The 72,089-nt window shown below is 34.8% G+C and overlaps 8 protein-coding genes across 9 annotated transcripts in view; 3 read left to right on the forward strand and 5 right to left on the reverse strand.

Moving 5' to 3' along the window:
* LOC138314601 (uncharacterized) overlaps positions 1-1,150 on the reverse strand; it is a 10,772-nt gene extending 9,622 nt beyond the window's left edge. For both annotated transcript variants that reach the window (XM_069255014.1, XM_069255013.1), the window contains exons 1-2: positions 943-1,150; positions 163-252 (exon numbers count right to left, since the gene is read on the reverse strand). In XM_069255014.1, the coding sequence (XP_069111115.1) occupies positions 163-252; positions 943-981 (129 nt within the window). In that variant the 5' untranslated portion in view covers positions 982-1,150. The remainder of the gene's footprint in view (positions 1-162; positions 253-942) is intronic.
* A 5,835-nt stretch (positions 1,151-6,985) lies between these two features.
* LOC138314602 (uncharacterized) lies at positions 6,986-17,276 on the reverse strand. Its single transcript, XM_069255015.1, has 2 exons — positions 16,871-17,276; positions 6,986-8,625 (listed from the first exon to the last, which is right to left on the reverse strand). Exons 1-2 carry the CDS (start codon positions 17,199-17,201, stop codon positions 8,351-8,353), a joined length of 606 nt encoding a protein of 201 aa, XP_069111116.1. The 5' UTR covers positions 17,202-17,276; the 3' UTR covers positions 6,986-8,350.
* Positions 17,277-18,603: 1,327 nt separating this feature from the next.
* On the reverse strand, positions 18,604-32,431 carry LOC138314603 (uncharacterized). Its single transcript, XM_069255016.1, has 11 exons — positions 32,290-32,431; positions 31,675-31,764; positions 30,992-31,090; positions 30,713-30,811; positions 30,360-30,458; positions 29,600-29,682; positions 28,717-29,056; positions 26,661-26,849; positions 24,021-24,298; positions 22,010-22,253; positions 18,604-19,187 (listed from the first exon to the last, which is right to left on the reverse strand). The coding sequence occupies exons 1-11, from the start codon at positions 32,332-32,334 to the stop codon at positions 18,837-18,839; spliced, it is 1,917 nt and encodes a 638-aa protein (XP_069111117.1). The 5' UTR covers positions 32,335-32,431; the 3' UTR covers positions 18,604-18,836.
* A 1,597-nt stretch (positions 32,432-34,028) lies between these two features.
* LOC138314605 (uncharacterized) lies at positions 34,029-41,405 on the forward strand. The gene is made up of 5 exons (XM_069255017.1): positions 34,029-35,920; positions 36,805-36,892; positions 38,158-38,252; positions 39,407-39,717; positions 40,156-41,405. Exons 1-5 carry the CDS (start codon positions 35,618-35,620, stop codon positions 40,175-40,177), a joined length of 819 nt encoding a protein of 272 aa, XP_069111118.1. The 5' UTR covers positions 34,029-35,617; the 3' UTR covers positions 40,178-41,405.
* Positions 41,406-42,822: 1,417 nt separating this feature from the next.
* Positions 42,823-55,119, forward strand: LOC138314607 (phospholipase B1, membrane-associated-like). Its single transcript, XM_069255019.1, has 13 exons — positions 42,823-42,916; positions 43,116-43,222; positions 47,377-47,458; positions 47,593-47,651; positions 48,206-48,273; positions 49,059-49,105; positions 49,300-49,408; positions 49,774-49,906; positions 50,228-50,385; positions 50,619-50,790; positions 51,384-51,485; positions 51,861-51,929; positions 55,004-55,119. The coding sequence occupies exons 4-13, from the start codon at positions 47,634-47,636 to the stop codon at positions 55,052-55,054; spliced, it is 927 nt and encodes a 308-aa protein (XP_069111120.1). The 5' UTR covers positions 42,823-42,916; positions 43,116-43,222; positions 47,377-47,458; positions 47,593-47,633; the 3' UTR covers positions 55,055-55,119.
* LOC138314606 (uncharacterized) lies at positions 43,473-46,661 on the reverse strand. The gene is made up of 2 exons (XM_069255018.1): positions 46,065-46,661; positions 43,473-45,441 (listed from the first exon to the last, which is right to left on the reverse strand). Exons 1-2 carry the CDS (start codon positions 46,339-46,341, stop codon positions 43,544-43,546), a joined length of 2,175 nt encoding a protein of 724 aa, XP_069111119.1. The 5' UTR covers positions 46,342-46,661; the 3' UTR covers positions 43,473-43,543.
* Positions 55,120-59,832: 4,713 nt separating the features above from the next.
* LOC138314608 (phospholipase B1, membrane-associated-like) lies at positions 59,833-66,846 on the forward strand. The gene is made up of 10 exons (XM_069255021.1): positions 59,833-60,337; positions 60,485-60,552; positions 61,147-61,190; positions 61,580-61,688; positions 63,028-63,160; positions 63,851-64,008; positions 64,418-64,595; positions 64,959-65,054; positions 65,718-65,792; positions 66,756-66,846. The coding sequence occupies exons 1-10, from the start codon at positions 60,242-60,244 to the stop codon at positions 66,798-66,800; spliced, it is 1,002 nt and encodes a 333-aa protein (XP_069111122.1). The 5' UTR covers positions 59,833-60,241; the 3' UTR covers positions 66,801-66,846.
* A 456-nt stretch (positions 66,847-67,302) lies between these two features.
* Positions 67,303-72,089, reverse strand: part of LOC138314609 (phospholipase B1, membrane-associated-like) — a 12,725-nt gene continuing 7,938 nt past the window's right edge. The window contains exons 6-13 of the mRNA XM_069255022.1: positions 72,076-72,089; positions 71,306-71,414; positions 69,665-69,797; positions 69,057-69,214; positions 68,603-68,774; positions 67,883-67,984; positions 67,531-67,599; positions 67,303-67,375 (exon numbers count right to left, since the gene is read on the reverse strand). The exon at positions 72,076-72,089 is cut by the window's right edge and continues 30 nt beyond it. Of these exons, the coding sequence (XP_069111123.1) occupies positions 67,334-67,375; positions 67,531-67,599; positions 67,883-67,984; positions 68,603-68,774; positions 69,057-69,214; positions 69,665-69,797; positions 71,306-71,414; positions 72,076-72,089 (799 nt within the window). The 3' untranslated portion in view covers positions 67,303-67,333. The remainder of the gene's footprint in view (positions 67,376-67,530; positions 67,600-67,882; positions 67,985-68,602; positions 68,775-69,056; positions 69,215-69,664; positions 69,798-71,305; positions 71,415-72,075) is intronic.

Consider the following 72,089-nt stretch of genomic DNA (forward strand, 5'->3'; position numbering starts at 1 on the left):
ACTATATAAAGACGCGTGATTGCCTCGTCTTGTTTTGATGTTTACGCTATATAAAAACGAATGATGACCTCGTCATGTAATGATGTTTACACTATATATATATAAACGAATGATGACCTTGTCTTGTTTTGAATTTTACACAAAATAAAAGGAAATGATTACCTCGTCCTTGTAGTCTATTTCGACCCCCTTTTGTATAAGCTGCAGTGCGTCCTGTCTGCGTTTGTTCTTTATGGCTTGCAACAATTGTTTCTAACAAACCAAAAGTTGTCATCAGCATAACTACTGTAACTATATATATATCTTTGTTGATTTAAAATACCTTGTGTACTATAACATTATTAAAATATTATGTGATAATAACCAAATTATATATATTCATTACACAATCCGTCTGATATCCAGTGACTTCGCCCGTGTAATAGTTTTGCATATGTTACTAGTGCAATCTAGAACGTCTTCTTCAATTGGCTGGAAATTCAATATGATGTATAAAGTGACGTATTTAAACAATAACGTGAAGTCAGAATTTGAGGAAGTCGTGACAATATGGCAGCATTCGCTATATTTTGCAACATATCTTGACGTTGAAATTATCATTTGTCATGTGATAATAAATATTTTAAAGTGCTAATTTCATATGAGATTTTTTTAAACATGATATCTATCCAAGGCTCGCAAAAATAAAAATTTCGAAGACTTGTTTCAAACAATTTAGAAGATTTGCTCTTTCAATATCCTAATATGTAGACCGGTGTTATGGATTGTCCTTAATGCGTATTACATCACGACGGGGTTTAGCTTGTTGTAGAGTATGATATATTAAATATATCTCTGATTTTCATTAATCATCAAAAAATCAGTTGATCGATCGCAAACTACATCAAGTTACTGTAACAACAATGAAAGCGATCAGTAATTATAGTGAGAAAAGTAAATTACCTTTCGTTGCTGATCATCTAAATGTGTCACTTCCGCCATGATCGTGTGTAGATTGGTATAGGTTGCTATCTCCGTCGGCAATTACCAGTTTAAGTCTACTTAAGTGGTTTGTTTATTACAATGAGTATTGGATACGTCGTATCAAACTAGTCTTAGTTGGAATCGTCTGCTCTCTAAGGTGTATTATAGTAATTATCTTTATTATTGCAGTGTGTATATCTGGACTATGCAAATGTGTATCAAATTGCTTGTTCAACAAACAAGTAATGTGCGTATGTAACTTGACCGCAACCATTACACTTTGTAAAAATAAAAATGTTTTATTCATGACGAGAAGTTCCATGTAAAGAAACAGAATCGCATACCATGTAGCCGAATTTTGTTGCGGGGAAGGCATTTTGGCAATTTCGCAGGACTTTGCTATGCTTGTGAACATTAGAGAAATAATTAAGTATATACAAATTATTATGTAATTAAGAATTATACCGTCATTAGCATATCGCGAAATTTTACACCCGCTAAAATGTAACTTTCTTCTTTAAGTCGAAATCGCAAAAATATTGAATTTTGATCCATGAAAATAATCGGCCGAACTGTATCAAGTAAATGGAATTTAAAACTGTTGTCATGAGTAGTATATATATAGAGAGGACGCTAAGCCCAACAAATGAACCAAGCAACACTGATGAGTAATTTAGATACGCCAGTTTGGAGGAGAGTATGTTAATGTAGAAGTGACAACGAATACATAAAGGTAAACCCAAATATTTTTTTTTACCAAAGTTATCAGTATATAAACACAAATTGATGTTGTATTCACAATTTACGTGTATGGAGGGGAAAATGGAAGTGCAGTGATATGATTAAAAAGGGAATACGTTCTCGGACGACGATTGATTCCATGCACCTCCACAGTATCATATATGACTGAACTAACGCTCAGATATTACTGTATTGAAAACAATGATATTGAGCATGTGTTTACGTCTTGTCTCCATTCACGACAGCTATTTGTACAAACACTTGAAGAAAATACATACACACACGAACTGAGTGGGATATAAATAACTATGGTGTCCTTATTAGGACAGGTAAGGCTAAATTACTTCCTTATTTTTATGAAATCACTGCCAATCGGGATTGCCTCCTCGCCTTTGAAGTTACACACCTGTGTACGTCAAATAGCACGATACAACTATCAAATGCATAATCAGTAGACGTTCGAATATCTAACAATTTGAAGATAGTATCGGTTGCCCATTGTAAGGTAGTCGCTTGAGTAATCATGCATAAAATACCTATCAAACACGACAGGTGCATTATAACTATAACTATATTAAAAAGGAAACAATAAACCGCATGTTTCCCAGTATCAAGGTGTTTGATAAACGGAACAACTTGCCATATTTGTAACCTCGTCTAACCTCGAATGTTTCCAAGTGCTAACTATGCATGTATATTTCTAAAACAATTCAATGTAGTAGTAACTGTTTTATGTTTTATAAAAGTTTATGTTTTTTTATTTATTTTAAAATGACTTTCTATCTTATCTTCAAAACTGTTTTATTTTATTTAATAAAGCGTATTAAAGAAAGAGCTGGTAAATAAATCACACGAGAAACACTGACATTACAGTAAAACAAAGCGAATCTGTTGAATTGATTTAAACGGACAGTTTCGTTAGTAAACAGAAAGAAATTCATTGATTTGTCATAACAAACTTCTCTTTCTTCAACAGTTCCCTTAATTGTGATATATGCTAATGAAATAACGATGTCAGTTTCACTTTAAATTGTTTATGTTAACAATACAAGAAAACATAACTATGAGGTTGAGCTCGATTTTTAAGATTGTATTTAAAAATGTACTTTTGAAGAAAAGGATTAACTTCCAGGTGTCTACAAGGTATAAAATGCACATATTTTCAAATTGACTATTGCATAGATTTTTGTTATTATCTACCAACAATTCTTACAAAAGTGTTTTTATTTCCAAATGGTAACTTGTATTAAGGTGGAAAGGGGCTTTCACGAGACGGAATCATCCTTTTATTTTCAACTGTGAATACAGCCTTGGAACTCAGTTGCTTTTTCATGTTTTCAAGATTCTGTAATCTGTTTGTCATAGAACTACATCGTTTCTATATTATTTTTGAGCAGAACATAGAGACATGCTTTTCATCTGTCCACGTTTTGACACGATTGATTTGGGTCTAGACTTTAAAGATTGTTTTATGTTGCTATGCTTCTTCTGGATTATGTGTACTTTCTATTTTGAATTTTGTTCGTTTCAAAAGGTTTTTTCCCTCATATTGTAACAAAATAACATGGCACCACAATGTAACACCGGAAATGATAAAGAGGACATTTGCGGCATTTTATTATTATTACGATATCCTAAGATCCAAATATGATCAAAATTGAAAATAATTCAGCAACAACGCTGATTAACACATAAAAATGAATCGAGGCAGTGTGTGTGTGTGTGTGTGTGTGTGTGTGTGTGTGTGTGTGTGTGTGTGTGTGTGTGTGTGTGTGTGTGTGTGTGTGATAGCGGGGGGTATCATGCCTAGAGTTCCTTTATCCCGTTAATTATATACAATAATTAAGCCGTAGACTTTTATTAAAAGAACATGTGTGTAATCTCCCGAAACTGAACTACATGCAAAGGTATTTCTTCATTTAAAGCATGTATTCAAAGATAATAACAGTAAATTATAATGACTTTCCAACTTAGATCGAAAGATATAATCTAAAAACAGATAATGTTGTACAATTTCTCACAGCATAAAACTTTGATATTCTATATGGTAACGTTATGAAATAAAGACTGTTGATTGTTTTCACCGTATCAACACGGGCCTGCATCCTCTCACCGAAATCCAACACATCACCCTCAGAAGTGTCATCAATGACGTTCGAGCATTTCGCCAAAAATGCGGGAAACAAACAAAGATTACGGTATAACCAGGTATATTAATGAACAACAAAAAACTTTGTACTTTGTGATCAATGTGTTATTATCATTTTTTTCCCCATTTTTCTTCATGTTGAAACCACAGCTACATGTACATTTATATTTAGAACTATGAATATGTGGAAGGAACGTGTGTATGGGATAAAAACAACCAATCTCAACTGCTATTCCAGGACCGTAAAATGTAATATTGGTTATTCAGCCCAAGCGTTTGGGTTCTTTGTTCTAAATAATTTTGTCTTTCTTCCGCAGAAGACCCAGTTGTATAGATATGAAATAGTAATGTCCAAAGGCGGATCGAATGTCAGAGTAGTTCCTGGTATCAAACCCGATAATTTTATGTTGACGATGTCTAAGGCAGCTCTGTAGATCACTACGCATGATATACATGTCAGACAACTATGGTAAATGTTGGTGATATTTCGCCTTCTGTTAGATAACAATGCATTAAATACCCCTTGAAAAGACGATTCGGGTATATATGTACTTCAAAAGGCCACTATTACAGGTGATATATCAAATAGTTGTAGGGTTTCTGACTAAACAGAGTAACAAGGGATTTCAACGAATCAGCTAATAACAAGTAAAGCCAAGTTTATAATGAAGATAAAAATGTGGTTTACAATCCCAAGCGTTGTATAACAGCAGGTAATCCTTTCGATCTGGAGAACTTGACACCACGGAACCAGGATCACAAGATATATTCAATTCATTTACACATTTGGATTAATCTAGTGAATTAGAACCAATATAAGAGTAAAAAGGTCATGGACTTTCACGACAGATTACAACATGGTAGTATAGTATAAATACTAAAGAAAATCTTTGGATCAACACTAAAGTATCGATTGGCCTGAAAATACTCAATTTGTCATCAATCTAAATTTAGAATATTGCACACAAGGTACTCTGCAGTTGAAATATTTGATATATTTTGAAAGTAGGTCCATTTGACCCCTGGGATATTAAAAGACAGTCTATGTCATCTATTTGAACATATTTGATAGCCCTTCCTCCCAACATGCTTAAGGCCTATCATCAAGTTTGTTACAATCAAAGTGAGATTGAAAATAGTCAACGAAATTTTATGAATTTATCATGAATTTTAATCATACAATGAAACATATAGCGAAATCAATTGTGGTATTGGTCCATCTTCTGGTTCTCTGTCATCTATGCTATCAGCCTCCTTTGCTAGAACAGAGAAGAATATCTTCCCTTCTACTTAAAATACCGGGATGGTAAGAAACTGATTGATGCCCTCAAAGTTGTCCCCCTTTGGTACGAAGCAGCGCTCAGCGTTCTTTCCTTTTCTGCATATGACTTAGGGTAGCTTCCACAGACGCCTTAAAATATTTGGATACTTCTTATATACCTTATAAGGGATTCCATAAGAACGGGTGTTGATCCAGATCTAGCTATCTTGGACCTCTTTCCATGTTGGTTCCCTACCTCCAATGCTATTCCTTGTCCTGGCATTGGTTCTATCCTTTTCACAGTGAATCATGGTGATATCCCCTGCTGTTCATCTTCATGTGTTTCTGATATATATCTCTCTGCCTCTTCTATAGAATTCTTCAGTGACTTCGACATAGACCCTTCCAGTATTTATTTTGAAAGTCCGTACGTGTTTGCTATGAACCTAGCTCTCTCTTTCCTGGCTTTCCATATTCTCTCTGTTTTTTAGCTGTTGTATCTCTTCTTTCTCAAAATAGCTTTTAACTTAACTAAAACTAACTTCTCATTCGCTGTTTTATATTGTTTGGTGGTAGTCCTAATTCCGTTCGCAGACTTTTGGCGCCTGTTGAGTGTTACACGTTCTTCCTTCCTGCTACCACCTTGCTTTGTTACAATCCGCCATTATCCTTCCCACTGCGAACGTCGCCTACCAACGTCCTCTGCAAGCTTTTATTGAGGTCGTTGTCAAATGCTACTGAAAAAAGCCATCGTACTGCCCCCTTTCCTGTTGTTTCCTTATGTTGGGTTATGACTACCTGGCTCCGCCTCAATATAGTCCTGATCCACGTCAGTGAGTAGGAGGTAGCACTGTTTTGTTTTCCCGTTCTTCCTGGCTGGCCGTTTCCCCATCCGAATTACAGCTCTACATATGGATTTCGCTTGGCGAATCTTTAAACCCATCAGGTTCTTCCATACTTTCCCACAGTGGCACTTTTGATTGATAGATATTTTGAATTTTGGTCCGACCTACATTGTTCCCTGTTATCGTTAATCAATTGTGATACTTCGGTATTCCGACCACTACAACATGACCAAACACAGCTGATCAAATGAGAACGATTGGATACGCAAATCTTTTAATAAATCACATCAGTATTCATTCCTTGTATATATTGTCAACTATATCGTATCGGCTTACAGGGGAGAGGACAACAAGTAGATGTTGAACACATAATGTACTATATTCACGAGTATATAACACCCGTAATTTTAAAAGTGCTAACCACACGCTTAAGGTCATGTCAAAAATAACTTACTCCTATACTCCGTAGATAATTTACTTCCTTAAAATTTAACACATAACAGCCAAAGTCTTTTATATAGAGAAAAATCAAGTTTAGTTTTAATATGTATTTCATTCGGCAAGTTAAGTTGAATACATTTGACCTAAAATACCTCATTACTTTACTGTCTGTAAACTTCCAAAGCCCTAAAGGTTTTCAGAAGTAATTTTACGTACAATATGTATCATTTATTATTAAGTAGCTGCTTGTGTACAAATGTATGAATAATCGCTTAGGTTACACCACAAAATGTTTCAAAAATAATTTCTTTATTTACTATCCAATTTGGGGCACAACTCCTTTTTTTCAAACCCTTTTGTTATCGTAGATTAATATGTCTACAATAGGATATATCGTTGATTTCTGTGTGTTTGATTTTGACACTATTTTGATTTATTTCATTTCAGAACAGTTTATGTAAGGTGTCAATTGAAAACGGCTATATTATCATGTAGTTTCACGAATAACACTACAATGATAAAATAATATAAGAAAGTTTCACAAGTTGGATAAATGTTATAAGACTATTGACAGACAAATGCTCACAATTTCGTTTATTAATAATTCTTTTACAAATCTCAACAAATAAATCTTAAATGCATAAGGTCAATTGCATCTTATATAAGGCGTCTGGTATCTCAAATGTTTTTTCTCTACAATTTTCACTAATGTATCCATGGACATATATGAGATTCTTGATGTATCATTAGAGTTAACTATTGACTATTTGAAGTTCAAATAGAAAGCAGAATGTTGATATATAATGCAGCAATATAATAACATGATTATTTTAGATACAGCAATAAAGGAAATTATGATAAAAAATCAACTGGAACACCACACAGGCAAGCAGTAATATCAAATAAATGAGAATTGAATAAATCACAGTTCAGATTACAGATGTACATGCGGAATTTCATAAGTGACGTAATGTAAATATTGATTCGTCTTTCAACTGGATATTTATTACTTACAATGTACTGGAGAATATATGTAATAAACAGCATGCAAACATTCGCTTTTGATTGCACGTATAGATGACATAGAGGAAGTGGACAGTGTCACAATGTTGACAATTTTTTTTAAATAATTTTTCTTGGGATCTTTTCTTCTTGGGTATCAGTGCTTTTACTGAGCTGAGTGAAAACAGGGACTTTGGTGGTACATTTGATAATTTCAATAAGTACAAAACATAATTAAATCACAATATGGTGTGCTATGTGTGGGGCACATATGTAACTTACGATGTTACAGTTCATCTCTGTAGTCTGAGCACCTTCAACCATTCAGCACGTTCCGTTTTTTCACATCCTGAATCTTCTATAACACATCACCACTATGTAAAATATTTTTCCCACATATGTATTGTCTTCCAGTGTTGTTTTATACAGTTCGCACTCGTGTTTTCAACCTCTCCACTGTCTGTGTCTCTGCGCTGCGTCCAAAATGACAGTACCGTTTTTTGTTTCATTGACGGAGGTTAGAAATTTTAATTCTATCTTTAATTTAAAAATTATTTATTTTGACAGTCAGGAGGGAAATTCTGACATTAAAAACAGTGACAAACTATTGTTGTTCAGTTAATTTATATAGGGTGGCATTTTAAACGATACAGTACAACGAAAATTAAAGACCTAACTGGTGGTGTCAGGATCCGATGCGGCGTCACAAAAAGGCTTGATTTTCCATATTTTGAAGTTGAAATTCGTTAAAATTGAGGTCGGTTTCGCAATGTGAAAACAAAAGTGATTTCAAACTTGTGTTTATTATATATGAAGTTTTGTTTCATTAAATTCAGACAAGTTCGTGAAAGCTCATGATTCTATTTAATATATCGTTTCGTATATCTAAGTAAGGAGATTTGTTGTTTGGCGCTGACAAACTGTCCAACGTATGTTTACTGCTACGTTCTAGTTAATTTCTTGGCGTCCAATAGCTTCCAATGCTTGTTGTAATTTGCTCACCAACGTGTTATCTCTTTCTTTCAACTCGCGCCATTTCTTTACCACATTTACAGGTAATTCCAACTCGTTTGTCGTTTCGTTCCTTATTGTTTCCATCAGCTCTGTTCCTAGCCCAAGCTGTTCGCCCAATTGCTGTATCTCCTGGTATGAGAGATCCTTTACCACCTTTATTAGTTTACTCCATCTTTCTTTCTGGTCCCTTGGTCCTACAGGACTAGCAACTGTAATACAACATAATATGAGCATTATCAGATAGTGATCAACATTCATAGTGTTTTATGTTACAACACGACAACTGACGTAATGGAACGTTGCATGACGAAATTATCTTTCAATATTGTTTAGAACTTTACAATTATGGTAACAGAGATAAACAACAACTAAAAAAGGATGAAGGGTAATTGGAATTCTTAAAGTACACTTATACAGGGTCAAAATCAACTCACCAGTTATTTATATGAGCATCTTATATATGAAATATCATGACCTTAATTCTTGAATAACTCCAAAAGAAGATTGTTTAAGTTCGCTTTTAGTGCGACATTGACATTTATTTCAAACCGGACATTAACATTTTTGTTAATAATTTGTTGAGAAAAAAGTTCTTTAGATTATCTACGAATAATCCAATTAATAAAAGCTGTAAAATAACAGTAGGTGAGTTAAGTATTTATTGGTTTTCGTTTCAAAACAATAATTCGGTTTGTTTAAAAAAAAGCCGGAAGTTGATTATTTTCGTAATAACTTGTAATTACAGAATGCCATTCTGATTGTCCCCAAATGTCCTTATTGTATCAAGGCTAATAAATCATCCTTTATCGCTACAGGGGGCCGGTGCACGTGTATTATCGAAGGTGTAACATGAGGATCTACTTCATGATGCAGTTTTCCTCTCAATTTTCCGGGTCCTTCAAAAATTGCCCTGTCAGCTTTCACTTTTGACACTTTTTCAGTGGATGAATCCGTTGTCAATGGTAACTGACTTGCGACTTGTGATTCATTATCCACTGGCAATTACAAATTTGATGTGGAGACGATCGGCACGTGAGTGGATGACCTAAGTTGTATAACTTCCTCCTTTGGAACCTCAGCCCTCGAGTAGAGGTTTTGTGTGTTCACTGTTATTGAGTCCATTGCTTGTATAACGCGGTACCCTAAAATTGGCTTCACCTTTTCATCTACAATTACAAACTCGACCGAATACCTTGTCCCATTTTTTGGGTTGATGATTTGAACTCGTCGGGCCCCGACCGGAGACATTTCAGAATTAATGAATATGACAACTCTCGTTTTTAGCATCCACGTAATATACCTTTGGTTTGAATCTCCGACCAGGACGTCCATTTCCTTGATTTTGTCTTTGACCTTGACCTTGTCCTTGGCGAGGTCTTGACCTACATTTCTTTGCAAAATGATTCAGCATTCCGCAGATCGTACACGTTTTCTGCCATGCCAGGCACCGTTCGCGCTCGTTTACATGATTGTACCAAAAATTTGCCATAATCCACGATCTGTTTTTGCTAATTTCTCTTTCCACTACTTGTTTGCGGACGGTACTGTGGTTGAGCATTATCAGTTGCTTTCTTTCCGCATACATTATCCTCTTCATTCGTAATGTCTTCCATGTGTTGAACTAATTTTTCAAATGAACGGCAAATGTCAATACACCTATGTAATGTCAGTGACTGATCCTGCAGGAGTTTTTTCTCTTGTAGCATTTTCCCGAACCCCCATAACGATCCGATCTCTGAAAAGAATTTCCTCTAATACACAACAGTTACATGTCTTTGCAAAGGACCTTAATGCTGCGACATACGCATCTATTGTTTCCCCTTCTTCCTGACTCCTGTTATTAATTTAGGTAACGTTCATATGTCTCATTAGTCTGTCCAATGCAGAACTTTTCGAAATTATCAAACAATTTGTCTACATCTGTTTTGTCGCCATCGTTGTCAAACGTGAGGCCATCATATATTTGTAATGCATCTGGCCCTATACACGTTAGCAGAGTCGCATTTCTCAGTTCTTTAGTTTTGTGTTTTAGGCCACTCGCGATCTCATAATTGTCCCAAATACGACGAAATTTTTTCCAGTTAGCGCATCAATTGCCTCGTAAGTCTAGCGCTGTGGGAACGGGAAGGAACGGCATTTATTTGGGCTTGGGGAGTCATTGAAATTGTACTAGAGGTTGTGTTTGTAGTACTAGTAGCCATTTTCACGGATACGGTGATATTTGCACTTGAATTGGGTTTTACCGTTTCACTTTGTGTTCATTATTTGACATTCGTCCCTTCGTTTGAATCTCCCAATCTTACCATACACTTCTGACGCCATGAAGCGTCATTCATGATGTTTGTGTTCGACATAAACACAACACACTTATCAGCTTGACCGCAATGACCGGCGTGTATTCATTCTCCATCATAACAAGCACATGGTATACACAAAAAGTGGTGACATCATAAAACCGGAAGCAACATTTACCAGGGAGTGTCTATTATGGGGAGAAACCATTATTGTAGTTTCTATACTACCGTTACAGAGATGATAACTGTCCTCATTTAATTAAGAAATCTATTGAGGCGATTTTTGCGTAAAAAAGCACCTAGGCATGGACCAGGTTTTAAATTGGCTGAATGTGAAAAATTTGAGTTCGTTGGAACAGCCGTATGATAGACAGAATCCTGTTAAATATCATATTAATCATTGTTTACCCTGTTTCACTGTGAAAAATTGCTGAATTTACAGACCATTTTATCCCGTTGTACGCAAATATTGGTATGCGTAGTCGTGGACACCATCCGTTTTGGTATGATGTGGTCTAGTCCTAACGTAAGATGTGATGAATATATTTTGAACTGTTGATATGTAATGTAGGTATTTTAGAGTATTATATTGTTTTTGTCAAGCATTCTCTGATTGAATCAACACCATATTTAGGAAAACCATTTTTGTCATGCATATAGAAAAAAAAACTATATAAAAAATATAACTGCTCGAAACGTAGTAAAAAAATCCATCGTTGCAATCAGCTCGTTGCAAATTGTAGCACTATGTCTAAGATACACAATGTAAATGTCCAACTCGAGACGACACGGGGTTATACGGGGTGGAACGAACATGTGCTGCACCCCATTTGATGGCGCAGAGAAGGGACCCTGGGGTTGGAGGTTATAAATATATGATCAACTTCATAAATAATAAGTGGCCCTATTTGGAGATAATCTGCTTCACGGTAGTTAATTCTTTTCGAAACGATTATAGAGCGATGTTCCATAACTGAGTCAAAGGGGGTTAGTTCATTGCTTTGGTGATTCGTGGTCATTCACAACATCCTGTACCCAGGCAATATGGCGGACAGGAGTCAGTTTTATCAGTGTCAGATAGAAATCGGATGGCAAAATTTGGTATTTACGATAAAACCATTACCAAACATTCTTGTATTTTAAGACAACATCTTCAGTGTAGAGTATAGTGGCTGCGGCAGTGCTCGGGAAAATAATGTTTACTACCTGAAAATTTTTTGTTACAAATTGGGTTGATTGTTGACGACCATAACGTTGCGTCCCTATTTGTAACAAGATGAATTTTTCAGTTAAATATTCCCTCAGGACTTAATGAAAACCCCTTATATAACATAATGATGTCACAAATGGTAATTTTGTTACAAATTGGCACATTAATTATTGATAATAACAAACGTCCGTTACTTTGAAAAACAGGACCCATTTGGCAATGTTCAATATTTATATAATTTTTCATCAAAAGTTTCCGAATCATTATTGTCCATTTTGACTTGGATTGAGTCTGTATCTATGCATGATTTACAACAGGATATTTTTCTTTCAAAATTCTCAATCACGAAAAAAAACCAAATCAGACATATACTTGTACCTAACCATTCTAACAATTCGAGTAGTATTGTACATTCCTAGGGCATGCGCCATCTTAATCAATTACATTGTCAATATGTAATGTGGTCTGATGCATGTATAACATGGCCATTTAGATGGGCCGCCTTTAATTTAAATTCAAATAAGTTTTCAGCAACAGTAGAACTGAGTAAAAGCTTCAAAAGGGGAATTTTGTTCAAACAAATGTGGTAGAATGACTGAAATTCTAGTGCCCTTGACATTCGGCATAGTTTGATAAGAACAGCTAATATACAGACACCTGATAGGTAGGTATATATTTTAGGTGTACATAGCTATGTAGGGTTACGACCTACACTTGAGTATTCTTTCATATGTCATGTTATCTAATATGTTTACGATGTGCACTGTATTGGAAATATATCGCATATGAGATTTTAAAAATGTTTTGGACAGTTTACGAAGTATACGTATACGATACGATAAACAACGGTCATCGTCATAACAATAGAGGTCAAACCAAGGTCAAGGAACATTCCCAAAGGAAAACAGGGTGATCATTTTGGTAGTATGGCGGACACAATCTTTTATTAGAATAATGTCAGATACAAACATTTATATAAAGCGACCTTTGATTTTCATTCACTAAACAATTGAATTATCATCATAATTGATGCCTCTTTTCCGAAGAGAAAACTGCATTATGCGATATAGAGAAAGGTAGATGTGTTATATTTTCACAGTATAAATATTACCTATATACACAATCTAAACCTGTGATTATATCCAGGCATTATTTATTTTCAATACATTCAGTTTAAGACATTGCATCAACCAAAAGATTCTCCTCCTTATATGTATCCATTATTTATCTCTTTGTACATTTCCAACGTGCATTAATTATTTATTATTCATCATTTTCTGAATGAACACAAGCTTTTGAGTTTATGTAAATATATCGCGTCCGTCTGTCCTTCGCCCAGTAACAGTTCCTGTGAACCCACAACTATAGATACAGGTTAACATAGATTAAAGCCATATTAGTTTGGCCAGAAACACTTTAAGAAGAAACGCAACAGGATTTCACAGATCTGATGCTCTAACTACCCTGAGGTAGGAGGGGAGGTACCCAATAGGGCGGGATAGAGATTATGTTTTTAAATGTATACTAGTCTTAGCATTTTGTATTTCCTTCTAATGGGATAAAATTGTATAGATAAGAACAGTTGTGATCGTTATATCCGAAAGCGGATCGAATGTCAGAGTAGTTCCTGGTATTAAACCATATAATCTGCTGATGACGATGTCTAGGGCAGCCCCAAACATCACCATGCATGACATACCTGCCTGCCAGAGAACTAATATAAACGGTGATCTATCGTCTTCTGTCAAACAGCCATTCATATGACAATGTATTAAATTTCCCTATAACAATTCGGGAGTAATTCAATACACCACTATCAAAACACAGTTAGCGTAAATCCTTTTGTTATTTTTGTGTTATATTTCATGGAATGCAAAAGATGTACCTATAACTGGCCTATATGTGACCTGTAGCCGCTTTATATTAAGATTTTGGGCCGCTGCCCGGTTTATATGCGATCATTTTTTGAACACTCACTTATAAACCAGTTAGGTAAATCCTGATCACAGCTCGAAGTGTCAAGGCATACGCAATTCCAGAAGAGTTTCAAAACACTTTTATAAGAAATACATGCTTGTGTTTTGAACAGCAAACACATATATGTCAATATTGACAACATGTCAATATTGACAATATTAAGTATTTCAAGCTGAAGTATTAATTCCATTTTTGAAAATTAACTTTTTAAATGCATCCTCGAGTGTTTTTCGATAGTATTATTCTTTTAGGGCTGAATGTACATGTCACTTCTTCTGCAGAAAAGCATGCACACGAGAGTGTTCCACGCTGCACGTACATAAATACAACATTTGGTATCTTTGGCCATTTGGATTTCAACATTTTTTTCAACATTCACTCTTACATTATGTAAGCTCCTAGCAGCCACGGCTGTTAGAATAGTTGCATAATATTCCTGTGAATCAAATTGACATAATTTTCGTATTCATAAACACATGTTGCTTAGTTTACCAACACACAAATAAATATCCTGTATCGAATTTCTTGTAATATCCCAATATGTTTAACACTTTTCTTTTTTATTCCAATTTTTAAGGTGTCCAAAGATCTTATCCATGGACCACTACACTGATATACATTTTGTATCATGTTTTAACATCCAGTTTGTTTTAAATACTTTATTTTGGCGAGTTTCTTTTTGATCAAACAAAGCTAATGTTTGTTTTACCCTATCCATTTCTCGAGCATTTTTTATATTTTGTTTTGTCAAATATGCAAGAAAACACTAAATCACTCATAGTAAATCCTTTTCCGTTTCTATATATACTGTATCACTTATCATGTAATCACCAGTACACGTTGTCCTGGTAGAGCAAGGCTATGTCCATCCTCAGAAGACATTTTAAAATGAATAATATTTGTTATAGAAGGGTGACTATGGGTATTTTATGTTCACCAGGTTTATATGTGATGAATGCATTGGTACGGTTGACTGCACTCACACGTGAGTGAAAATGTGCATACTTTATCAGTTACTGGTATGACATGTGATGAATAGAATGATATGGATGAATACACATTGTTGCTATTTTCAGCATATGCTACCCGCCTGGTTTTTAAGTGATAAATGCTTTGTATAGTAGGGTTTTATAAACACAAAAGGAACTGTATTTTAAGATAGAGATAAGACTCAAACTATACTACACGTATATGTGTTAGAAGGAACAGCACTCGGCCCTTACGGATCTCGTTGCTGTACCCTCTCACACATATAGTACAGATTTCGGCTTATCTCCTTAACTTGCAGGTAATATATCAGATAGACGCATCGTTTCTGACTTAACAGATATTTCTGAGTAACAAACGATTTCAACGAATCAGATAGCTACATTTAAAGTACAGTTTATAATGAAGATATTGGTGTGTGTTACAATCCCCTAGCCTTATCTTACTTAAATTACAGATACACCTTTTGAATGGAAAATTTGATTACTTTTGAGTTATTTAGGCCTTTCACATATTGAAAATTGAGACGTTCATATATCTGACCTTTATGTGGCCATACGAAACGCACTTTTAAGGGTTTTTTTTCAATGTACGATATTTTTGCAAAGTGCGTTGTAACGCTTGATCTATGCCTCTTTGTTATTGACAAGAAGTCATTTTAAGAGTGTAGTCTATTTGACCCATTTGACATTGAATGAATATATATATATATATATCAAGGTCATTCATTTGATTAAACTTGGTAACCCGTTCTCACAGCATGTTACTATCTCTGGTTACAAACTAGGTCATGTATGGAGTGAATCCTTGGAATAGAGTGTTGTGAAGAAAAATAAACAATGATTTTTTTCGAATGACCGCTTTGTATGTTAATAGTTAATAACGATGACAAATTAGAAAACAATATCATGTATATAACAACCTACACGAAGTCGCTTCAAGGCCCATATGACTTTAAATGGTGGTCAAGGTCATTCATATAAAAGTACATGGCAGCATTTCATCTCGACAACTACTGGCCCAAAACCAGGTCTACGCCATTTAGGTTTTGAGCATTTGTCTAAAATTTGAAGCTTATCTGAATAAAACCTCCACATGTCGTCATTATTGAATCAAGACATCATGAAAAGTGACGTCACTTTTTACGGGACTGAATAACGTTTTATTCACCAGAAAGTTAAAGCAAGCTCGGGGTCAAATGTGAAAAAGTTTCGTATTGACGGATATTATAATTTTCCTGTTTGTTAGTGACCTTATACCGAACGGAAAATATTTTGTCTAAAGAAAAATTTTATCGGGTGAGGCGGAGCCGACCCTTATACATGTTTATTTTAGACCCAATATTTTTTCCGTATAAGGTCACTAATAAACTGTGTAACGAATTTATTTTTTTCTAATCAAATAACTGCAAAATACATTATGTATGGAAACCAAAATGACTAAGAACTTAAAGCAAATTTCACCTCGTTGAATGACTCGAATACGTTGTCATGGTCGATTTCTAAATAAGTATTTCGTTTTGCTTTTGAAAGTGGTCATCAGCGTTAGCATTCAAACGTTCTGTTTCAATCTTTTTGAATGCCGTCCTCGCGGAGCGTTACTTGACGTTACTTGCCAATGACGTTAAGGGCAAAGACCAATAACTCTATCGCCCAGACCTGATACGATTTCTACCAACCTAATACGACTATATCTTGAGTATCACGTGGCGTCATTGTGTATACATATGTAGGGGTTATATTAAGCTTACGTTTCATTATTGTTCAAGGAAATATACCTATTACCTTTACAAAATTTTTGAAATAAATAAGAAAAATATTTGCATGGCTTAGATTTGAGTAATGTATATAAAGGAATATCCGTGTATCTCCTTAAATCATTTGTATCCCCACATCTTATCATATGGAAGTTAGGCGGTATCACATCTAGCATGTGTCTATTAACTCCCTTGGGAATTTTAAAGCCACCGTATCATACAATGCTTACCTCTTGCAGTCATGTTTACGGTAAATGGTATTGTACCAACATTCGTCCTAATCGGTACATGCGGCGATACCTTCATGTGCCTTTTCGATGAATAGGAACAGATGCAAGTACTGACATCTACCACTTCTACCCGAGTACTGGCATCCACTACTTCCTCCCGCTTAGGTTCTTGATAAGTAAATATGTGTACATTCCCAGATAGTTTCTGGAGGCTACCTGGGATCGTGAAGTTTCCTAATGCACGTTGGCTGACTGTATCCTTCAATATCAACAGGTTGTTTTCAGATTTGCTCGGTTCTGCTTCGTAAGCATCAAAATTAATCTGAAACATAATGAGCAATCAGATTGGCAGGGTACAATTTATACTAAAAATAGGTCAGAGTAACTGATGAATAAAATAATAGTTATAGATTTTAACCTACTGTATAGTTTTAAGTAACGATAGAAAGAAAGTTACTGCCAGCCCAATGTTAATTCTAATTTAAATCTGTAATGTATTTTGTTTTACAGATCTAAAAATATTAATGATGTTTAAAGAAGACCAAAAATGTGAATAGATCGGGGATATTAGTCTATGAACAGTGAAGGTTTTTGGAAAAGGCTCCTTGATTATAGAGCAGAAGTAACATCTTAAAAGGACTAACAGCTAATGTTCTGTATTGTGTCGCATCAATTGTCATTCGTATGTTTTTTGTATTGAATTGTGTGCTATTACACGTTATAATTTCTAAAAAAAAAATGCAATTTGCACTTAATTTTATTTATCCAATTATGAATGATAAATGCCGCTAAAACAAAACAATTCTCTGTGACAGCTGATCGCCGATTATCTGTCCCAGATTAGCGGGGATGCGTACTTAATATCCACAGACCAAGTCCTTTTAAGATTTTATATAGTTAAGCATCTCACTGACTCTGACGTTTTGAGCAGTGTCTATGACAGTGAATTTTTCCCCCTGCCTCCCACCCCCTTTTTATATGAGGGTATTTTAGGTAGTTGCATTGTTCTTTTATCCTTGCTTTAACCAGTGCTTTTTTCTGCTTCGAGTTTTTTAATTGCAGGCCATGCTACAGAGAGGAACCATCGCAGCAAGACACATTTGACATTCCGTGCTGGATTCCCGGAGACAAGTGCGTTGTTGTCAATTTTTATATGATTCTCATGGCTCGGCTAACTTTGAATTTAAGAATTTCAAGACAAACTTATTAGTATTACACCTGCAATCAACGCTAGCTGGCAGTGGCAGAAGAGAATGTTTGAAGCGTGGTGGATTGAGGATGATTTCCAAGTGCATTTGTACAAACTGACAGTTTTTAGCTAGTGAAATAGATATATCGTGACCTGAATGACATTAGCTTTTTAAAGCTAAACAGTCTTGACCATGTGGCTTATCCTTTATTATTTTGTTTATATTTTAAAGCTATGTTTGATAACTCAGCAATGGGTGCTATAAAGTGTTTAATCTGCGTCTAGTGTCTGTAAAAATATCAAAATTATTGGGGACCATAGATAAACAAGTATATTGTGTAATGAAATTTATTATGCTGCTGGGTATGGCGATCAGAAATCTTACTTGTACCGACACCATTTAAGGAAAAATGAAATACAGGTACACATCAAACTGAAAACGATTTCAAACAAATCAATGCTTTGTGCCATACAGAAATGGATAAGATTGGATAAAAAGAAAGAAAGAGGAACAGGAGATATCACGTGGCGTCATTGTGTATACATATGTAGGGGTTATATTAAGCTTACGTTTCATTATTGTTCAAGGAAATATACCTATTACCTTTACAAAATTTTTGAAATAAATAAGAAAAATATTTGCATGGCTTAGATTTGAGTAATGTATATAAAGGAATATCCGTGTATCTCCTTAAATCATTTGTATCCCCACATCTTATCATATGGAAGTTAGGCGGTATCACATCTAGCATGTGTCTATTAACTCCCTTGGGAATTTTAAAGCCACCGTATCATACAATGCTTACCTCTTGCAGTCATGTTTACGGTAAATGGTATTGTACCAACATTCGTCCTAATCGGTACATGCGGCGATACCTTCATGTGCCTTTTCGATGAATAGGAACAGATGCAAGTACTGACATCTACCACTTCTACCCGAGTACTGGCATCCACTACTTCCTCCCGCTTAGGTTCTTGATAAGTAAATATGTGTACATTCCCAGATAGTTTCTGGAGGCTACCTGGGATCTTGAAGTTTCCTAATGTACGTTGGCTGACTGTATCCTTCAATATCAACAGGTTGTTTTCAGATTTGCTCGGTTCTGCTTCGTAAGCATCAAAATTAATCTGAAACATAATGAGCAATCAGATTGGCAGGGTACAATTTATACTAAAAATAGGTCAGAGTAACTGATGAATAAAATAATAGTTATAGATTTTAACCTACTGTATAGTTTTAAGTAACGATAGAAAGAAAGTTACTGCCAGCCCAATGTTAATTCTAATTTAAATCTGTAATGTATTTTGTTTTACAGATCTAAAAATATTAATGATGTTTAAAGAAGACCAAAAATGTGAATAGATCGGGGATATTAGTCTATGAACAGTGAAGGTTTTTGGAAAAGGCTCCTTGATTATAGAGCAGAAGTAACATCTTAAAAGGACTAACAGCTAATGTTCTGTATTGTGTCGCATCAATTGTCATTCGTATGTTTTTTGTATTGAATTGTGTGCTATTACACGTTATAATTTCTAAAAAAAAAATGCAATTTGCACTTAATTTTATTTATCCAATTATGAATGATAAATGCCGCTAAAACAAAACAATTCTCTGTGACAGCTGATCGCCGATTATCTGTCCCAGATTAGCGGGGATGCGTACTTAATATCCACAGACCAAGTCCTTTTAAGATTTTATATAGTTAAGCATCTCACTGACTCTGACGTTTTGAGCAGTGTCTATGACAGTGAATTTTTCCCCCTGCCTCCCACCCCCTTTTTATATGAGGGTATTTTAGGTAGTTGCATTGTTCTTTTATCCTTGCTTTAACCAGTGCTTTTTTCTGCTTCGAGTTTTTTAATTGCAGGCCATGCTACAGAGAGGAACCATCGCAGCAAGACACATTTGACATTCCGTGCTGGATTCCCGGAGACAAGTGCGTTGTTGTCAATTTTTATATGATTCTCATGGCTCGGCTAACTTTGAATTTAAGAATTTCAAGACAAACTTATTAGTATTACACCTGCAATCAACGCTAGCTGGCAGTGGCAGAAGAGAATGTTTGAAGCGTGGTGGATTGAGGATGATTTCCAAGTGCATTTGTACAAACTGACAGTTTTTAGCTAGTGAAATAGATATATCGTGACCTGAATGACATAGCTTTTTAAAGCTAAACAGTCTTGACCATGTGGCTTATCCTTTATTATTTTGTTTATATTTTAAAGCTATGTTTGATAACTCAGCAATGGGTGCTATAAAGTGTTTAATCTGCGTCTAGTGTCTGTAAAAATATCAAAATTATTGGGGACCATAGATAAACAAGTATATTGTGTAATGAAATTTATTATGCTGCTGGGTATGGCGATCAGAAATCTTACTTGTACCGACACCATTTAAGGAAAAATGAAATACAGGTACACATCAAAACAAAGAAAAACAAACAACCAAACAAATCATGCTTTGTGCCATAACAGAAATGGAGGTAAGATATGGATAAAAAGAAAGAAAGAGGAACAAGGAAAACAGAAGCATGGTGGAATGATAGAAGCAAATTGCCGTAGAAGGATTTGATCCAAATGTACGACAGGATCCTAGGGATTCGGACTCGCATGCAATAAAATCTGACTTCAATTTAGTTCTAGATTAGGTCTCATCCATGATTTACCATGGGGGGACAGGAATTTTAGTCCACTCCCGAGGAAAACCGGGTGGGACATGGTAGGCTCTGTTAGGTCTCATCCATGCTTACCATGGGGAGACAAGAATTTTAGTTTAAAACTAAAATTAGTTCACTCCTGAGGTACCAGGTGGGACGACCTAGTAACTTCACTGGTGTTAATTACCACTGGGGAGTTCTTGTTCACCATGGAAAAATTATGTGTTATATGATTTACCTAGGAGACAGCAACAGATTTATAGATGGAATATCTATATAATGTGATACATGTATATAGGTACAAGGGTGATATGCACAGTGCTGATATGCACAAAATGACAGTACATCAACTGGATGGTCGTACAATTGCTCTCACTCAATATTACTTTGGGGAGATATGAGACCAACCCGTGCATTAAGTGCATGTTATACACAGGCGGTCAGTTCCGTGTTCTTAGGATCCTTCCTGACATTGCTATGGCCTATATATGTGCTAATATGGTAAGGGGGAAGATTAGATGTACAATGTACCTTAAATTAAATTGTGGTTTTCATTGGCGAAGGTTTGTTTTGCAGGCACTAGTTCGTAGTTTATCATACCAATAATGAATAAAACTTGGTGTAAGTCTATTTATGGTGTTCATTGTTTTGTTTTTAATGACATTCGGGTAGTTATGTTGTACATAATATAGTTTAAGATAAATAGCTGCATATTATAGTTAAAGATAATTAGTTTAATTGTACAATATACTGTAGACGTGGATATTTTCGCGAGTGCTTCATTTCGTATGTAAGATACACTTTTAGACATTTAACAACAAATTTCATATGCATGTATGTACAAAATATTACGCGCCGGGGAAATTTTCGCGATGAAGTGACCTTCGCGTATTTTACGTAAATTTCCACGTGTACAATATAGTAGAAATTCTATATTTAGTTTTTGTGTATTTTACAAGCAAATTTTTCAACTTAATACAATTTTTTCTTGCCTATAATCTCTGGAATTTTACTTACTAGATTAATGTCTGAGACATTACGCAATCTGAAAATATCGAAACCGCACTTACGTCTTTATAAATGGTACACTTTCAGGACAATCGGCTCATAAACAGTTGAAAGAAATCTATAATTCAAGCTAGTGAAGTGAGACGTTGCTGCAGGTGCTAGGGATATATACATTGATTCTAAAATATGCCGATAATCAAAATATAATTTCTGGTACTAGTTTAGTTTTATTGTGTAAATGTTATTTTATACAGGTACACGTCATAGTGCAATAAGTTAGCTTACCCAAAACCGTTGTCCATTCGGATATGATAAATTTGATTTCAAATAAAAAACTTCATATGCGTCGTACTTCTTTTTCAATATTTTTGGTGGTCCACATGCTATTTCTACACGTATTTGGTTTCCATCTGCTTTAATTGCCACCAAAAAGTTTACTTTTCGTTCTTCGGTATATGCTTGACGCATTTCATTTATTTCGGTATTATTGTCGACTGAGTCGAGTGAGGTCATGCTTGTAAGTGTACATCTGTAAAGAAACCCAAAATTTGGAGTTAGAAATTATGAAACAACACAATTAAGAAATGTGAAAGTGCTCAATATATATGGCAGTAAATACATGACCAATCTCGAAGCTTTCAAGATATATGTATCTGAATCTGAAACATACAACCACATCATAAATGGTGATTAGAAGTAAAAGGTGTCACAAAATGCATGATAAGTGGATGTTGGTCAGCTGTTCAATTTGAAAATGTTTGTCATAAAAATACCATGTAACCTATCAAAATAATGCCATGTTGAAGTGCTATTGTAAGTGTGATTGACGATTTTTTTCTGCTGCAAATGTGGGCTTTCAATAAAAGTGAAAATATATGTAACATACCTTTACTGAATAATATAAAACACCAGAGCAAGATATCATTAATTAGTTATTAATGATAAAAACAAAACTGCATGTGTTACAAGTGCTGCCTGCTGTGCCGTCCTATCAGCGCCAGAAGATTACCATAATTTGATTATATGTTGTAAAGTTTATATATTATATGTGTAAATCTGTGCGCATTGAAAAAGGGGGCATCTTCAGTGAAAACAACTTAGTTCTGTAATTAAATTAAGGTTTAAATAAGAAAAGAAAATTACGGGACAAATTTACACCAAATTTAAGAATGATGTTTCGGATATATATTGGATATATGTATGTAGATATCTATGTAATTTTGTCTGCATATTTCTATATTTCAAATGTGATTAATTCAATAAAGACGAAATTTGTCGGTAAGTTACATTGGTGTCAATCTTTTTTACACAGGTGTCCCACGTTATAACATCGATATCGGCTCACTAAAAAGCAGCCCTTGAGTTTTGTGAAGCCAAACAGCTACAAAACGTTCCTTAAAACTGTACAAAATTTGTTGGATGATCTCCTGGGCGCATGGGGCGCGGGAACAAAAGTATTAGTTTCCATGTTTATTCCGAGCTAATGTAGAACATCAATAAATTAGTGCCTATTAATGGATGACAATTACAGAAGTTCCTCAAACACAACCGCATTTATACCATAGTCTTTGGTATTCCTTAAAATCCGCATATAGATGTTTTTTGTCTAACGTCTAAAGTTTTAACCAACCCAACGTCTTTATTTCCCTTTAAATAGGTTCAATTGATAGTGTTTTTTTTTTTTTTTTTTTTTTTTTTTTTTTTGTAAAATATCTATTTTGACCATTAAGAAGCCGCGTAACGACGACAATTTCTTTTGATGAATCGAAAAATAAAGATTCCGTGCACACCTCATGATCATGCTGAAAATGAGTTTCGTACATGTATAATACAATATTGGAAATGCGTAAATAATGTTCAGTGTTGAAATCAGCCTCGGGGTAAAATAAATCAAACATGGAGTCCTTCTGATCTATAACTGACATGCATTAGTCCATGTTTGAACACGAGAAACATAAAGGGAGATGGGGACCGTGCCATCAACGATAATACTAACAAAACGGTCTCAGGTGAAATGTAAATACGTTGATCATAGAAATGATAGTTAGTCTAGTCGTTGGACCAACTATCATTTGTGATAACACTATCCAATCGCTATTTTCACGAGATGAGGAAATGTAAAGATATTACGTGAGAATATTGTCAAAGACCTACTATTTTCCTGCCACATTCTAATTCGTTTTAGAAAAGTGTTATGTAGTGAAATCCAATTAGCCACAGGGAAAAGAGAAATAATCGATCCAACTATTGGCCGATCTTATAAACTCTTGAAAATGAGAAAATGTGAAACACTCACATTGAAAAGTGTCTCATTTGAAACACAGCCTTGCCGTGGTCTTTCCTTGCTTGAATGACCTCTCCTTTCCATATCTTCAAAGTGGGATCAGGATTTGATACCAGTATGGCAATGATGTGTTCCGGTACGTCATCATTGGCTATGATCGGTAGTTTCACTTCTATATCTTTTCTAGGCTGCTGATCGTCACTTGTTGAGATGTCAAGAATATTGGTCACCAGTTTTGACCTTTCCTCTCCCGGCACGCCCCCTTCAATGATGCCCTTCGTATCTACAAACTAAATTATGTATTCCGTCCATAAAACATCAATGCTGTAACTTTTATTAATGGATATTGAAAACACTCACCAAGTGCTAGATTTGAATGAAAAGCAATAGTTTAACTTCATGCTTTTTAAATTCCACGTAGACGTAAATGTTGAATTTTCAAACAGAGCAACATATACAATATTACATATTTATAAACACGTTAATAGTTTACAACGAATTCATGATTATGGCATTGGAATTTTCATTCCCAGTCAATAGTACAACAATATATTTGTAATATATGTAAAACGAACTATGCTTACAACGAAGTGACTTCGCTGGTCCCTGGAGATTCGATATAACCAAGTTTTAATATTATATAGCATGAACCTAGGAGGGCAAACGTATGATACTTTACGGCCGGAAATACACCTCTGTCATTCAACTTGCTATTTTATTATTATTTATTGTTTTTAGTATAATGCTATGTCACATTTCAACTACCGCCATTAATGCCACATACATCAATAAGAATTGTTTTAAAAGAGATGCACAATAAAAACAAACTAAAAATCCATGGGATAAATACAGATATATTTTTCTATTAAGATACAACAAAGTACTACGGATATGATACTAATTTATCTCAATACTCTTGTGTCGTCTCACGGTATATTACACGGTTATCCATGCAATCCAGCTGCGTCAACAAAATTACTATTTTCTGAATTATTTGTAGTGTATGCTGGTTTTTCTATAAAAATGCATGTATGGAAAATTGATTTGCATTTGCGGTTGTCTTTAAATTAAAACATATGTCATACAGATGAAAGGGCCTGATAATCTTAGGAAATGCAAACAAAAAAATAATATATTTGTATGGCAATATGTCATGTTATTCAACTGTTTGGACTGAGTCAATAATTTTGATTGATAGCGATTTTGAATTTAGGTCCGATCTTTATTGTTCACTGTTATCACTAATCAATTATGATACTTCTGTAATCCGACCACTACAATATGAGCAAACACTGCTGAACAAATGATGACTATTGGATACTTATGAAAATACCTGTACACCTTAATTGCATCAGAAACATATATGAGAGGATTGGCAACTCCGCCATTTATACGATCGGCAGATGTACCTCTGCATGTGCTGAAGTTTTTTTGAAGATATACACTTAGATAGTTAAATACAGCAGAATAACTTTGATATGTTATAAAAGTTTTCAGGTTTGAGTACGATTTTTGAAAGAAAAAATAATATTTTAACTTAAATATTACTAAAACAAAATGCATGACTGATTTTCGAAAAACTAGGTAAAACTGCTTATTTTCATGCTTTCAAAATCATATCAAATAATATCAATTAGGAAAACTAGTCACATCAAATCATGATAGAATATTTAAACTTTGTGTTGATGCAAAAATATAATGTTTAAATTGAATGCACTTAAAAATAGTTAGCCAAGGAAAACTGCCTATAAACTAGAGATCCCTCTGCCTGTCAACATAGACAAAGAAGTTTCCAACCTCTATGTATATATGTTCCGGATTGCATATATCGTCAAACACATATTTACTACGTGTGCAAGCCACGTTCATACTGATTTACAGGTGAAATAATTGCTTGTGATAGAAAAATGTGCAGATTACTACATTTATATCACACCGCTCATGATTTTTCAAGTTTCTAAAACACGCGCTAATGTCCTGTCAAATAAACTTACTCCTATACTCCGTAAAAAATCCCTTCCCTAAATCTAACACTTAATAGCCAAAACGCATTGATAAAAAGACCAATCAAGTTTTAATATTTATTTCATTGTTGTGTGGATTTGGCCCGAACAGCCAAATGACATAACTATCAGTAATCTCTTAAACCCCAAAAATTCACAAAAGTAATTATAATTAGATATGATGGAAGAAAAACGGTGTTTTTTTTTCAAATATAGAAACCGTATTAATTCCGTCTTTGCATAGTTATCGATTTTTACGTCATTATTATATGACTGCAATTCATGTCGGTTTCTCCGAATAGTATGATGTTACGCAAATCTCTCCCTGGGAGAGATTGATGTTACGCCTGCAAACGCATGACGTCGCAATCAATTCCTACCCACAAGGACATATAACTCTGTAATATGCAAATACAGAATAGCCACATTTGTTTGTATATTCAAAGCCTCTGTTCAAATATAGCTTTGTTATATTTGAAGGTACAGAATATAATTAGTCGATACGTCTGCTCGAATATCACATATACTGAAATAATAATATGAATAAACATATAGGGACCAACATTAAGGAAAACACTGAATCAAATCAAAAGATTTGTAAGTATATTATATTATGTACATGTTATATCATATTTATAAGTATACCCACCCTGACTGATAGTTCACAAGGTTTAAATGTGCCTGCTGATATTTCTATTTCCGCTCCCGGCTCACTCGCTGGCTTGATGGTGATTTCATCACTAGATATCTGAAACTTCTCAGTTTTCGTACGGCTTGCCATGGTGATATGTGTTACTCCGGTCAGCGAAAGAGGAACGGAAATAGTTATAGTAGTAATCTGAAAAACCAGATGGCAAGTAATGCATGTAGGAGCATATCTCGAACCACTAAGAAAAGCATGCTTTCAGCTAAGCAATCACTCGCCTTTAGCATCAGGGATCGAATGAATAAAAAATGAACAAAACAATGACCCAAGCTATATATAAGGGATTTCATATGAAACATTACGCCATATGATTCAGCGTTAAAAGTCTCACAAGGTGTTATTTTTTGAGTGGCCTTGGTTAGAAAGATCACTATGACATGATGACAGATGTGTGATGTATTTCATTTACAGACTATACGTTGCAGTGGAAAGATATTTTGTCCGGTACTAAGTAACATATAAAATGACCTTGATATTATACACTAGTAACATATACAGACATACTTAAAGTGAATAGTCCGTCAAAGAAAACCTGTCTAAATGCGTTCATTGGCCTTCCAAAAGTTCTCACATATTAATACGACGGTCAAGCTCTGCTTAGTTTCCCAGTTCTGACCATTAAAGTAAAGAAAAGTTGAAAGCGAGGCTGCGTGGAAATGTAACCACGGACATACTGAGCCGGGAGGACGTTTTAGAATTTCCATACTTTAAATTAATTTCTTCGTACGCAGACAGATTTTGACGAGAGATTTTATTTTTCCATTTCATAAGAAATTTTACTGCATACATTCACACCATTTTTACCGACTTTAGCCATCCTTGCCCGACTGTTCACTTTAAGCAGGGGAAGTATATAAATAACGACTACATTAGGTTATTGAATATGAGTCCGACAACTTTTGGTTTGTCCTTGGTCTTTCAGTATTCACTCTCAATGCTTGAGGGGTTACTGTCACTGACGTTATATCCACCCCTGGAATTTATCATAGTAAAACGGGAGGCAACAGAAGACACAACGACAAATGTACTTTGGTCCTTTGATTCGAATAACGGTACACTACGGCTGACTGTGCGGCTTTGAATTTTGGTGTCGCTCTATCTGTAATGATCACAGAAAGTCTCTGTATTCCTCTGTGATTGGTATTTTTTCTCTTGAACTGCATCGAGTTTAAATGTGAGATAGACCAGGAGTGGATATGACCACAATGATAGTAACCCCTGGGGTATCGAGGATAATCAGAAACCTTACACGTTCATAACCGTTTATGCTTCTACCATTTCTGTGTTCGAAACCTTTAATCACAATTAGAGCGTAAACGGACGAACATTCAAATAAAAAAAAACACAAAAACGTACGCTAATGGGAAACGAATAAAACACAAATGAAAAACACTCGACGAAGCAAACCACAAACGGAAAACCCTTCACGAAAAAAAACACGAACGGAAAACACTTTATGAAACAAAACACAAGCGAAAAACGCTTCACAAAACAAAACACAAACGAAAAACGCTTCACCAAACAAAACACAAACGAAAACCACTTCACGAAAGAAAACACAAATGAAAAGCACTGGAAGAAACAAACGCAAACGAAAAACACACGACGAAACAAACGCAAACGAAAAACACTAGACGAAACAAACGCAAACGAAAAACACTCGACGAAACAAACGCAAACGAAAAACACTCGACGAAACAAACGCAAACGAAAAACACTCGACGAAACAAAACGCTAACAAAAATCACTTCACGAAACAAAACGCTAACAAAAATCACTTCACAAAACAAAACACAAACGAAAATCACTTCACGAAACAAAACACAAACGAAACAAACGCAAACGAAAAACATTTTACGAAACAAAACATAAACGGAACAAAAGGAAGGTAACGCACACGAATGTAGAACACGTTTGAGAGAATGTAAGGTATTTTATGGTCGGTGCACCTTCTCTACTGTATATTTTTGTTACTGATGAAATACATGAACCTACTTACTTTGACACCACCTACGTCTTTATCACCTACATTGACGACAGTGCCTTTTGACGGTGAGCGCAAAACAACTTCCTTGTGTTTCCGAAGCTCGACATCAACTGGCACCTGGAGAGTGATACTTTCGACCTTTGACCCCCATGTCTGACATTCCAGTAGGTGGCCAAAGACAATTTCACCGCGCTCTAAAGCGGGTCGATCACTGTATTCCTCAGGTTTCCGACACAGATAGAGGTAGTAGTCTCCCTGGTCCTCCGGAACGATGATGTCCACGTTTGTCCTCTCGAGATGAACGTTTTGATTAGTACCACGAGTAATTCTTTTGATGTCGATTCCTATGTGTCTGTGTTTCGAAACATGTACAGTATCACATAGTGAATTTCAAATCAAACTATTTAATTAATCAAGCAATTATAAACATATATAAAGCCAGCATGGTGATTGTAAGAGCTTATTTGTTGAAATGTTACCACACATTTAAAACATTTCTATAGTATGCTCATACTATGATATTAATACATATATGGGACCCATTGCTTATTTACAATACAATACCCGGGATTTGTTGGTGTTAGAATGGGGGTTCTAGGTATATGTAAATTATAGACAGGGATCTGTAGCTCCACCTGGCTGGCATATGGTGTGAAATAGATAAAGGATTATCATTGATATCCCCACCACATCTGCTGGTCCATTATCGTGATAACATGTGTTTTCCTGTTTGAGTCGGTGACGTCGTCTTTCTACATAATATATACGACCACAAATACACTTTCCTCATTGTGAGAATTACACTGCAATCGCTTTTATATCTAGTAATAGTACGTTACCTTAATTAATTTAAATAGGAACACACATTCATACCTGTACTAGGACGCTTACTTACCCTTGTTGAATTCCGGGATATATATCTAATTGTTTTTTTATTATCTCTAACATTTTCCTTCGGTCGGTCCTTTTACCCCACGACTTGAAAAAAAAAAGTTATTTTTTTGTAATTTATAAATAATGATGTTGATAATTCAAAATCAACGCTCACCTGAAAGGAAGGTCTTATTTCAACTCGGTCTTATTTAAAGATGCTCCACCGCCGACATAGCATAAATGATATTCATTATTTGAAGAATAATTGGTGTATTATCGTATATATATATATGTCTAATTAACACAAAAAGTAATATAAAATAATTTATTTTGCCTTTGGTGCATGCACAATCAGTACTTCATTCCATATAGGATATAGTGCCACGGAATTTTTTCGGGATGCAATTAATTATTTTTCATATTTTTAACTTGAAGTAAAATTAGAAGCTCATAGTTTTCAATGTTGGTAATGGTGTAAAGTAAGGAACTTTTGTAACTGAAGAAAAATAGTAAATCGTCTTCTCCTATTTTTGATAATGAAAAAATACCATTTGTCGGCGATGGAGCATCTTTAACATTGCGATTGATTGGACAAAACGAAAGTGAACATATTTTTTTGTTATTGTTTGTAAAGACTGTAGTGTACTTAAAAATGCATAATTAGATACAAAAGAAATAACTTTAAATATAATTTATAAATATCAATATTATATGATTTGTCCTAGGTAAAACAATAAACCTCTGTAGACAAATTTGTGATTGATTACAATGTTATACATTACCCAGTCAGCGAAGTATGGTTCTACCCCAGGCTGACACAACATATCCACCACCGCCTCGTGGCCATAGTTCACAGCGTAGTCTAGAGCATTCATCTCGTTCTATTTGAGAAAAACAATACGAAGTTAACTAGATGTTACTGAACTTCTGTTGGATGACAATCGTAAGCGTATCATCATTTGTTGTTTTTACCTTAACTGTAAAAGAACACAAAAGAAGGCATATTTCACACAATGAGCATCAAGAATAAACGTAAAAAAGGCCTCTGTTTAGAGATATGACATTGAGTTATTTTGAATATCCTGGTAAAACCATAAACTGTACACATTTTATCATTCAACTTTAAATTAATTACATTATCTCCCATATGTAAATTTCCTCCCCATGCCATCAAAATCACAATTGATTGCACATGTCCATTAAGAGCAGCTTTGTGAAGAGGAGACAATCCATTCTGTGAATAAAAAGAAGAACAAAGAATGATATAAAAGTAGTTTAAACGTAAGGTAAAATATTCTTCTACAAAATAATGTAATATCCATAATTCTCTTATCAGACGCGGAGATCGTCCTAAAATAATCTTCACTTTTGATAGGAAATTGATCAATTTAAAATCAAACCAAATGATACAAACCTTGTCAACGAGCGTAACTTCAGCTTTTGCCTTCAACAGTTCCTCCACAACGCTGTTCAGCCCATCAGCAGCAGCGTAATGTAGCAGAGACGAACCTGTCTATTAAAATAGATTTTCATTTCATACACTGTTAGGTATTAGTAATGAGCAAATAGAATTTATTAACATTCTATTTTTAAGGAAACATCCAATGCTTTTAGTAAGACCCATAATGATCGCAAAATGCAATTCTATTGAAACGTTTTCAAATATATGTTTAAGTATCAATACTTTAATGTGTCGTATTTTTATTTTGCTCATCCGAGATAGCTTTCTCTATTATTAAAACAAAAATTAATTATTTGTCGAAAAATGTTAACATATATCTATATATCTATCAAGTATTTTTGATTATGCTTTCGATTCACTCAAACAATCCTGTCAAAACATAACAAAACAAACATCCATGCATTAAGGTTTTTTTATTAATACAAACAATTAAATTATAACTTGTACTGATATTTTATAGTCTCGTGTATTCATCCAATCAAGTCTTAAAGGGGACTGAATAGGAACACCAAAGTTTGTAGATTTTATTCTATATATGTATATGATAACTATTAATAATGTTTTAGTGTAGAATATAAAATTTCATACTTATCGGATATTTCAGCCTTTTCTCCTTATTTAGATTAAATGCTTACCTCGTCCTTATAATCAGGCTCGACTCCTTCCCTAATTAACATTATGGCCTCCTCTTCTTTCTTGTTTTTTATTGCAGATAATAACTGTATCTGATACAGAAAAACAAAATCTGCGTAAGAAAACTAAAACTGGAAACCAAAGTAAAAATGTGTAAGTTGGCTAACATGAGTGGGGTAGCAATAAGATCATTGCAACATGCTTGGCTATGACTTATACTCATGAAGTTGATTAAAGTAGCGATTAACGTTATTATATTAGTAAAGGGATTATGTACAAGATCGTATACTTAATATAATAACATAATCTTAAGGTAATCAAATCATCATATACATTTTTTTACCAATTTTTGTTAATGTGATCCTCAAATTTTGAGTAGCGTAAAATACTTTACCACATGGATTTATTTAAACTATGGCAAACACAAACACAATATGTTCCAATGTAGAACAAATACAAATTTCGTATTGTCAGTGTGAGTGTAAAAAATAAAAGTCGTAAAACACATTATTTTAATTTCTACCTCATTTATATGTTGTTACTTTATAAGAAGTATTTAATTTGTTAATGAACTTATAAACTAAATGTTGTAAAGAAACAATGATCGCACACTATACCGTTTGTGTCCGTTTAACGTCTTCTGTCTCCACGAACCCCGCCATAATCGGGTATTGCTAACTAGCTCTCTGCGTAGTTCGTCACTGCGTAGTTCGTCACTAGAGTAAGGTTTTAATTTAAAAAGAACAATGGTTATACGGTCAGACAAACATAACCAATTATAATGTGTATCCAGTAATGTATATATGTAGTCATACACATATTTGTATCGGTGAACAATCTATCAAGTTACATTTACATGAATGATACACGTCATTTCGAGGGCGTTTCAAGTTACGATAACAGTAATTGTACCCTTTTCTATATCTAACTTATATTTATATCAATACATTTATGAACATAAATAATATGTAAAAGTCATTAAAGCACTCTTATCCGTAAACAATATCCCCGTCTACATATTGAACACAAACAGTGTTTATCAATATACTACATGTAAATCCTGTCCCGATTACCAGAGTGTTCCCGGTCAAGGTCAGTGCCATCCTCCCCAATAAAGTAAAATATCTCCCGAAAATAGAACCAATTTGAAAGTAATCAGTCGTTTCTAGAACATGAGAGGTTGTACCAAATTCCATAGATCCATGTCAAACATGAATTAAGAGCTGGTTGATAAAAAAACTTTTATTGAAGACATTTTGCTCTCATTAGAAATATCAATGTTTTGTGCTATATCGTTGTAATTTCAAAGATATTAAAGATCTTTAAACAAATATTATGGTCCGTTGTAAAACTTCCTTAGGTATGATTGTAATCAAGTTCCATAATAAGAATGGGATAATAGTCACATATTTGAATTTTGTCAATCAGTTTGCATTTTTCGTTTCTTGTTTGTTATGCCTGTCTGTGTTTCCGTTTGTAATAATGGTCCTAGTTAGGTAACATTAAACCAATAAAACATACCAAAGAGATTCTAATACAGATCAATCTAGAAAGATATGTTATAATGAATTGATGCAAAAATATCATATAATAAACTGGTCTACATGTTATTTAAACATACTCTGTAATAAAGGAAAACAAATTACAAAAACTAATTATTCATTAATGGTGAAAAGTTTAAAATAAAAGTTTGGCTTGACACAGACTATCAGCACTGAAACCGAGATGTGTAGTTACTTAACACTTGTGATGTATGTTGCAATTTTATGATAATCATATGGTGACGTCCTTTACGAACTTCTATACCGCGTCCTACAGGTTTTTACACATTCAACTGCATTTCTAAATTATTATTTTTATCGTTTAAGTAAGATGTTTACATTGCCACTGCATAGTACATGTATATGTTTGTATATTGCTACTAAACCCAATGTAAGATAATTTCCAATATTAAAATTATAAGTTCTTGCAATAAATAGATATGAAAATATATTCCAAATATTTTTTGAAATTGATTTAAGTGCTATATTAATCTTTGTACATCCGGTTTATCAGTGGTACTATTTCATCTTCTTTCATTTTCAGTCGGTTGCCTATGGCTACACACCGGAAACGGTTGGGACACACTGTTTCCTGCCAATTATTGGCTGTTCCATCAAATGATATTTGTCCTTATACATTTTATAATGCAGACGTCTTTATTTATAAAAACTATACTTTAATTTTTATTTATTTTCTTTTTATAACTGGTATGACTAGTTAAGTGTAAATATAACTCCCACCATTGTTATAATAAACAATTTACGTCCCCGGTGACGGTGTTATATGAAGGTTTATTTACCCTCAGATGTAATATTTCCCTAAGGCAAGCCCTTGGTAATTATAACACCTTCAGGTAAATAAACCTTCATATCACACTACCACCGGGGCCATAATTGCACAATATTGATTACATGTGTGATTTCCTTGTCTAAAGTATGCTCAAAGTGCAAAGACTAAATCAATTAGGAATATTATATGAATCATGCACATTTCCATTATGTGAATGCTTTCTCTATTGAGAATGAAACCTGTAAGCACACGTAAACACCAATATCAAGTATCACAAAAATTCGACTACCAAATGCTGCTACGAGTAAGAGGTCTCCTATACTCAATGAAGTTTGACAAAACCTTTCCGTTATTTGGTTTTTATTTCAAAATTTGAAAAATATACTTTGTTCCGACTGTTGATATTACCTATACTACTTATACATTAAACAACTGATATATGTATATCTATGAATATTGAAGGTCATTTGACTCGCACGAACACCATGGAAATATCATGCGATTATCACAAATATATCTCATCAATCCGTTTGATCTACAACGTTTATTGCTGCCACATTAGCTGATGTAGATTACTATCAGAGAAAAGATAATTACAAATTATGTTTGTAGGAAGTCAAAGCAATCTCGATTATGCAAACTGTTTTGGTATGACCGCCTATCTTCGTTAACTTTCAAAACAGTATAAATTAATGAAAATGTAAAACTTAATGAACGTTATAATGCAGTTTCTAGAATTTTATGTGTAAAAAATAATGTGTAATAGGTGTTATACACGGATAGCCGCCAATATGTGTTATGTAGAGCATTGGAGACTAGTGGAAACCTATCAACCTTAGTCAGGAATCAAAATCTGGCGCTTGGATGGTATGAGGTTTCCTTTCCGAATTAATAACCTACCATTCATTTACACTATGCCCATCATACTTCTATAATTTTAACAAGTATTTAGTCACCAACACAATCAACTAAACGTATTTCTAAAGCACTAGTCATGTCCAACGTAAACTTAAGTTTTTGCTAGCAACCCCTCAGCAGCTAGTCCTTGTGACCTACCACTAGACTATTGCCCATAACTAAAAGAGTTAAAAAAAACCAGGAGCGTTCGGTCGATAAACACCTTTATTGAAGACATTAAAACGTATTAGCAAAATAATTACTTTTTGATAAATCGATGTAATTCAATTTATGGTCAAACTCAAACCTAATACGAGTGAAAAATTAATCATATCATCTTTTTATCTTACTCGGTTGCTATTTTTCGTGCACTTTGAATACGATTAATATGTCTAACATTTGTTTTTCGTTTGTATCAATGGACATAGTGAGTTCTCATCACACTAGAAATATCTTTAAATCGATGTGCTGATGTATATATATGTTATCATGAATATTGTATCATCTTTGTCTCATAAAAATCACGCGATGTACATTGAACATGCATGTAATTCATAAAACATAATTGTTGTAAGATGGATTTAACATATAACCTTCAGCCGATGTAGATAGCTTATGACTGGCTTAGTGTTCTACGGTTTTGTATTCATATATTATGGTAATTGTTGAATTGGTTGAATTTGTTTTTTAACGTTGGCTGTTACCACCTTCTGATATATGGAGATGGACCTTCTTTCTGCCTTGGTGTTTCTATCTGTGGCGGAGTACACCAGCGGCCTGGTGGAATTGCAGTTCCTCGGACGCGCTCCGTTATTAATGCAAAGATATACCCGTACCACCCTACCTACACTGTACCAATGTCTGGACCTCTGTGTTACGTACAAATTATGCAAAAGTTTCTATTACACAAACAATAATGCTATAAGGCGCTGTGTGTTGAACGCTGACGACTTCAGGCAAATTAGTACTTGGGGTGCAAACTACGGTTATACATCAATGGAGAAAGCACACATCCCAAAGGTAAGATCTAGTATGACACATAATCCTTCTGGTACCTAGCTAAGATGTAAAATATAATATTCTTGGTTACGTTTCATAAAAAATTATCATTATGAAATTACAATCATTTAAAGTCAGGTATATTTGAATTCTTTAAAATGTGGAGTAGAGATATTGCACTCTATGGATATAAAAATATGATGGAAACTTAGACTTGATCAATTAAAAATCATAATTAAAGAAATGATTTACGTCTATCTTGACTGAAGGAAAGTTTCCTCTGACATCCACGTGATGTTTTGTTCCGATCTTTAGGGAATATCAAGTGTCTTTCCGAAACAGTAATCCAACAGTTTTCATAGAAGTTTTTATACACTGAAGTTGTAATGCAATTTTATCTGACAATAATTCAATTCTGCTTGTTACGAGCATTTTCATTGGCTTAAATATTTATTTATTCAGCCCATAAAGAAAAAAAATGGCGTCGCCGTTTTTGACGTTGCTTCTGATTGGCTGAGATGATTGCATAAAGATTTCATAGACAAAAGAGTCCAAAAATGAATTTTGAGTATTGAAGAGATAATCTTTAGTAAATTGAATGAAAAGGATTAATTTGAATATTTTTTTATGTTATGAAGATATAACACAAAAATCTGAGTGTACTCTCATCAAAAACCGCTTTGCGGTTTATTTTAGAGTACACTCAGATTTTGTGTTATATCTCCATAACATAAAAAAATCAATTTTAAGTTAATCCTTAAATGATACCATGTTTGAGGAAAATACAATTCTGTCTGTCATTCTGGAATTAGTACAGCATGATATATAGGTAAAGATGTTAACCCAAGTAAGTAAACACCACTATACACTATACCTGTGTTACATCTGTGTTACACATTTTACAGAGATATGGTGGAATGTGTAGTGGACACTCATGTGCAATCAATGAGATGTGTATGCAGTCTAATACGACGTACGTCTGCATAGAACACGGTAATGTCAATATCTTCTACTTCTTTATATCCACTCATTAACCTATCCGGCTTGAATCAACAACATTAACTTCCAATGTTATTAGAATCGTTTCTTTTCCCTTCCCTGAGTAGTAAACCACACTACGACAATTATCGGATATATATAACGATATATTCAAAGTAATTCAATGAAATGTCTCGTTATAGGTGTACAATCATGTTTCAGCTCATCTAGATTCCTCCGTGCTGTCCCCATCGTGCTTATTAACCAATTGAAGTGCAAAATATACAGGTCAAACATATCTACCCATTAACATACAATAATATGTGCGTGTTGCTGGGGAAATGAAATGTTCAGGGCGCTTTTTAGCTGCATTACTTTATGATACTTAATGGTATTTTCCAGCACGTGTTCCTTAAGGATTCTCTTTATTAGATTCACGAGTGTTATTATTATAGTTATAAATGTCACTTCCTGTTGTTAAGGGTATATTCCCTTTGTAGTTTTTATATTTGATTTCCTGTTCCTTCTAATAATTATCTAGTCTGTTTCTAAAGGTATTAAATTTTTTTGGTGTTACATGATTCGGTGGGTTGTTCCATATTGATATCGTTGATATTCTGAAAAAAGAATGAGTTCTTCTTTATTGATGTCTTGGTTTGTTAGGGAAAGACTTTGAGTGAGTTTGTCCTGCTGTTTGATCTTTCTGTGGTAACAGACCACATCCTTATAATTCTGGCCACCCATTATTGGTTTTGACTTGACCTAAAGCTAACCAGAACTCGTGCCGCGGTTATTGTCAATGTAGAAGAAGACTTGTTTTCGTCATAATGCTTGGTTTAATTCCTCTTATTGATTTTATTATTTTCTGAGAAAGTTTTGTTTATTTTATGTTATGTCCGTTTGGAGATATTATTGTATAATGACAAATCAAAACTTCAAATACCTTACAAATAATCTTTATAATTCATTATTTGAGCATAATCTGATTGTAACAAGAAAAAACTAATGATCAATTCTAAATTGAACAGTTACTTAACGCTCGAGGTGAAAAAGTCAAAAGTATTGCGACTTTACAATAGTCGAATGTTGACGCCCTTTACGAACTACTACATATCCTACTACTTTTTACAGATCCCCCTTTTGTATTATAAATTATTGGTTTAGTGATAAATTCATATGGTTACCAATATTCCAGACCTTGATTCTTCCAAGACGATGTATAGGTTACATATAAATATTAAGGGAAATGCTGAAATTAGGAAAAGTGTGTGTCTTTACAGATTACTCCACGGTGAAGTGTCCAGAAGAATGGGCACGTTTCGAGGATATGTGCTATACGCTTACCACAGATCAACTCACATTTGAGGAGGCGAAGGTAACACCATATAGCTTGTTATTTTGCGGGGGAAAGGAAGATATTTTCGCGAGCATAACATTTAAATGGCATAATAGTGAGAAACGGCTTTACAGTAGGATTATCATTAAAGTGATACATGTATGTGCTGTCATCATCAGACTGTATAATCACAAAAAGTATTTTATATGTTCAAGAGACAATTCAGTAAGGCTAATCCTGTGACTTAACCCTGAAGCGAAATATGGCATAAATGTGTTGTTCTGCATTCCTTATTAAATATTGAACAATATTGATGACATGGCATTGTTCAGTACTTTGCCTGATACCGTTGAAACTCCAAATCGTATAGCAATACGATTAAGCAGGTACAGTATCTACGCTGTACACATACCCGAACCAATGCCATGTCCGTAAAACAAATGCAATTTAAACTAATGCGGAGTAGATGAAATTAGTTTTAGACAGGAACATGACCTAATGAGGTAAACACGTACACTATTGTAAGAGCGATTTGAGTAGTTCTAGACAAAAATTGCTTAACTCCATTGGCAATGACCCTTCCTTTCTCCCTTCCCCTCTCCGCCTATATGTGTATCTTACTGTGCTTGTTTTCAGCCTCCTCTTTACTTCTCCATCTATCTCTCCAAATTGTACATGTAAATATTTGTCATCTTGTTGTGTATGTATTTATTAAACTGTATTGAGAGAGGACTTAAAATAAGTTTGACAACCTGTGAACGATCAAATTGTATATATTTGATACAAATAAAATATGTTTAAATCAAGCGTCAAGGTTCGGAATACAAGACATCCGAACACAATTTGTGATGACGGACAACGAGTGAGTTTGAACAATTCACACGTATTTCATCGCATTGGGCTTCTCGGCCAAATACAGTAAAACTAATTGATCTAACTTTTCTTAGAATTTGTTTGTTTCCAATATATGTGCGAATTTTAATGCAGTCTTGACTGAACTGTCCCTTTAATTACCACCAAAACTTTAACAAACTTTTAACAAACACTTTGAGAATTGCAATGCATAAGTTTTGATATTACACGGGCAATTAAGAATGTAAATTTCATGAAAACAAATAAAGCAGAAAACAATAAAGAACAATTGAAGTCACTCCAATACAGAGTTTGTCTTTAATGACTAAATACTTTTGCAGGAATACTGTGCGAACACGGGAGCAGAACTAGTGACATTTGATTCCTGGAAGGAATTTACCCAAAATAAGGGATGGATACATTTTCGATTAGCACGAACATTAGGTAAATTGCCTTCGGGGAATCTCTGGACTGGACTGACCTATTCGTTACCTATGCCTCATTGGTTGCCATTCAACCACCCAGACACGAACGAGTCCGATCTGTGTGTTCTTATGACATATACCAGTCGGGGAACCTCTGGTTCACTTCGCATTGGACCACTCGAAGCTCGTAGCTGCAATGAGCAGAACGGCGTCGTCTGTCAACACAAGTATGTACCATATATAGTAACATATTAAGTCTAATATGCATATTAGTATACAGTAATCATATTAAAAAATAAATGTACTTTGGACAGTCACACTGGCATATATTAAAAGTCACTATCATTAATGTAACTAATGTTATTTCAATTAACGTAAACACTTGGGTATTTGTAATAAATTAAAATAGCTGAACATGGTTATTTCGATATGTGAGAGAACAACATTCGTTCAAACAATACGAACTGTGAATAACGCTATGGAATATTCCATATTCACGTAAAGAACGATACAAAAATATAAAACTAAGAATACAAAAACATGTTGGGAAAAAGGTAACAATTAAATTGCAAACATATAACTAAGCACTTAAGATCATGATATTACTTTTAAATATACTGGTTTATCTCTGAACAATGACTTTATATTCTAAACGTATATTTTAGGGCTCCGGAACATTGGCCGTAATGATCAGTGGGTACTGATTTGGACGGAAGAACGAGACCAATGAAATAGTCGGTTATCCTGATTCACGGAACGATTGGACGTCCTAGAGGGTTTGTTTGTGTGCTTTAAAACAAACAAAAAACTAATCTTGTATTTATGATGTCTGACATTTGCAGAGGTATAACCACATATATGATGTAAGATTTAATTATGCATATGACCATGCAGGCACAAAGTTGTTTAAACGGAGCCCAGTGATTAACCAAAGTCTAGTTCAGCCCTTCACGTGATCACCGTGTGATACTTGACCATCAGAGGGTCATGATCAGTCAGCGCGTGATCGGTTTTGGCGGACCAATCAGCGTCATCCACATCTATGGAGGACCAATCAGATGTGTGCGTACTACTGGAGCCGGAGTCTGTCCGCATCAAGTTCATCACTTTATAGCCTCTCACCTCGGTGAAATTTTCTCTGATCGACTCCACGTTTTCCGACCCTGATTTGTTCCAGTTTTGTATATCTAGCTCTCAAAAAAATTTACCCATCTCCACCCGTTTTATACGTATTCATTTAGGACGTTCGTTAGATATGTGCCTGTATTTCTTTTTACAGTTTATAACTATTTGTTTGTGTCTATTTTTCTATTCTATCTTGTTGAAACATATTATCATAAGTCATTGTACTTCATGATTATGTGTTCACTTTTTATGTATGTCATTACAAAAATGACCTTAACATCATTTTCTATCTTTGTTGTTTTTACAATGTTTCAACAAACTAGCTGCCGTTTCTGTACAGTATACCTAGCTACCATAAATATTTTTATGATAAAAATGTCATTCTTTATGGAGATTTATAGAATTTTAAACAGTAACTCATTAGTATTTATTAATATGCAAATAAGTTCATTTTCGTATAAGAGTCACAAATTAAAAAAACATGGAATATTATGATTTCCAGATTTCTTTCACAATATAAAAAAAATATCAGCGTGTTTACTGATTTGATTGTTTGTATTTGTCAGAAAGGCCAGCTTGTCTGGTGTCTACTTATCTTAAATACACGCAACTCAAAGAGACTAACATACAACATTATATAAAGTAAGAAAATAAATAACGTACATTTCCATGTTCGTTTTATATTTCTTTCCATTGAGAATGAAACATGCCCATATGTTACTTTAACCAAAACCCTAATTTTATTCTATTGTTGTATCGAGAAATCAAATAAAGAAAGTTAAAGCTAAAACTTTACGTTTCTGTTTTCAAACTCGAACAGGCTGAGACAGCAACATCATTTACACTGTTAATGTTACCTACACAAATTATGTATTATAGTGATATATGAATATCTATGAATATTGAAGCTTATTTGACTCGCACGAACGCCATGGAAATATCATGCGATCATCACAAATATGTTTTATCCATCCGTTTGATCTACAACGTTTATTGCTGCCACATTAGCTGATGTAAATTATTATCAGAGAAAAGATGATTACTAATTATGTGTATAGGAGTCAAAGCCATTTCGATTATGCAAACTGTTTCGGTATAACCGCCTGTCTTCGTTAACTCTCCAAACAGCATAAATTGATAAATAGATAAATTTAATGAACGTTACAATGCGGTTTCTAGAACAATCTCTGTGCAATAGGTGTTATACATGAATAGCCGACAATATGTGTTATATAGAGTCTAGGATATTCATGTCAGGGATACACCTTCGGACTACATTACGTTGAAGTATCGAAAAATGTTACCCGGTGGGTACGAAAGATGTTTCTATTTCAACAAATTTTAATGCAAATAAGATGCAAATGTATATGACATCAAGCAAAGCCTATATTAGTCATCTCAAAACAAATCACCGAAATGATTTAACATTTGATGTAACATTTTGAATTGATATTGTGTGTATCTTCCATCGTATCACCGTAGAAAAAATCTAAAAAAATTGCCTCAGATATGTTGTCTGACTTACATGGCAATAAAGATGTATTGATTTCTTCATCATAATGGTCATAGCCTTGTAATAGATGTCAGCAGTTTCATCACCAAGACTACATGAACACGTTGGAGAAGATGTTTAAGTTTAATGCTTATGGAGCCGTTTTGGCTTTGTGCACAGCCAACTTTGATAAGAACAACCTATATGAGCTAACATAATAACATAAGCATGAGAAATCAGTAAACAGCAAATGAGAACTGACACAAAATATCGACATAGACTTATGAGTAGTCAATAATCTAGAAGAAACTATTACTTGAACTCTAGAATAACATCTGTTTTGAGAATAGTGTGTATGATATTTCGGTTAAAGTCGTTACGTATTGCCATTTTTTCTGTACCATTTTTTCTGTAATGCCATTTTTTCTGCAATACCATCCAAACACAGAAATAGAACAAACACACCCCGATAATACTTTGCAATACTCTACGACGCAATCAGATTTAATACAATGCAAAAATGCAACAGATTTAACTAGACTACCATACAATACATCGTAACACATTAAGCATTGAACTGTATTTTGTTTCGATTTAAGGGCAATGTGAACGTGTAACAAATCCAGGATAACATTCTTTATCTAAAGGTCAGAAACCTTATCATGTATTCCACTTATCCCAAATATATTATGTAACTATTCCCTGGTAGTCTGTCCGCACGGGAGAGCAGGCATTCGTGTGGAGAAGCTCAGAGAGAATGCTATCAAATCTGATCATCCTAGCCACGGCGTTAGCGTCATGTTGTTATGGTAAGATAATTTCTTTAGCATTCTTCATCTCCGTGGTGAGAGAAATCACTATATAAAACCTAGTTTCTCCATGTTATCTGAGACAATCGCTAGAACCATTTTGTCCTTTAAAGAATATAAAGGTGACGAAACAATATTGATCATGTCATTCGGAACAACGGTACAGTACTAGTATTCATAGCGATTTGAACATTTTCAGGCCTAACGAAATACGAAAAACTAGATATGGCATTCACTGAGTTGCTTAAGAATGAAACCATGTAAGCGTTATGGAGACAACACGTGCAGCAGTTCCATACAAAAGAGGTACGGTTTTCTTATTTGTTCCTTTAAGGTACAAATTCTGTCAGTTATTTTTTTATAATAATGATCATCTACAAATGACTTCCGTTCCTGGCTTACGAAGTAATGGCCATCGATTACAGCTGTTCCTACACTTCACACAAATGATGTAAGGTATTTATTCTTCATTAGTGACTTTCTTTTTAGTCCCATGCTTTAAATAAAAAAAAAATATTTGATCCTGCAGTAGAATTTTAAAGAAAAATGTGAAAAATAAAATTTCTTAATTTTATTTACATCTTTATGATATCTGTGATACACACCACATAACTGTGCCTGACAGAGTTATCTATCTTGTTGATGCCGGTACCTGACACGAAGGGGCAGTGGTACTTCGTTCTGTAAGGCTTTAATGCGTTCATCTAAAGCCTTCCTATCAATCAAATCCACGTGACCGCTAGTACACCGCTGGTGACAAATCGTTGGTTCATTCTTAAAATTGTTCTTGTCATTGGTGGAAACTGCTTGCATAACACCTTGACGAAGTGCACGTTCTAGGTTTTCAACCGCGGCTTGCTGACGCTTACTGGTCTCCAGATCTGTGTTCGGAAGTTCGCCTGGCGTGGACAAGTGATCATCCTCAGCCCGTGAGTCGGGCCATGAGAAACAACTACGATTACTACCCATGTCTACATGGTAACCATGGCGTTTATCGATTTCTGTGTCGAACCTTAGATTATTGCACTCGTTCCTGAAGTAACCACGACCAGTATCAATCCCATTCGGTCTCATATTAGATCCGACATTATCTTGGGTTATGAGGCCATCACCGGAGGCCCGCCCGTCCTCGCTATCCTCGTTAGAACCTACACTGATTACCTCCCATGTTGTTGTCCTAGAGTAACGCTGAGGACTAAACCTACATTTAGCTGTATGTTGTTGGCACCGTGCTTGCCAATGATTCAAACTGGAATTCGCATCGTGCGTCATGTCGTGAACTGCGTTAGATACCAATCGTTGCCTACTTCTTTCCATATGATTTAGTTTCTTTAAAGTCAATATTTCGACATGTCCACAATCCATGCAGATATCGTTCCATCGTGTAGCTTCCCCATTCGTTGGATACAGATCATCGTAGTCTTCAACATTTTGATACTGCTGGGTAGTTGGAATGTTTCGTTCAAGAGTTGACACTTCTCCTTTGGAATAAAGGGGGCTAATGGTCACGGAAGCAGTCGATCTGAAGTGGCGATCCTTTTCACTTTTGTGTGACCGTGTACGTCTCATTTCACCTTGTTCCCGAGGTTCATTAGGATAGTTTACATATCTACCATATTTCATCCCATAATCAAGTTCGTTGGGAATATCATCGTCACACAGCCCAACCCCGCGTGACTGCTTACTTACAGAACGCGGATTACGCGTAAACACCAGATCCTTTTCTGGACATTTGAATCTGACTCTCCTAGCAGATCCGTTCTCCGTGCAAGAGGAATCAGCGGAAAGTGATTCGCTCCGTCTGCCGTTTTCATTTTGAGTTTTCATTATTCCCTTTACAGACGAACTTAATGAAACTTCTTCCGAAAATGCTCTGTCAGACAATTTCCCATGTCCAGCAGGTATTTGCGGCGACTCACGCCCCAGTTGCCGATGCTCATCAGTACTAAGCCTTATTCCACAACTTGTGGAACCATATGTGTCTGAATGGTTAGCTTCAGGGATATCTCCACTTGATGTTCTATCCTGATCCGAGTTATGCTGCACATGTCTGTCCTTTCTTGGAGATTTACGCACGTCTAAGGATGTTTGGGATCCTCCATATATTCTAACCAATTCGGGATCGGGATAGCATGAGGAAGCTGTTTCGTGCTTTCTCTTCTCTCCTTTTACATACCTTCCCCTATCCAAATACGAATTATGGTTTTGACTTCCGATTCCACAACCAAACAGCGAATGTTTAATTACTGGATTTCGGACACGTATATTTGATTGTGACACGTCCTTATCTGCTATTGCTGGTGACATCCAGCTATCAGAGTGCGCGCTTCTACCTGGCTCGTTTAAAAGTGGAGGGTATGCACATTTAGACTGTGCCGACAACATGCGATGATCCCTGGCTGCCCTTCCCTTCATTTCGTGTTGGAACATACCGGCGTAATTTCGTTCTGTACGCGTCTGTATATCTGGACAATGGACTTTTCTAATCCAGGAACGGATTGCCTTTGACCGACCAGAGTTACTACCTGTTAATGTAGCAAACAAATATAACCCCGATTACCTTTGTATACATAATTTTACCGAAGATAAGATACAGTACTATTATGTTGCTATGAATACCTACATTGTATATCTCGCTTCATAAATGTATTGTAGTTGTCAAAGTACAGGGAAAGGTTGGGTACATAGAGAGAACCAACGTTTTTGACCTCGATATAGAAACAATACACTTTCGTGCTGAAGGAGAGTGATAATACATTATATACCTTATTTTTATCAATCCATTACATTTATGTGATATGAGGCAAAACAAAATATGTTTGTTTAGAGTTACATTGACGAAAAACAGGGTCGGTAGGTCGGGAGAATTTTTTTTAAAAGTGTCTTTCACTCTAAAATAATTGCCGGAACCAAGTCTGAGATGGAAATCCCGACTTCATTTTTTTTTCGTAGAAAAGAGGGAGACAATAGGGTTCGCGGGTAAAAACTAAGGGCCGGTCTGGTAATCCTTAACAGACATATATTTGTTTTTGGTCTGATGTGGTCCAATTAAAACAAAACCATAGCGACTGCTAACAGCATCAAACATCGATATTGTCTCTAGCAGACAGTTTGAAAATAAAAAACCAAATACACATCTAGTACTTGCCTTGGCAGTTGGCTGCCGAAATCTGATGTTCCCTGATAGCTATCTGCCTTTTGAGATGTTTGCCTAGTTTCCGTCTAGCATTAAACAATTCAAGATACGAAGATGGCTGTTGCCGACTTGCCGAGGTGACTGAATCTGGTGTAGAGCTGGATTTGGACGGTACTACTTCCGGAAAACTTTTTGTGGTATAACCAGGAGCCATGGTGTCAGTAGAGCTATCGCTATGTTCTAACCTGTCAGTCCCTGATGTTAAAATACCCGGCGTCGAGTGACACATTCCAATACTTATTTCTGAATCAGGGTGCTATTTCAACACGAATCACAAGCATTTGATTTGGCGACCATTTGGACCGATAGACATCTGTGGTTTTCCTCCAGCATACGAAGTTGTCCGCGTTCCAAATTAGGAAGGACCATTCCTAAATGAGGACTCCATCACACAAACATACACAGTTGTTATCATGCTATTTGTTAAATAGTACAATACATATTTCCAATGTATTCGGCTCTATAAAGCAAATCAATTGGGACGTCTTCCCAAACTTCAGGGCGCTTGTTACCATCTGAAAATCGCTAGCGTAGTTAACAGTAACAATGACTAATTGTCTTGTGACGTCATAGAAGTGCTGACGTTAATGCCATCTGTGACGTCAATGGTTGCAATGCATACAGACTTGGACAAGGTAGCGAGACGCATATTGCAGCTTCTTTTTTGTGGGATTAGTTTTTTAAAATGTTATATTTTGTATATGTATTCATGCTACATGCAGCAAATAAAGAATATTCCATATGCTTATTCCAGAATATATATTTTACTATGTACTGATATATAGTAATGCATAGCTGTGGTTTAGCAAGAATTATAAAACAAACGAAAGTGGGTCAAAAACATGTTCCGGGTAAGCAGATTACACGTGGGGTGTGGAAGTCCTATCATACGGATGTCTGTAGGATACGAATTACTTCAAATAGTAAATACGAAGCAAGGAAGTTATCCTAACTGTGTAGATAAAATAGAATTTCCAAGATAGTCTGCCTCTTTAACGTAAAAGAAACACACTTACATGGTATGAAATTAACATAGAAGATATAAGAAGATAAAGTGTAAGATAGGTGTTGATTAAATTGTACGCGATAAACCAGCGAGGTTTAGTCAGGAATATTAGAGGAAACAGTTTTAAGGAGGTGGTATCTGTATTCATAAAATTGTTCACGTATCCCAGAAAATGAGCACGAATTTTCTTCGAAGAATTCATAATAAGACAATTGTACACTTACTTTGTTAATAATCTGATTACTATTGTTTGGACAGAGACGAAGCGTGGCTCAGTATTACGATGACTTCAACTGTCATAATATTGGATTACCACCTTCTCATACAACGCCAACGTCTGGTAAGTTCCATCCATAACCTGATGCTACATAATACATATTACATAACATAAGGCTATTTATAGCAATGTGAAAAATATTCTGAGGTCTTCATGTTAAAATGAATGTATAATACGTTTTTTTATATTCACAACAGTTCACAAGTTGAGCCCCTGGGACATCAATGTGGTCGCCGCTATGGGAGACTCGTTAACGGTAGTAACAATGTACAGCTTTATGTATGTAGTAATGCTCGTATGTAATTTAACGTCCATGTACATAAATTAGTAACTTAGAACACTAAGTGATACATTATCATGTTGGTCAGGAACATTGAGAGAAATTGAAGACTTCTCCATCGTCTGATAACAGTTTATGGGCGTTTTGTTATAATGTATTAATTTGAACACGTTTACTTATTTTTTGCAGAATTATGAAGATTTAATATTTCATTATGCTATGATTTGAGCCGATGTTATACCTAAGATGCGATGTTTATGAGCTTGAAAATAAACGATATTAGCTGGTTCATTCAAAACCGAAAGTGTATTTTCTTTTAATATACATGTATCAGTTAAAACATTATTTTCTTTCTACCAAAATTTGTGTCCAAACCCTCTGGAAATTATTGAACTTTAATTATATATCAAAAATAGCATGTATGTATGAAATCACCGGGGGAGAAATGAATCTACAGCTATAAATGCTATAGATTCATACAGGGAAAACTGCTAAGAAAAAAATAAATTATCTTAATATTACACCGTTAGGCAGGCAATGGGATCTCTGCCGGCAGCTGGCTCGGAGTGCTGACAGAATATCGCGGCAAGTCTTGGAGGTTAGTGTCTGGTTGGTGTCTCAACATTCATTAGTAGCATCCTCTCCGACATTATCTTTGGTCAGACTGTTTCCCTATTCCAACCCAGGTGGTGGGGATGATATTTTTTCTGTCCCAATACACCCCCCCCCCCCCAAAAAAAAAGGTTTAAAGCTATGTACAAATGCACAAATTTCACATCCTAGCTGTATGCATTGGTATTTGTTTGTACAGTATATATATTCATTGTTAAATTTTAAATGAAAAATGTTGTTTAAACTAAATACACGAATTTAAATTAAATGAATTAATAAACTGTGTATCACATTGGGTACATTTTACTTAGCCACATTGATGATAAGAATTAAATTCATAACACTGTTACAAGCACGGATTTAAATCAACTAAAACAGTAGTAAAATGGTCTGCATGCGCGACAAGCACGAGCTCAAGGTCAAAGATGATATATATGACGTTTCATAACATTCGAATTATCAAACGAATATGTTCTACGCGTGCATTCTGTCTTATTTATAAAGACAAAGAAACTTACTCTCGTCTTAAGGGCAGATATCTTTGTCGGACCCGTGTGTAACAATGTATGTGAGAGTTACCTCCCCTCCATTAGTGAGACTTTATTCGTGCTTGCTAACTATAGGCATGGTAATTGAATTTAACATTAAGTAATATCTGTTGGTTATTCTAGATACAAGCGCCTTTTCAATAGCGTTAAATACCATGCACGTAAAATGTCTGCATCGTTAGACATCTATCTGGTTAATTAATCATAATTATTATTTCTTTAGTATTGGAGGTGACGGGTCCCTAGACCAGGGTGTTATCACGTTACCCAGTAAGTACAGTGTTTAATTACACTATAATGTTTAGTTTCTAACTTTTGAAATACAACTGTATATTTAACAAGAATTGGAGTAAAAAGTGTTTAAAGATTCGCCATTGCAATTAATTAAAAGACACTTATCAATTCTATTTGATAATGAATGAGTAGGGAACATTCACAAATTGTAATATTGTTTCTGTCGTCAGACATCCTGCGGAAGTTTAATCCCAATTTGAAGGGTTACTCTCTGGACTTCGGGGACAGAAACGGCGCTGGCGCCAATCTGAACGTGGCGGACCCTGGGCACACGTCATAGTAAACACATTATAAAACACGTTTTTATCATACTACAACAGTGCATCTCTGAAAAACAATACCCAGTTATGTATTTACCAATACAATCAGTGATATTATACTGAAGGCAGTCATGAGCATGTAAGTCATATGATTTAAAGACTTTATCGACGGTCTATCATTACACAACAATCATCGTTTTTCACAAAGTCCCTTCTTAAAAGCTAGAAATAACTGAACTTTGTTAATCAAGTTAGTAAATCGCATTTAATATCATGTTCTGTACTTGAGTAAACTACCATTGTCAAGACAAAAATGATAATGTATTCAATTCGGCGATGACTCGCGTTTTACCAACTAAAACACCTGACACGTTATCGTTATAGTGACATGCCAGATCAGGCCAGGATGTTGATCGAGAGAATTAAGTCTATGCCTGGAGTTAGTTTTTTAAACGACTGGAAGATGGTGACATTGTTTATTGGCGGGAACGATCTCTGTGACTACTGTAACGACAATGTAATTATAAATCTTTAATTTATTTCAATTGATAATATTTACGAAATCTTGCGTCCATCTGATATTCTTATTGTGATCGCCAAACAATGTTTGCAATTACAGAACCGGCTTTCAAAAAAAAATCTGAAATGAGTGAAAACAACCGCTTATGGTTCTATTGCTAGTCGATGGATTTAAACACCCGTGCATTCCTTTCTGAAATCGTGCACCTATTCGTGTCATACAGTGTTTCTTAATTTACCTAGGCAGATGATGCAATTGAACATCTTTTGGGGAATCCGTATCTACATGTGCATGTCATATTTATGTGTTTTAAACTAGGCTCGATACAGTGCCGACAACTACATCAAAAACATACGGACTGCTCTTGACATCCTTCACGCCGAGCTACCCCGCGCTTTTGTTAACGTCGTGGAGATTTTTGACGTCACACCTGTCGCTGCCCTCGCTCAAGGTTTCTTCTGTTCCTTTGTAACAAGGTAACTCTATTGTTTCCATGTTATCTTATAAAGAAGCATGACAGAATCGAAGACAAGTTTGTGGTCTAGAATCTTGTAAAATTCCTGCTCTTGGAGTTTACTTTTACGTATGGTGGTGTAATGCTAAATCCTAAATAACACATATACTATGATACAGATAAAACATGCATATATACTATTAATGAAATGCGAACGACTTTTTAAAATATAATCCATTCAGATTGATTTTACAGTTATGCCTGTCAGTGTGGTAAGGAACCAGGGTCGGTAGCTGCAGTCCGCCAGGCGGCGCTTGACTACCAGTTTGAAACCGAGGCTCTGATCGCCAGTGAGCGCTATAACACACGTGATGACTTTACTGTGGTACTGCAGCCATTCTTCAGATCTACAGTTCCACCAAACGAGGTACGTGTGACGACTGACAATCTGGAATAAGACAAAAAAAAATTGAACCTTAACTTTGAATAGGAGACGGTAGCACAGTTAGTATGAAACATCCCTGTGACAGTTTACGTAGTTTCCGCATTTCTATTTGTTGGACTTTTAGCTTCATTGGTACATCATGTGAGCTTAAACATGTCTTTTTTTAAATAAAAAAACTTGTATGAACTTGAATATTTTATTTCCCTGCTTCTCACTGGTCGTTATGGCTGGCGTCGTTATCATTGTGACGTCACAATTGTCACTTCGATGGATAACTGTTGAAGTGGCTCTTCCGTCCTTGACATCTTTATCAAAGAAGTAAAATACCGTAACATTTTCTGTCAAACTTGCTCCCAATGCTTTCAAATGTAGTTACACTGTACCTGTTAAATGTTTCATGAAATGGCCTTTGATTGGTATTCATCACCCCGGGAATATCCTACTGAAATAAGTTAAGTTTTTAGACTTAACACTACCAAACGTTTTCTTCCAATTCATTATATGATACGCTAAGCAAATGGGGTATGTTGGAATAAATACTAATTGGTGACGCGAGGTTGATTTATTCGTTTCAGCAAGGAACCAGTTCTCCTGACCTCTCCTACTTCTCGCCCGATTGTTTCCATTTTAGTGAAAAGGGACAATACGCTGCAGCACATTCCCTGTGGAATAACCTGGTAAGGATTTGCTTGTTTTATAAGGCATTGTTGACCCGATCGACTGAACTAATATTGATATTATTTTATCGATCATATCAGGTGCACGACAGATTTGTATCAAGGTGAAAGGGTATAGCATAGATTCATAACCTATTGTTAATATCATTGTATGCACCGGTTTTATCCATGGCATCTGATTGTCGAAGTTACGTTATCAAAGCTTATATTGTGAAGCTCAAACATATTTAATTACACACCAAGACTACGAAACATTTATACATTCACCCAGCTTTCATAAAACAGGATACATTACTTTCTGTTTTATTTTTATAAGTATATTCATGTGTTGTTGTTTCTTTTATGACTGCATATATCGTAAATCGTGTTTCGCAGTTGGAACCCATTTCCAGGAAGGATGAAGCTTGGTATATCAATGAACCTTATCTTTGTCCAAACACCCACGTAAGTATAGCTTTCAGACAAATATCAATCTGCACCAAATACCCATTTAAATTTAGCTTTCAGGCAAATGCAATCGGCACAAAACGCTCACGTAAGTATAGCTTTCAGGCAAATGTCAGCTGCACCTAACACCCACGTAGGTATAGCTTTCAGACAAATGTCAATCTGCACCAAATACCCACGTGAGTAGTAGCTTTCAGACAAATGTCAATCTGCACCAAACACCCATGTAAGTATAGCTTTCAGGCAAATGCCAATCGGCACCAAAAGCCCACGTGAGTATAGCTTTCAGACAAATGTCAATCTGCACCAAATACCCACGTGAGTATAGCTTTCAGACAAATGTCAATCTGCACCAAACACCCACGTAATTATAGCTTTCACACAAATGTCAATCTGCACCAAATACCCACGTGAGTATAGCTTTCCGACAAATGTCAATCTGCACCAAACACCCATGTAAGTATAGCTTTCAGGCAAATGCCAATCGGCACAAAAAGCCCACGTGAGTATAGCTTTCAGACAAATGTCAATCTGCATCAAATACCCACGTGAGTATAGTTTTCAGACAAATGTCAATCTGCACCAAACACCCACGTAATTATAGCTTTCACACAAATGTCAATCTGCACCAAATACCCACGTGAGTATAGCTTTCCGACAAATGTCAATCTGCACCAAATACCCACGTAATATCCACGTGAGTATAGCTTTCAGACAAATGTCAATCGGCACCAAACACCCATGTAAGTATAGCTTTCAGGCAAATGCCAATCGGCACAAAAAGCCCACGTGAGTATAGCTTTCAGACAAATGTCAATCTGCACCAAACACCCATGTGAGTATAGCTTTCAGACAAATGTCAATCTGCACCAAATACCCACGTAATTATAGCTTTCACACAAATGTCAATCTGCACCAAATACCCACGTGAGTATAGCTTTCAGACAAATGTCAATCTGCACCAAACACCCACGTAATTATAGCTTTCACACAAATGTCAATCTGCACCAAATACCCACGTGAGTATAGCTTTCCGACAAATGTCAATCTGCACCAAACACGAATACCACGTGAGTATAGCTTTCATCTGACAATATAGCTTTCAATGTCAATCTGCACCAAACACCACGTAAAAGCTTTCAGACAAATGTCAATCTGCACCAAACACCACAGTAGTATAGCTTTCAGACAAATGTCAATCTGCACCAAACACCCACGTAAGTATAGCTTTCAGACAAATGTCAATCTCGTAAGTATAGCTTTCAACAAATGTCAATCTGCACCAATACACCACGTGAGTATAGCTTTCAGACAAATGTCAATCTGCACAAATACACCCACGTGAGTATAGCTTTCAGACAAATGTCAATCTGCACCAAACACCCATGTGAGTATAGCTTTCAGGACAAATGTCAATCGCACAAAAGCCCACGTGAGTATAGCTTTCAGACAAATGTCAATCTGCACCAAACACCCATGTGAGTATAGCTTTCAGACAAATGTCAATCTGCACCAAATACCCACGTAATTATAGCTTTCACACAAATGTCAATCTGCACCAAATACCCACGTGAGTATAGCTTTCAGACAAATGTCAATCTGCACCAAACACCCACGTAATTATAGCTTTCACACAAATGTCAATCTGCACCAAATACCCACGTGAGTATAGCTTTCCGACAAATGTCAATCTGCACCAAATACCCACGTAATATCCACGTGAGTATAGCTTTCAGGCAAATGTCAATCTGCACCAAACACCAACGTAATTATAGCTTTCAGACAAATGTCAATCTGCACCAAACACCAACGTAATTATAGCTTTCAGACAAATGTCAATCTGCACCAAACACCCACATAAGTATAGCTTTCAGACAAATGTCAATCTGCACCAAACACCCACGTAAGTATAGCTTTCAGACAAATGTCAATCTGCACCAAACACCCACGTGAGTATAGCTTTCAGACAAATGTCAATCTGCACCAAACACTCACGTAAGTATAGCTTTCAGACAAATGTCAATCTGCACCAAACACTCACGTGAGTATAGCTTTCAGACAAATGTCAATCTGAACCAAACACCCACGTAAGTATAGCTTTCAGACAAATGTCAATCTGCACCAAACACCCAAGTGAGTATAGCTTTCAGACAAATATCAATCTGCACCAAATACCCACGTGAGTATAGCTTTCAGACAAATGTCAATCTGCACCAAATACCCACGTGAGTATAGCTTTCAGACAAATGTCAATCTGCACCAAATACCCACGTGAGTATAGCTTTCAGACAAATGTCAATCTGCACCAAATACCCACGTGAGTATAGCTTTCAGACAAATGTCAATCTGCAGGTCTTTGTTTAGTTGTCGCCTTCCCACTTTGAGAGTAGGTATTGATTGTTACAAAGTTTGTTCTGTAAAGGTGTATGGTCTATGAACTGCTAGCTTTTTGTTATAGAAAAAAAATATTTAATGCGTTTTTCAAATTTTATTCCACCTAGGTAAGTTTTAAACTTTCCATATTTGCCTTCTTTTGTAAAGTTCGTATTCGCAAAAAGTTATGAAATAATTCAGTGTATATTTTGCTTTTTTGCGTGTACACAACATTACAACAATTGTTTAGAGTGAAGATTACATGAAAGAAAACTTCAAACGTCACGTCAACAATAAATACTTCCTGTAATATTATTCTTTTTCACACGAAAATAAAACCTTTGATAGGTTAATGGTTATAGTTGTCTGCCCAACTTATGTAGCGCTTCCAAGTATCACATGGAATCATCTAACCCTAAATGGATCCTAGTGGTAACTTTACTTTCAATATGTATATAAAGGTAATATCACCTCTCTTTCTACCCAAATGACTGTCCAGGAAAAAGCGGATTTTGTGATAAGTTACAATTCTAACTAGTTCATAAGCACTATATTGTATCTAATAGTGATATACATTATAGACCCAGAACCCATGATATAAACAAACATGTCTTATAATGTTTCACTTATTTTGTAATAGTAAAACTACTTCTGATTGTTTATCTAGACGATATAACTTTTTTCTTTTGTGTTTCTAGGCCACTGGAACGGGGCCATACTTTGCTACGTCCAAGAATTCGGGCAATTAAACATGCTATGTTTGGAATTGGTTTATCAGTAAACTGTACCGGTCAGGGTTTCCGGTTCACAAACAGTTCAGCCTTGTGTTGATAACTATAAAATCGTGATTTTACTGACATAGATTCACATACGTAACCGGTAGTTCCTAGTATAGTTGGTTCCAGACCTGTCACTTTTCTTATCTTTATTGCAGTCGTTGCGATCTCGATAAATACACAAAAACAAAACTATAAATTATTTTGATAAAACAGATAAATATAAATAAGAAGAAAAGGCAATATAATTAGAGTATTGCAATCTAATTTGAATTTTTTTTATTACAATGCAATATATTTTATGTGGTTCATGTTCACAGATAAGTTGTTGGTAATTGTTGTACAATTCTTTCATGAGTTTGCGACATTTTTGTTTTAACATTTGAGGTAATCCGATTTTGAGTTAGATTGATTTGGCGACTACCAATGAACAAATAACGCTTTTCGCAATAACGCATATGATATTCTCTATTGACATTGAAAAACCATTCCATTCTATAAAGTACATCCAAATGAGTGCGAAAAGTGATATCTATTTTCGGATATGTTAAAGATGTTCCACCGCCGACAGAGCTGAACTTAGACAATTCTCATCACTTGGACAGTAATTGCTTTTTCCTCGTGTAAATATGTGTATAATTAACACCATATAATATAACTTGTTTTGTTTTTAGATGTGTAATCAACTTCATTCCATACAAGGTATAGATTTTTTTTTCTGAACGCAATTAATTATCTTGAAGTAAATTGGTAGCTCAAACTTTTTAATGCTGGTTCATGAACTGCATGTGTAAAGTAAGTAACTTTTATAACTAAAGAAAACATATACTAACTCGTATGTTCCTGGGGTTTTTTCTAAGAAAAAAATACCATTCGTCAGCGGTGTAGCATCTTTAAGGACTAGCATCGCAACTAACTCCATATAATAATGATGTTACTTTCTCAAAAAAGACAAATAATACAATGTCAGCATTTATTCGACTGCAGATATCAAGAACGATTTCAAACGACCAAGAAACGTAGCACAGTAGCAGGCCTTTCCTACAACCATTGATAAATATAATAATATTGTATTGTTATCATATTAAATCTCATTGGCCGATTCTCATTTTTCATTTAAGCATTGATGTCACTAATTTTTTTTAATTTTATCGGGGTATGAAAAAAAATTGTTTGTAAACTGTGTGAATCCGCATAACCCGATAAAATTGAAAAATAGTGAAATCAATACTTAAATTTATTTTATACTCTATAGATTCCATTGATTTTTTGCAAGGGATTATTTCTTTCCAAATCGATACGCAACGTCAATGTTTCTATTGTGACGTCACGATAACGTCGGGATTCCGCGCTATTCTCCGATTATTTTTTTTCATCGTGGAATGAAAAAAATGAATAGGCCAATCAGAAAGCCAGAAACAAAGAGAAAATTAATTATTTAAGCATTGATGTCACTATTTTTTAATTTTATCTGGGTATGAAAAAAATTGTTTGCAAACAATTTTTTTTCCATAACCCGATAAAATTGAAAAATAGTGACATCAATACTTATAATTAATTTCATACTCTATTTGATAAAATTATAAAATGAAGTATGTTTAAATGTAACATTATAGTGGTTTTTCAAGGGATTCTTTTTTTCCGAATCAATACGCATCGTCAATGTCTCTATTGTGACGTCACGATAACATTGGGGTTTCGCGCCATTCTCGGATTTTTTTTTCATAGTGGTATGCAAAAAAAAATATTGGCCAATCAGAAAGCCAGATTTGGTATAAAAACAAAGAAAAATTAATTTTATCGGTATGAAAAACGAATTTCATGAATGGCGTGTAAATTCATAATCATGACGTCACAATCAAGATATCGACGTTACGTATTGGTATGAGAAAATTATTTCAACTTTTAAATCCTAATTTCATGTCCTTAATCGCACGTTAGCTATAAAAGAAACGTAAAAATTACTGTCAGCCTGATATCGTTATTAGTAGTAATAAAAAGAAGCGTTTAATTCTAGTAAGTCTGCCGTCAAAGCCTTGTTACGTTTACGAATGTAGTGAACGATTATCATAGTTGCCTCTGTTGATAAGAACTGAGATTTGACATGAATTATTGACCGGCCAGGTTAGAAGATACCGATAGATACAAAAGTGTATCAGTGTGAATTTAGATCTGGAGAGTCGAGTCGCCATGTTAACATCACTGTTCGTCGTTACGCTGTGTGTTGTCTCCAATGTTGGAGGTAAGTATCTGATAATCCATAGCGACCATGGTGATTTAACCATAATGACCATGATGATAGTAAGCAGGGTGCAGGGTGACCATGGTGATGTTACCAGAGTGACCATGGTGATGTTACCAGAGTGGCCTTGGTGATGTAACCATAGGGCACCTGTTGCTAATTATAAGATATAAGTTATTCTTAGGTTTTAGTCTTATCGCAATTTTTTTAAGGATATTCATTGTTTTACGTTCATCACTATAGATGTTTTCGAAAATAGGAGTGCATTATATTGTTGGAAATAGATACAATAATTTGTTGATGTTCTGGATTTTTGATCAGTATTCATAAAAGATAACAAATTGACAAAACATGTGTCCTAACCTGAATCGTGACAATCTAAAGCGTCTTTTTAAATTAACATTTTGATGAATATGACTGAATTGACATACAATGTAACTAGCGTTTTCTTGAAAAAAGGAAATGAAAATAAGTTACACACAATATTTTGAATGTGGTTACTCAGAATAGCAGCATGTGTTGTCTTCTATGATACCGTGTCCAATGTTCACACTTTTTACAGTAAAGGCTTCATACAAAGTGCTTATTTATACTTTCAGTTTATAAAGTCGTTCTATATCAAGGTGATAATAAGAGTAATGTGCTTGATGTTTGCCCCATCACAACAAGAGTAAATTTTAACATTCATTTAAATTATCTATTATTAACAGTATTTAATATCGACTCTCTAAAAAGGTTTTGTTTACATTCTTCTAATATGACTGGCAAATGGGCTATTTCTTAAAATTTGGGAACTGAAGGAATAACAACTTCCAAATTTTTTTTTTTTTTTTTTTTGATTTCACTCATACTTCATATGACAACTTGTTACATATGGAGAATATAATTTTCATGAATGAAGAACAACCTTTTGAAAAATTTTGAAGCTGTATCAAAACATCACCAGAGAATATTCTGAGCAGATTTTAACATACATGTATATGCAAGTTGGTGATATGTGAAATTGGTTTATTTCATTTTCATCTCATTACAAGCTATGGAACCTCATTACTTAAAATAATATTGGAAAAAGTTAAAATGGCATATTGGAAAAAGTTAAAATGGTATCGCAACTTGATACTGTTACTGAGGTTATTCTAGGGTGAGCTTCATTATCTATTATCTATAACGATTGTTTAGAAAACCAAGGTCAATGTAAACTAACAGTTACTATGGTGACAGGCAATATTGTATGTGGACATTAGTAAACAGACTTGTCACCACGGTAATATAAACTTTGTTTACTTTACATCGATTACGAAACAAGTTATATAACTTATAAAACTTATACAAATCACTTTCCCCGATGCCCCAGATGTAAGCACGCGAAAGGAGGTGGGAGGAAACTGGAATACCCGGAGAATAACCCACGTGATGGGGTTTAGTGAACCCTAATTAGCTTTTCACATTCGTGTCAGGGATAGAACTATGATCAACTAGTAAAAGGCGAGTGGCTTAACAACTACATCACCCGATCCCATATTATACCTGTCACCCCGGTAGCTACATGTATAGCTACGTATTGCAAGTTGTTTTGCAGGTACAAGGTGTCCTCGTTGTATTTATTGTAATACTATTAAATTTTGTTTTTGTAGCTTCCACATGGTACGACCGGTACGTGAAGTTTTACAATGAGACCATCCCAAATAATAGCACACTCCTTAAGATGTGGAACGACCACTTGGCTCTGTACAAAAGACAGGTCAGTTTCAAAAGGTGTCGAGAATAAGATCAGGGAAATGAACAAATCGTTCATAGTTTGCTAATATACTAACGACAAATATAAACGATCCATAATCAGTACCTAACATTCCTGAACACATGCATATACGAAAACTAAATTCTCTAGAAAAACAATGATTTTTAGGTACTCTGGATTAATCTGAATTCAGCCAAAAAATAATTATCTAATGTTATCGACTAATTTATGGTTTTCGTGTTTCAGCATTCTAAGCGGGCATCCTACCCTATCCCATGTACTGTGATTTATGGTGCAATAGTTCTCGGATTGTCGTACTAGAAAATTTTTATTGCTACTGTCTCCAGTTTAATGTAAGTGTTTCCACCCACTGGAAGTTATACGCCTCAGTTATCGCTCAGACTACTGTGATTTAATGACACATTTGGAGTACTAAGTTATGTCACACCAAAATAACATATATTAGCTGGACTACATTGTTACTACTCCTTTGGTACAACAACATTGTTTCTGTAGTTTAAGGATGCGTCATAATTGTTAGATCATATATAGAGGAAAAATGTTTTGGTATCATCAAAATTAAGGCTGATCCCGTTTGTATTTTTTTTTATTTCGTACTCACAAACAAAGATACTTTATATGAAAATCCCACTGCTGAATGTCTAATACAAACTGTAAGGACAGATCGGTAAGTACCATCGGTATAACCGTGTGAAAGCTGCACTGTCGCTTATTTATTTCCTATTAGGATTAATTCGTAGACCGTTTATTTGGTTTGTTCAGGAGTTGAGTGGAAATTCTAACCTATAAAGTTTGACATTTAACTACAATGTTTGTCATGTAGTAGCTTCCAGTAAGACCATCTGGATTGTACTCAAACGGCAATGACCGTTTTGGTTTTATTCCGTTCCATATACACTGTTTGAGTAATAAAGCAATTTTGCTACTTAGATGTTGAACATGGAATAATGTTTTATGAGAAAATTCGTCAGTTATTGATAAAGAGACACACAAGTTTTAATACGATACGAATAACGTCTTAGATGATGCAAATTTGCCTACACATTTTCACTTTTCAATGCGTCGCTTACTTTTGAATACTTATTGTACAAACCAGAGATTATTTAACCTATATATCGAGTAGTAAATAAACGACATTGTTCTTTTTTACCCAAAATCGATGATGAGTATTTCGAGGATACATTTGTTTATTACAGTTCACGAACTTCACCCATCCGACATTAAAGTGGTCGCTGCTATGGGAGACTCGTTAACGGTTAGTTATCTTCATTGCTCTACGTCATACTGGATACAACTTGATTTCTTTTCTGTCGTTAATGTTATCTATTGCTCTGCTTTGATGAAGTAATGTTGTTTAAAAACCACATGTGCATTCTAATGAAGAGAAATGACTTATTTCCAGGCTGGTAATGGCATTGATGCATTAACAATTCTCGGGGACTTAACCGAGTATAGAGGCAGATCCTGGAGGTAAATAGTTGTACTAACGATTTACACATACCTGAAAGTCAAATAGCGACATTTAATTATACGGCGATTCTAAAATACCAGCCAAAATTGTTCTAGCTTAGCATGCAAATGTAAAAGATTTTTATATTTGGATTACCCTCAACACCAATGACATACGAAAAATTGTAGCAACTTTGATAAAAAATGAGTGTAGTTTTAACTGCTTAAAGTTACACGTTAGATTATAAAAGTTTGTAATATAAATATAATTGTAAATGTTGATGAAACAGTGTTTGATTTAAGGGGATGAGCTACATTACTCGCTTGTCAATGTTAACTATTCAAAACCACGTGGCGCTTTTATGTACAGTGACCACAAACCCCAAGCACACATATATTATGAAAATTTAAGATATAAAAAGCAAAGTAAAGACAGTTATTCGTTATTCCAGACAAATATACAAAATACATGTGTTTCATGTTTGCTCATAAATACAAATTATTGCTGCTGTGAATGTTTACTGTGGTGCGAACTGTTGATAAGATCGACGCCTGTCTGAATACTTTTACCAGCGAGGGTTGTAGCTCGTCATTACTCCCTTTCGTTGATTTCAGCATCGGAGGCGAAGGGGTCCTGAGGGACAGACTCACCTTACCAAGTAAGAATTATAAATCACAGAACTAGTAGCATACTTGTTTCTGTGAATGTTTATATATTCATAGGGGACATGACTCTTAAAAAAATAATAGGGAGATAACTCGAAGCAATTGATGTATTGTTTAGCAATATAGCCCTCAGGAAATGGTATGTACTTTGTTTACCATATTTGTGTATGACATAGAACTACAGATTATTAGAACTTAGATCCTAAACAAAAACCTAGCTTCAAAATGAAATCTGAAAGTAATATAAAAATAATTATGAATTGAATGAGAGTATTTGGGAAAATACAATTTAGTTATCGTGTATTAAGTTCACATTGTATGTTTATATCAGAACTAAGACAGTTTCATTTTATCATAATATTTATCATAATTTCCATTTTAGATATCTTAAAACAATACAGCCCAAATATACGGGGATGGTCAACTGGGACCGGAAACGTGAACAGTGCGGGTGCAAACTTGAATGTAGCTGTTGCGGGAAGTGTTTCTTCGTATGTACTTCTTGCATCCTTAATATTAGTATTTAAATAACAAAAGTTATCAGTTGCTTACCCTTAACTATATAAGGAAAGACTGTAGGATCCATATATTGTCTTGCAACTTATTGTGAAATAGGTTAATGGTCTAATTGTGGCGTACTCATGTGTATAGAGGATAATCTATACATATGGATGATATACAAAGACCAAATCATTACACAAATATGTACAATAAGGAATATTTTAATAATATAAAAGCATTATATATCGTGTATCATCCAGAATCTGACCTGTTTATCTCACCGAAAAACATTTTAGGATTCATGAGACGAAATCTAAAGTGTCCTATTCTAATATTTCTCTGTCTGTCGTCGTGCGTCGTCCGTCGTGTGTCCGTAAACAATTTACATTTTCGACTTCTTCTCCAAAACTACTCCAGCAAACTCAATGAAAGTCTGCACAAACCTTCTGAGGCATAAGCTTGTGGGAAGGAACTGGGTTTGTATTATGAATCCGAAAGTTTATGTTAATATCATTGCCAAAAATATCCTGGCTGACACCATAGGCCATAGAGACGGGACCAAAAGGGGTCAAAATGAAAAAAAAAATGTTTACAAAATCGTCTCCTCAACTCACAGACGTTGTAGAATCGAACACTCTTATAGATCGAAAGATTTTTAGCCATTTTGACAAAACTTGTGAAATTCTTGACCAAACGGATCAGATTTAATATACTTATTTGTGAACATCATTTGTTCAATTTCAATAGAAAATGAGTCGAACTTAGTTAGAATTATTTATATTTCATTTTAACATGCATGATGTTGATGACGATGATGATTTAATATGAAAATTGGTCCTGTATGATCCCGAGGGGCCTATGGGTCGTGGTAAGACGGGGTCAAAATGACTAAAACTTTAAAAATATTCTGCATTGATTTATATACAAACACAATTGTAATTTAATTTGGAATCAAACATTTTTCATAGATTTAAAGTTCAAATTAATGAAAAATATTATACTAAGATCTTTTGTCAATTAATATATAAAACCACATGATCACATACGTCTGGGCTGAGCTGAATGTGTGCAAAGGGCCAATACATTCATACATTCTTTATCAGATCTGAGTGGCAACACTCGTGCGTCTCATATTTGTTTAAGGATTGTTCGCTGGTGTGAAACAGAATTTCGCTCAGTTATTTAAGTATTGGAGGTATTTACGACGTGATGTATTGAATGTTTTATTTGATATGCATCATATTGTCCGCTGGTGTAAATCTCAACTTCAGAACATTGCATTGAATTCGCATTCGATATACGGTTACGATAACATCTGTTTCAATTCAGAGACCTACCGAATCAGGCCAGGATGTTAGTGGACAGAATCCGCGGCGATCCCTACATCAACGCTGCATCCGACTGGAAGCTTGTCACATTGTTTATTGGTGGAAATGACTTGTGTGATTACTGTACTGACACTGTATGTTGATGTATTAGCAGTTTCACTTCAAAATATGTCCTGATGAAATTGGGTTTAAAAAACATCAAAACGATTAGAGTTATGTATAGATATTTTTACTAAGTATCTAAAATATGACTTGACTATAGCAAGACAAATGAGAATCCTAATTCTCTGTTGTAGGATTAGACATTGCTTTCATACGAAGCTGACTATAACATCAGTTTTAGGATCTACAAATTATTATTATGAAGACTTTACGAAAGTTTCAAGGTCAATATTGTCATTTTATGACGAAATATTTCCGATGTTTATTTCAATTTCTCAGATTTTAACTAAACCTAGATTTGACATAGAAAGAAAAGATGAGTCTGTTTCTGGAAAACATAATTAGGGGGAGCCTTATTTCCTCCTATTTTCTGTGTTAGTATATATATGTTTTGCAGAATTTGGTGTTGTTGTTCTAGTCAAAAAATGTATGCTTTTTAACAATGGCAGGTTATTCTATTACATAATTAGTGGAATTGAATTTGTAATTCTGATATGACGATTGTTTTTGGGCTCTCATACATGACACATCACGGATTAATAGCAATTGCCTTTTCTTTTTACATCTGCTGCAGGGGTATTTCATAAGAACACAAAATTACGATTTTGTTTTATTAATTCGACATCAACTTTGTCGTTTATAGCATTTTATAATTTTAACAGGTTAAGTTTAGTGCTGACAACTATGCCAACCATATTGCTCAGGCACTAGACATCCTCCATACCGAGCTCGTGCGCACATTTGTTAATGTTGTGCTCATTTTCGATATCGCACCGATTGCCGCTATGGAAGGTGGTTTCTTCTGCAACCTTGCCCACGAGTAAGTTGGTAATTTTACATGAGCATTTCGGTGATGATAAAATGTTTTTTTCTGCAGATTTTATTACGATATTTTAATTCATACGTGAACAATATTCCAACAAACACGTAGGATTTTCCACAAAATAGTAAGGAATCTAAAGGAGCAGATTAGTGCATAAATCGTGCACATTTTGATAAAAGCATGAAACTTATAAAGTTTAGGCCAAAATAAATCTTTTTGGCCACTGGGCCATCGCGAAATACCAATGTGACGTCCCTGGCAGCCATTTTCAAACACTTAAAAACCCAATTTCAGTTGAATTATAAGACTTTTCCTGAAAATTCTCGCCCTATGATGAAAGAAACTAAACCTATATTACAGGCTACTGTCGTCGTACTTGTCTTTATTGATGGTCTCCGTATTTCAGTCTCGTCTGTGCCTGTGGTAAGGATAAGAATAACGCGAACATGTTGTATGATGCCACCGTAGACTACCAAATGGCGACCATGGAACTGATAGGTAGCGGGAGATACGACACAAGAGACGACTTTACTGCAGTCATACAACCTTTCTTCAGTAACACTGTGCCACCAAAAACCCCGGGGGTACGTAAAACTATCTTCCGTACCAATTTACACCACCCCCGTGGGTGTACGTATAAATCCCGAGAATACGCATCACTACTTGTTTTAATGTAGCAATTAATATACTATTAGTCTCTTACATTAGTTTTTGATATGTTTTGGAATATTTTCTTTGAGTAATGTGCACATTATAGTACATTACCTAATAGTAAGGTGATAGTAATGTTAGATTAAATATGAATATATTTATTTGGGCTAGTGATTGATGACATGCTGCCATCCAAAATTATGGTATGTGTGATGACGTCGTTGCTAAGATACGTTTGTTGTTTGATGACGTACATGTACACATAGTGTATTATTGTGATGTTCTGTATGTTTCAGACGGAGAAGATTGATCTGTCCTATTTCTCGCCCGACTGTTTCCACTTCAACGCCAAAGGCCATGGTGCTTCCGCACTTTCTTTGTGGAATAATATGGTCAGATATCTTACTTGTAGTCATAGAGAAACAAGTGACGAAACTTTTTTTATCACTTTATTCTTGAAACAAATGTCTTTAAAACTCGTTACAAAAAGGATTATTATATAAATAACGCAACAAATATTTATGTATAAATCATGTAACTTATGAGATGTTATATGACATAAGTATCCACAAGTGCAGACTATTTATATCTTAATATATTTATTACCTCATTTTCTTTATATAAATTAAATAGTACCTACAATGTTTTCTAAAAATAATATATTTAAGGCTTACAATCCCCGGTTGATTCAGTATTAAAATATCATAAATATGTAAGCTTGATTTATAGTCATAGTCAACATTGTATCACTTTGATTAATATAAATCACATTTATAATGGGTTAGTAAGAGAACAGAATATAATTAGCTGTATGTTAATGCATATCGTTAGGCAACAACTCATAGTTTAGTTTTATAGTCGGGTGATGAATACAAATCTGTTAAAGTCATATTTGATGACGCCATTCGAATTTAAGTTTTATCTATATATTAACGTATTTATTAGAGAGCGCTCTTTAATATTTGGTACCCGGTATTTTAGATTGTCCTTAAAACGCATATAAACTTTCTCTCCCGATTTGAATAAATGTGTTTACAACATATGACTTGTTACAGGTCGAGAGCTACCCTCAGAAGAAACAGGAATGGCATCTCAATGAACCATTTTACTGCCCAGGAATGCAACTTCTGGTAATGTAGCAAAATTGGGAATATAAACCTGGTCTAATATTAATGTGTGGAATTTTAACATCAGGCAAATATAGTCATAAGATAGAATTTAGAAGAAGTGGTTCGAGTGTCCGTAAGCAATTTCAGAAATCTTCTTAACATACCGATGTGATGGAATCAAGCACTTATAGATTGGGGGTCTTAAAGTCCTTTCAAATATTGCGCACTTCATGACCCTAGGATCTCAGAATTTCTTCTGTGCAACGGTTCAGTTTACTTAAGTGTATATGGGGAAACAAATTTTAGAGCATTCATAAGTCAAACTTGGATAGAATTAAATTATTAGCATACTTTAGCACACCATCGATACTCCAGGGGTTCCGATCACTTACGATATCTACATCCTAAGTAATTGGAACCCCTCGAGTGTCGAGGATGATGATAGCATAACGCATCTGACATTTACAAAACTACATCAAATTTTACATCGCCATGTGCGATTTTAAAATATTTTGGTAATATGCTTGGCTATCCAACTAATATGTCGAGGTTTCCATTCTTTACACCGCAGTTAATTTTATTATGATAGTGTACTGTTAACGCAAAAAATGTTGCAACCAGAAAAATGTACAAAACCACACTTTTAGTTCCCAGAATTGTTTGGGAAGAAATCATAAGTAATGCCGTTTTTTAAAGTTGATAAACGTTTTTTAAACGTGGGGTTTTACCTCTCTTATATAGAATTAAATGTCATGTTTTTTCGTCAATATTCCCATTGATAATATTAATGTACGTGTCCTATAGAAACATAAAATTTTGTAAACGCATTATTGTGATATATCACGAGTCTGGAGGATTACATAACTTCATGTTACTTAACCACTTATGTAAGGTTATCTGTTAATGTCAAGATAATTCCAAGATTCTTTGAAAAATATCATAAGTCAGATTAAACTCGTAATGATATCCCATTTTCTTTCTCAGGGCATCAATTCCGGACCGTTTTTCGCCACAAGCCAGAATTCATAAATACCGTAACAATTGTCATACATTCTTCAATAAAACGTTTTCTCATTTTCGTAGTTTTGTTTCATATTGGTCATTTGGTAATCAGTTGAAAACCAACTACGATGTATCCACGTCAATGCTCGTCTCTGATTTAATACCTTTTTCTAGATTAATTTCATATAATGGCGTGTGACGTGTATTACGTATTCACATTCAATCCGCTTACTCCTATTGCTAAGCAAACTAGTCAGACGATGAACATGTATAACGTACGAACAGCTGACTATTTTCGCCGGTCAAACATTTCACTCAAAATGTGAAAAATTAAATCTCTCAGAACTTATCATTTGATATTTTTCTAGCGGAAATTCTGAGATCAGTGTTCCACGAATCCACTTAAATATCATTCCTGCGAAAAATGACGAGCAATACTATGCTTGTGTGTGGCATACATGTAACATGCTGCCTGTATATACCATGACCATGTATGTTATTGATAACAAGACAGTTTATATTTGAAGCATTTTTTATTCTTAGGAAAACTTTGTACATAATCAGTTCTTGTATGTTGTGAAGAATCCAGTTGGGTTATAAGTCTGAAATAGAAAAATGTTCAGAGAATTGTTAAAGGAAAACTACAAAACAAAACAAAATATACTGCAAACTAAGAAATTTGAATTCATGTAATATATTCTATGAGTGCCAAACTGTTTGAATAATCTGTTGCTTAAGATACAGGTATGTTACTTGCCTGAATGGCAGGACAATGGAAAGGCTGGTTCAGGTACCATTCCTGTTGCTTTACAGCGGGAGCTTCCAACTGTGATTAACAAAAATAATAGCAATACATTAGTTATTAGTTTATAATTATTTTAAAATTTTACAAAAGGAGTTTATAAATAATAAATAAAAATTCAATTTTGAAAAACCGTCTAGCTAGTAGAATTACACAGATGCCTCATTTACATACATTATCTACACAAGTGGAATTCCAAATCTGTATCCAGGAAAACCATAACCTATCAAAAGCTATTCATTTCGCCTATTAATTAATGGCAACTGGAAATTATAATTTATAATTTAAATGGGTTTAGATTACCTACCATGTTGTTCCAGAGCGAGATGGCTGAAGCGAAGTGTCCCTTGTGGTTAAAATGAAAACAGTCCGGACTGAAGTAAGACATATCGATCTTACCCGTGGAGTCCTGTAGTAAGACAGAACATTTAATTTGCTTATTGTTCAAGTCGTTAATTCAATTCAAGACGTATTGCTTAAAAATTATATAAATATATCATTAAGAATGCGCCATGTCATAAGCTTAGTGAAACTGTATCTATCTTTAATGCAAAAAGAATATGTATTGCAATGAACCATCGAAGCAGATATGCTTGGTAACATTGTCTTTAATGTTTATGTAAAATATCATCACATTGTCTACTCTTTTGTTTAATCAGTTTTTGTAAATCAAAGTAGTTGTGGTTCTGTGTATTTGAAGCTTTTTGTGTAAAAGTATGACTGTGATTTCAAATCAATCACTTTTTGGGTGATGATTGACTTTGTAATGGCATTCATTTACCGAAAACACTATCATAATTTTGTCGGAGATGTGTTACTGTGCGGTATCATCATTTACTTGTGTCAGTTTCTATGGCAATGTTTCAGTTTAAACTAAAAAATGTGGCTTTGAAATACTAATTATGTTGTGACTGTTTGTTTGCTGTGGTGATATTTACAAGTTACTCTACATTGTATGTCATTTTGACTGATGTTAAAACCGTGGTTTTCGGTCGCTACATATGGAAATTAAAGCATCAACACTTACCAGTTTCGGTGGTTCTGTGTGTTTATAAAATGGCTGGACGACAACTGTGAAATCGTCACTAGTATCATAACGTCCACTGTTTATAAGATCTTCAACACCTCTCTGATACGCATGCGTAACCTGTCTCAACATAGGACCATTGGTCGGATCCTGACCACACTCGCAGACATATCTAAAAACATAAAACGGAAATCATCTCTTTTTAATGTAAGTGTAAACGGATTAATCAATGCTTACTGTCTCTGTTAATTCATTGTTTATATTTTCCCATTTCTTATATGTCGCTCTCTAGACTGTGTAATTCACACTATTCTGGTTTATTGGCCATTTTAATAAATTGATATAGCCATGATACATGTATTCTACACGACAAAATGTAATGGAACGTGTGTAAAATTCCCAAAAACATGTTACTACATGTTTAAATAGCAAAAGGATAGTGCAATTGACTTACGAGTGTACTACGGTACAGATGATGCCTTTTTCCATTGAAGCAATTGGAGCTATGTCAAATATACTGACGACATTGACGAACGTCTTTGGGAGCTTGGCTTTAAGGATGTCAAGAGCGTCCCGAATGTGATTCACATAGTTCTCTGGACTGTACTGGTGCTTTAAAGAGTAACATTGATGTTTTTAGGGGAAATAGACAAAATATACAAATCGTAATCAGACAGACACAGATACCTTTAGTTACTAGATAGTTACTGCACGTTAGTACTACATTAGTCTCGTGCGACTTTCTGGTACACTGAATACGGCGGTTTCGAGATCCCAAAACGACGTGAGTAAAGTACAATTTACCGTCGATTAGTCCCATCTTCCGGTAATTATGACGTCATCACTTCATGTGAATATTGTGACATCATAATCACTGGAAAGTGGGACTAATCGACGGTAATTTGTACTTTACCCACGTCGTTTTGAGATCTCGAAACTCCCGTATTAGAGCTATTATCTACATACATGTATTTCCGTTGTGTAAGGATTTGAATTCTATATGCATGCTATATTGATAAATAAACCAGCATGCAAGATGTATAAGTCTATTTAGCGTGTTACCGGGTTAGAGCAGTAGTCACAAAGATCGTTCCCGCCAATAAATAGAGTAACAATCTTCCAGTCATCAGATATGCGCACATTGGGATTATTCGTCATCCGGGCGACCAACAGATCGGCTTGTTCAGGCATGTTCCTAAAGCATTTATATGCAGCAGATCAGATCACAAGACATTCGAAGATAATCATATTCTTGTGTTCTAATGGAACATTTCTTTTTCAACTGACTATTGATAAGGTTAAGCACATCTATTGCAACAAACGGCTTGATTGTGTAAAAGTAACAATAAAACGGCATGATTGTGTAAAAGTAACAATAAAACGGCATGGTTGTGTAAAAGTAACAATAAAACGGCATGGTTGTGTAAAAGTAACAATAAAACGGCATGGTTGTGTAAAAGTAACAATAAAACGGCATGGTTGTGTAAAAGTAACAATAAAAAGGCATGGTTGTGTAAAAGTAACAATAAAAAGGCATGGTTGTGTAAAAGTAACAATAAAAAGGCATGGTTGTGTAAAAGTAACAATAAAACGGCATGGTTGTGTAAAAGTAACAATAAAACGGCATGGTTGTGTAAAAGTAACAATAAAACGGCATGGTTGTGTAAAAGTAACAATAAAAAGGCATGGTTGTGTAAAAGTAACAATAAAAAGGCATGGTTGTGTAAAAGTAACAATAAAAAGGCATGGTTGTGTAAAAGTAACAATAAAAAGGCATGGTTGTGTAAAAGTAACAATAAAAAGGCATGGTTGTGTAAAAGTAACAATAAAAAGGCATGGTTGTGTAAAAGTAACAATAAAAAGGCATGGTTGTGTAAAAGTAACAATAAAACGGCATGGTTGTGTAAAAGTAACAATAAAAAGGCATGGTTGTCTAAAAGTAACGATAAAATGGCATGGTTGTGTAAAAGTAACAAAAAAACGGTATGGTTGTGTAAAAGTAACAAAAAAACGGCATGGTTGTGTAAAAGTAACAATAAAAAGGCATGGTTGTGTAAAAGTAACAATAAAATGGCATGGTTGTGTAAAAGTAACAATAAAAAGGCATGGTTGTGTAAAAGTAACAATAAAACGGTATGGTTGTGTAAAAGTAACAATAAAACGGTATGGTTGTGTAAAAGTAACAATAAAACGGCATGGTTGTGTAAAAGTAACAATAAAAAGGCATGGTTGTGTAAAAGTAACAATAAAAAGGCATGGTTGTGTAAAAGTAACAATAAAAAGGCATGGTTGTGTAAAAGTAACAATAAAAAGGCATGGTTGTGTAAAAGTAACAATAAAACGGCATGGTTGTGTAAAAGTAACAATAAAACGGCATGGTTGTGTAAAAGTAACAATAAAAAGGCATGGTTGTGTAAAAGTAACAATAAAACGGCATGGTTGTGTAAAAGTAACAATAAAATGGCATGGTTGTGTAAAAGTAACAATAAAAAGGTATGGTTGTGTAAAAGTAACAAAAAAACGGCATGGTTGTGTAAAAGTAACACTTTTGAAAATTAGTTTCATGATTCTTATTCTTACTTTATGTAGAAATAATAGTGAACGGTAACAGAACCATGAGAAGAATTATATCACATTAACATCATCAAACTGACCTGATTAGGTCATTGTCTTATAAAGGTATCAAGAAGGTGTTATACATACGCAGCGACATCCCCTGGGTTGGCCACGTTCAGGTTAGCCCCTGTTAGGTTCCTCTTGGCAATTCCTTCAGAGAAGCCGTACAGATACCCACCGAACTTCTTCAGAATATCTTTATAACATACCAGAACCATTCCAATATTCAAACACTATACTGCATTTAATATCGTGACATTCTTAAAGGAAATCCCTAAAACTGCGATATTTTCTTCAAAACAGATAATTTGCTTATCTACTAATGTTTAGAGAAATGTGCATTGGCTGCAAACCCTGTGATTATATCATTAAAATAACGCAGTTCTTAGGATTGTTTTGTAAAGATAATATTCTATTATTCTATCTTAATTGAGATGTGTCGATAAATTGTGAGTAGTCTAATCACCTTTTGAACAACTGGGCCCAGGTATATAATATTCCAATCAATTCAAATTATGATAACAGCATTTTTTTTAGAAATTATGAACTCGGTCTCATAAATCAGATTTTACAAACGGTAGAAGAGAATCTTTCTTTTGTAGTTTAATTTTTTGGTATTGGTATTGAGCATTAAACGACCTTCTTGGTAAAAGGCATCATTTTGTGTTTCTACCATGTATTTTTTGTTATAATGTCTTTTATGTTGAATATACATATTAATAAATTCTAGTCACCCTACTTTAGGTTGGCCTTTCTTATTTATATTTATCTTTGTGTTACTCTTGTGTGCCAATGTGTAGATGTATATTTACGTGATCTGGACTCGTTTTCGTAATAAGGATTACTAATCTACATACTTGGGAAGGTGAGA

The sequence above is a fragment of the Argopecten irradians genome, chromosome 2 (assembly GCF_041381155.1).
Source record: "Argopecten irradians isolate NY chromosome 2, Ai_NY, whole genome shotgun sequence".
Classification (NCBI taxonomy): Eukaryota; Metazoa; Mollusca; class Bivalvia; order Pectinida; family Pectinidae; genus Argopecten; species Argopecten irradians.

Coding starts and splice junctions, on each gene's coding strand:
- LOC138314602 (XM_069255015.1), bottom strand. CDS start 17,201: ATGTTTCAGATTAATTTTGATGCTTACGAAGCAGAACCGAGCAAATCT. Junction 8,626..16,870: donor CGTAAACATGACTGCAAGAG/GTAAGCATTGTA, acceptor GTTGTATTACAG/TTGCTAGTCCTGTAGGACCA.
- LOC138314603 (XM_069255016.1), bottom strand. CDS start 32,334: ATGGCGGGGTTCGTGGAGACAGAAGACGTTAAACGGACACAAACG. Junction 29,683..30,359: donor AACCATACTTCGCTGACTGG/GTAATGTATAAC, acceptor TTTTTTTTCAAG/TCGTGGGGTAAAAGGACCGA. Junction 26,850..28,716: donor AAGACGTAGGTGGTGTCAAA/GTAAGTAGGTTC, acceptor CTGGTTTTTCAG/ATTACTACTATAACTATTTC.
- LOC138314605 (XM_069255017.1), top strand. CDS start 35,618: ATGGAGATGGACCTTCTTTCTGCCTTGGTGTTTCTATCTGTGGCGGAG. Junction 35,921..36,804: donor AGAAAGCACACATCCCAAAG/GTAAGATCTAGT, acceptor CACATTTTACAG/AGATATGGTGGAATGTGTAG. Junction 38,253..39,406: donor TCACATTTGAGGAGGCGAAG/GTAACACCATAT, acceptor ATACTTTTGCAG/GAATACTGTGCGAACACGGG.
- LOC138314606 (XM_069255018.1), bottom strand. CDS start 46,341: ATGTGTCACTCGACGCCGGGTATTTTAACATCAGGGACTGACAGGTTA. Junction 45,442..46,064: donor TTCGGCAGCCAACTGCCAAG/GCAAGTACTAGA, acceptor CTACATTAACAG/GTAGTAACTCTGGTCGGTCA.
- LOC138314607 (XM_069255019.1), top strand. Junction 49,409..49,773: donor GACCCTGGGCACACGTCATA/GTAAACACATTA, acceptor TTATCGTTATAG/TGACATGCCAGATCAGGCCA. Junction 50,386..50,618: donor TTCTGTTCCTTTGTAACAAG/GTAACTCTATTG, acceptor TTGATTTTACAG/TTATGCCTGTCAGTGTGGTA.
- LOC138314608 (XM_069255021.1), top strand. CDS start 60,242: ATGATGAGTATTTCGAGGATACATTTGTTTATTACAGTTCACGAACTT. Junction 64,596..64,958: donor TGCCACCAAAAACCCCGGGG/GTACGTAAAACT, acceptor TGTATGTTTCAG/ACGGAGAAGATTGATCTGTC. Junction 65,055..65,717: donor TTTCTTTGTGGAATAATATG/GTCAGATATCTT, acceptor GACTTGTTACAG/GTCGAGAGCTACCCTCAGAA.